The sequence below is a fragment of the Rhinolophus hipposideros genome, assembly GCF_964194185.1.
Source record: "Rhinolophus hipposideros genome assembly, chromosome: 2".
Taxonomy (NCBI): domain Eukaryota; kingdom Metazoa; phylum Chordata; class Mammalia; order Chiroptera; family Rhinolophidae; genus Rhinolophus; species Rhinolophus hipposideros.
In genome coordinates, this window is record NC_138048.1 from 96,864,946 (window position 1) to 96,937,034 (window position 72,089).

The following is a 72,089-nucleotide window of genomic DNA, read 5'->3' on the forward strand; positions in this document are numbered from 1 at the left end:
AGATAAACACATATAGTTCCCAAAGGAGGCAATAAATCATCCCACATACAATAATGAAATGTTGTGTTAGAAGCCTGTTAAATTTGAAAATTTGCTTAAAAATACACTAAAGGATATATATGAGATGGGCTACAGAACATTATCTGTATACTGATTTCTTTCTCCTTTTGCCGTAAAAGTTTAAGCACTCTGAAAATTAAAAGCACAGCAGTCAAATAAAATAATTCTGGGCAATTCAGGTTTCTGTGGGGTCTTTCCCTAAGCCAAAAAACTTTCATCAAGCAGTGGTCTGAGTAGGAACATGTTTTGCTTAATACCTTTGTGGTTAATACTATGCCTTAATAAAATTCTCTAAAATTATTTCTCCAGAATTAAGTAATCTACAAAAAAAAAAAAAAAAAGAGGCAAAAGCTGGGTGGCGAGTTGACCATTACATCACTCATTTCTCTATTGTTAAATATTTCATGACCTCATTTATAGAATGATAGAATGTACAAATAATAGGGTGATACAAATGTACAAATTTACTAGAATGCACAAATAAATTTTTGCCAGACATCAGTTGCACGTCATTGATGTATTAAACACAGTAAATATTCATATTTGAGTGTATGTACACAAAATGTGAGAAGGCTGGATAATTTTCTAAATTTGAGAAAAAATAGAAAAGCCAATATTAAAAGTAAAATATTTATCTGAATTATTATGAATGGGTTAAAATTATATTATAGATGGTACATATTCTATTTCAATTTTCCTGTGTTAAAAAAAAGAAAAAAATTCCAAAAGTGACTCAACTTTTCAAATCAAGGTCATCAAAATGGCGGCATGAGGTGAGCCTCTGTAAAGCTCCCCTGGAATTTACAACTAATCGAACAACAATAACTCCACAAAGGAATCTCTGCACAGCAGACAGGCAAGACGAAGAGGCCCCCTCCTGAATTCACCTAAAGGTGGGCGAATCGCGCGAGTGGGAGAGGAAGGAAGGGAGAAGTGCGGAGACGAAGCCGCGCGGGCGCAGGACGCAGAACTAGCTCAGTGCTCCGAGCTCGTTGCATCCCGGAACTACCGCAGCTGCGGGAGAAAGAACTTGGACTGCTAGGGCTCCGCTTATGGCCCACAGGGCTGAGGGGGCAGCATAAAACACGGCTGAACCCAACACTCACAGCAGAGACCTCCTCGGAGAAAAGACTGAGGGAAGAAGGCTGAAAATGGTGGTTTATGCCCTCACTGCCGAGCAGAGAATGGAAGCCTTAGGCACTGAGACTAGCCGCCCCCTCTCTACTCTCCCAGAGCTCGCCCCGCCCCCACTTACCCAGTGCTAGAAGTGGAACAGTAGCAGTGTCAGATCAAAAGAACAGAATACTTTTTGTTCAGACAACCGTGGACCGCAGACACAGACTCGCAGCCCAACTAGTTCTGATAAGGGGAGGGAGCAGTAGAAGCAGGACCAGTTGTGGTGGTGGTCGCCGCCATTGCTCTGGGGCACCTCTAACAACTCACCCTGCCCCTGCCTCCACCTATCTGGGTGGATCCCTGCAGGAGTAAACAGAACTGCTGAAACATACGGGCTCTGAATCTGGTGCAGGAAGAGCTCTGGAACTTCAAAAGCTCTCCACATGCCCACAGAGACACTGTGCCCTGTGATCCAGAAGAACTATTAACAGAGGAGAAACACATCTCTCAGGGAATGCTCCTACTCTGTGAGAAGCTGGAATAGTGCAGACAAAACATAGCACTACCGTGTGAGAGAGAAAAAAAAAAGGCTGCAGTCGGAGAGAAAATGAAACACTCTACCAACAAGTACTGGAAAACAAAAGAAAGACCTCTTCCTATCAACCTGTTGCAGAAGCCACTCCTGTAGATGTCTAGGAATAGAAATAATAAATCAGTAATTGCCATGAATAGCCAAGGCAACAAGACAGCTCAGAAAGAAAGTGAAAAGTCTCCAAAAAAGGAACTTAAACATATGGAAATATGTGACTTAAATGACAGAGAATTCAAGATTGCAGTTCTGAAAAAACTCAACAAGATGCAAGAAAACACAAAAAGGCAGTTTAATGAACTCAGACACACAATCAAAGAACAACATGACCATTTTACAAAACAGATTGAAATTTTAAAAAAGAACCAAATAGAATTTCTGGAGATTAAGAACTCAACAGGAGAAATTAAGAATGAAATAACCAGCTTAGGTAGTAGAGTTGACCAGATGGAGGAAAGAATCAGTGACATCGAAGATAGAAACCTGGAAACTACAAAGATGGAAAAAGAAAGAGACTTGAGACTTAAAAGAAATGAAAGAACTCTACAAGAACTTTCTGAGTCCATCAGAAAGAGCAATATAAGAATAATGGGCATACCAGAAAAAGAAGAAAGAGAGAAGGGAACAAAGAATATATTCAAACAAATTGTCGATGAGAACTTCCCAAACTTGTGGACAGAACTGGATCCTCAAATCCAAGAAGCAAATAGAACGCCTCAGTACCTCAATCGCAACAGATCTTCTCCAAGGCACATTGTATTGAAGCTATCTAAAATCAACGACAAAGAAAGAATCCTCAAGGCAGCCAGGGAAAAGAAGAAGGTAACCTACAAAAAAAACCCCTTTAGATTATCATCAGATTTTTCAACAGAAACTCTACAAACCAGGAGGGAATGGAACCAAATATTCAAACTATTGAAAGAGAGAAATTATGAGCCAAGAATAATATATCCAGCAAAGATATCCTTTAGCCATGAGGAATAAAGACCTTTCCAGACATCCAGAAGCTGAGGGAATTTTCTAATACACGACCTGCACTACAAGAAATACTAAAGGAGGCTATTCGACCACCATCAACAGGGACAATTTGTGGCAACCAAAACATAAAAAGGGGGAGAATAAAGGCCTGAACCGGAATATGGAAATGGAGAAAGTAAGTGTGCTGAAAAAATGGAATACTCTAAATATCAAACTTTCTTTTACATAAACTTAAGGCTAACCACTCAAAAAAAATTCAGAAGTGAAACATATACTGTAATAAAAGAAGTAACAGAGGGAAACATCATAGAATACCACCACACAGAAATAATAGACAGTAACAAAAAGCCAAAGAAACAATGGAGACACAGCCTTACCAGAAAACTAAAGTTAGAATGACAGGAAATCCTCACATATCAATAATCACCCTAAATGTAAATGGACTGAACTCACCAATAAAAAGTCACAGAATAGCAGATTGGATCAAAAAACTAAACCCAACCATATGCTGTCTCCAAGAGACACATCTCAGCTACAAGGACTAGCATAGACTCAAAGTCAAAGAGTGGAAATTGACACTACAAGCAAATGGTACCCAGAGAAAATCAGGTGTAGCCATAATGATATCAAATGAAACAGACTTCAGGGTGAAAAAGATAACAAGAGACAAAGATGGACATTTCATAATGGTAAAGACGACTATACAACAAGAAGACATAACAGTCATCAATATTTATGCCCCCAATCAGGGAGCACCGAAATATACCAAGCAACTACGAACAGAACTAAAGGGAGAAATTGACCAAAACACAATTATACTAGGGGATTAAATACATCATTGACAGCTATGGATAGATCATCCAAACAGAAAACAAATAACGAAATAGCAGCCCTAACTGACACATTAGATGAAATGGACATAATTGACATATATAAAGCACTTCATCCTAAAACATCAGACTATACATTCTTTTCGAGTGTACATGGAACATTCTCAAGGATAGACATATATTGGGACATAAAATCAGCCTCAGCAAATCTAAGAAGATTGAAATCATACCAAGCATATTCTCTGATCACAAGGCTTTGAAATTGGATATCAACTGCAAAAAGAAAGCAGGAAAAAACAGAAATACATGGAGGTTAAACAACATACTTTTAAAGAACGACTGGGTCAAAGAAGAAATTAGAGGAGAGATCAAAAGATACATAGAAACAAATGACAATGAAAATACATCCTACCAAAATTTTTGGGATGCAGCCAAAGCAGTTTTAAGAGGGAAATTTATATCATTACAGGCCTATCTCAAGAAACAGGAGAAATCCCAAATAAACAACCTCATGTTATACCTTAAAGAACTAGAAAAAGAAGCACAAGTGAAACCCAAGGTCAGCAGAAGAAAGTTAATGACAAAATCAGATCAGAACTAAAGGAAATAGAGAACAAAAAGACAATAGAAAAAATTAATGTGACAAAGACCTGGTTCTTTGAAAAGATTAACAAAATTGGCAAACCCTTGGCTAGACTCACTAAGATAAAAAGAGAGAAGACACTAATTAACAAAATGAGAAATGCAAAAGGGGAAGTTATCATGGACCACAGAAAAACAAAGGGTAATCCAAGAATACTATGAAGGACTATATGCCACCAAATTCAATGACCTAGAAAAAATGCACAAGTTCTTAGAAACGTATAGCCTTCTAAGGCTGAACCATGAAGAACTGGAAAATCTAAACAGACCGATCACCAGTGATGAAATTGAATTAGTCATCCAAAACCTTCCCAAAAGCAAAAGTCCGGGACCAGATGGCTTCACTAGTGAATTCTACCAAACCTTCAAAGAGGATCTAATACCAATCCTGCTCAAACTCTTCCAAAAAATTGAAGAAGAGTGAGTACTCCCTAACTCATTTTATGAGGCCAACATTACCCTGATACCAAAACCTGGTAAGGATAACACAAAAAAAGAAACTACAGACCAATTCTCTGATGAATACAGATGCAAAAATCCTAAACAAAATTCTAGCAAATCAAATACAACAATGCATTAAAAAGGTTATTCATCACGACCAAGTGGGTTTCATCCCCAGGGCACAAGGATGGTTCAATATCTGCAAATCCATCAATGTGATACATCACATAAACAAAATAAAGGACAGAAATCATATGATTATATCAATTGATATAGAAAAAGCATTTGACAAGATACAACATCGATTTATGATTAAAATACTTAATAAAATAGGTATAGAAGGAAAATACCTTAACATAATAAAGGCCATATATGACAAGCCTACAGCTAATCTCATAATTAATTGTGAAAAAATGAAGCCCTTTGCTCTACGTTCAGGAACAAGACAGGGCTGTCCCCTATCACCTCTGCTTTTCAACATAGTGTTGGAAGTCCTTGCCAGAGCCATCAGGCAAGAGAAAGAAATAAAAGGCATCCAAATTGGGAATTTAGAAGTTAAATTATCACTCTTTGTAGATGACATATTGCTATATATAGAAAACCCTAAAGATGCCACCAAAAAGCTATTAGAAACAATCAACGAATACAGTAAAGTTGCTGGCTACAAAATCAACGTACAAAAGTCCATTGCATTCCTATATACTAACAATGAAATCTCAGAAAAAGAAATACAAAAACAATTCCTTTTGCACTTGCCGCAAAAAGAATAAAATACCTAGGAATAAACTTAACCAAGGATGTGAAGGATTTATATGCTGAAAACTATAAGACATTTTTGAAAGAAATTGAAGAAGACACAAAGAAATGGAAAGACATTCCGTGCTCATGGATTGGAAGAATCAACATAGTTAAAATGGCCATATTACGCAAAGTAATATACAGATTCAATGCAATCCCCATCAAAATCCCAATGGCATTTTTTAAAGGAATAGAACAAAAAAATCTTTAAATTTGTTTGGAACCACAAAGGATCCCAAATAGCCAAAGCAATCTTAAGAAAAAAGAACAATACTGAGGATATCACATTCCCTTACTTTAGCTTGTACTACAGGGCTACAATAATAAAACCGCATGGTATTGGCAGAAAAACAGACACATAGACCAATGGAATAGAATTGAGAACCCAGAAATAAAAACACATAAATATGGACAGATAATTTTTGACAAAGAAGCTAAACACATACAATGGAGGAAAGACAGCCTCTTCAATAAATGGTGTTGGGAGAATTGGATAGCCATGTGCAAAAGAATGAAACTGGACTGCTATCTGTCACCATGTACCAAAATTAATTCAAAATGGATCAAAGACTTAAACATAAGATCTGAAACAATAAGCCGCATAGAAGAAAACGTAGGTACTAAACTTATGGACCTTGGGTTCAAACAGCATTTTATAAATTTGACTCCAAAGGCAATGGAAGTAAAAGCTAAAATAAACGAATGGGACTATATGAAACTTAAAATCTTCTGCACAGCAAAAGAAACCATCGACAAAATAAAGAGGCAACCAACTGAATGGGAGAAGGTTGTTACAAACAGTGCCTCTGATAATGAGCTAATATTCAAAATATATAAGGAACTCATGAAACTCAACAACAAAAAAACAAACAACCCTATTGAAAAATGGGCAGAGGTCCTGAACAGACCTTTCCCCAAGGAGGACATACAAATGACAAATAGACATATGAAAAAATGCTCAACATCACTAATCATCAGAAAAATGCAAATAAAAACCACAATGAGATATCACCTCACCCCAATCAGAATGGTTATCATCAACAGGACAAATAGTAACAAGTGTTGGAGAGGCTTGGAGAAAAAGGAACGGTCATACACTATTGGTGGGAATGCAGACTGGTGCAGCCACTATGGAAGGCAGTGTGGAGGTTCCTCAAAAAATTATGAATAGAATTACCATATGACCCAGCAATACCTCTCCTGGGTATCTACCCAAAATATCTGAAAACATTTATCCATAAAGACACACGTGCTCCAATGTTCATTGCACCTTTGTTTACGGTGGCCAAGACATGGAAACAACCAAAATGTCCTTCGATAGATGAATGGATGAAGAAGTTGTGGTATATATACACAAAGGAATACTATTTGGTGGTAAGAAAAGATGACATTGGAACATTTGTGACAACATGGATGGATCTTGAGAGTATGATGCTAAGTGAAATAAGTCAGACAGGAAAAGCAGAGAACCCTATGATTTCACTGATATGTGGTATATAAACCAAAAACAACAAAAGAACAAGACAAACTAATGAGAAACAAAATCTCATAGACACAGACAATAGTTTAGTGGTTACCAGAGGGTAAGGGGGGTGGGGGTGGGAGATAAGGGTAAGGGGGATCAAATATATGGTGATGGAAGGAGAACTGACTCTAGATGGTGAACACACAATGGGATTTATAGATGATGTAATACAGAATTGTACACCTGAAATCTATGTAATTTTACTAACAATTGTCACCCCAATAAATTTAAAAACAAAAATTTCAAATCAAGAAACTATTTGGAATTTCCTAGGGAACAGTATACTTTCTAAATGCTTAAATAGTTCTTGTTTGTGTAATCAAGTGATTTAAAAAAATTTAAACCATCTCCATTCATATTTAAGATTAAAAGTCTAATTGTATCGCTGTTTGGATAGTGTGATAGGTAGATCATAGATGGTAAATCGATAAATGGATTATAGATTAGATAGATGATAGATAGATAGATAGATAAGTAGATAGATAAGTAGATAGAGGATATATATATATATATATATATATATGTAAAGAGAGAGAGAGGATAGATAGATTGATCGATCTAATAGATCATATTAAAGTAAACTTTGGTAAATACCACAAACTCAGTATCTGCAGATTAGTAAATTATATAACATATGCTTCCAAAATAGAACTGGGGATGATTTGACCCACTATGAGCATTTAGAATACTCAATTTAATGGCTCAATCTCAATGCTTCTTGTCTTCTTGTAGCTGCTGAACCAAAGCGTGAGTTTACTTCTGTTGTTTAATTGAGTATAATTAATCCGAGGCCTTGAGCTCTTCCCCCTCAGCCCTCTAAATACAAATGTAGCACATACAATGGTCATAAATAATGAGCAAACCAAGGGACCCTTCTTTTTTCTCTGTTAGCATCAAGGGGCAAGAAAATCCCCACTCACATTAAGACTTCGCTGGTTATTCCCATGGGCAGAGCAACTGTGAGTCAGATTAGTAAAGCCAGAATAATCACTGGGTCCTATTTCACTGGGAGAGAAGAGGTGCAGGCTGGAGGGTTGTTGTGTCTTAAAGGGAAGAGACCCAAAGTCTTGACTTTCTGCCCCTTGAGTCTCTAAGAGGACCAGCAAATTTACCCAGAGTCTCAGTGGGAGGAGCCCCAAACATTCGCCTGCAGCTCCTTATACCATATCTCTCTTCCATATGGCGTAGAAAATAGTCCTTGCATTTTGGGGCAGGCTGAGACATTCATCCTTGGCTCCTAACTATCCATGCAGTAAGGAACACTGGCAATATCGAACACACAGTTTATAATATCATCCACAAAGGCCAGCATGTTATTCTTCCATAAATTTTCACAAATGTTAAATGATATTTTTATTTTTAGTTGATTTAACTATTTCACCTGTATTACACTAATATTTTGGAGCTTTCAAATTATATTAATTACTTTCATCTGTATATCTTGGAATAGCTGTTGGGATCATGAAGTAAAGTTTGGTGCTCCGTCTCTAAAACTCACCCATCTTCCTACAGGTTCTCAATCAAAGACTGGAATTTGTACCAGAAGACCCTAAGTTAGGTTTCCCTTCGACCTGTTTCTCAAGAATAGCCCACCTGCAGAGCAGTCCAACCCTGACATACCCATAGCTCATGAAAAAAAGATAATAGTACACAGAGATCAAGCAAGGTGAACAAATTAGCCCAAATTGGCCCGTGTTTTTCCTACATGAAAATGGCAACTACAGTTTGATAAATTAATATTCAAAAATAATGACTATAAACTCTAAATTGTTTATCGTAATATAAATGGTGAGCTTGCTATTGAGATTATTTTATCACATCACAGGTAGTTAAAAATCAAAATATAATTCTCATTGTTCAACAAGCCCTCCGTTCTCAGAGTATCAAATGTGTACAGAAGCATGATTTGCATAGTAGAGAATATCATACGTAATTCAACTTTGTGAAGTCAAATGCCGACTCCTTTTCAATATCAGCAACTGTTTTTACCGATTAGAACCTCTCTAAACAAATTATAACAATCAAGCTCATTTTTCAGAGACAAACACTTTTTCTGCAGTAACTATGTGGGAAGATCAGAGTGCATCTCTTAGAAGTTTAAATTTCAATGGAAAATTAAAATTCTTATTTAAGAAATATCCTTGTAGCAGACCATGTTTGCATATAACTTACATAACATCATTGCTCAGGCTCTCTACATAAATAGCACATAGCAAAAGGATGATGTTAGGGTACAGAAATATACAGAAAAGCACAGGCCAGAGGGAAGGTGGGAACAGGCATTGAGGGCCTCGAGACTATGTTTTCAGAACACAAAAATTTTGGACAGAAAATAAATACTGTTTTTCTTTCTTAAATATCAGGAGAAAGGGGGTATCTATTTCACGTTATTTTCTTTCAAAATGCATTTCATACTTTCTATAATATGTCTGGTAAGAGAGTCAACTTTACACAAATTAAAATAAGTTTAAATTAAATGTTTCAAAAAACAGGAAAGGAGAGGGAAAAAAGGGACAATCATTTCCTTAACTACATTTTGGTTTACATTGTAGTTATTATCTGTCCGGGAAAATTATTAACTAAATGCTCAATTCAGAAAATAATGATAAGCAAATGAGATCACCAAATCGAGTAGGCATTCAGATTCCACTGTGTACTAATCATTATGTGAGTGTGGTGGGCTAGAGAGATGAAAGTACAGATTATAGCAAATAATTGCCCACAAGTAACTTACAGTTTTCTTCAGAGGAAAAGAAATAAGTATGAGAAAAGTGATGCAGTGTTCAAGGTGAAGGGGTTGAGAAATCTAAGGATGCCACCAAAGAAAGACTTGGGTTTCTTCATTTTTCAACATTTTTCATTCTAGGTTGTCTAATTGGAATGGTTGTTTTAGCTTGCCATTACTGCTATAACAGATCACCACAAACTTAATGGCTTGTTACAACACAAATTTATTAATTTGTGGTTCTGGAGGCCCAAAATGGGTTTCACTGGAATTAAATCAAGATGCCGGTAGGACTGATTCCTTCTGAAGACTCTAAGGGAGAATCTGCGCGCGCTCTCTCTCTCTCTTTCTCCTGGCTTCTGGATGTTACCTGAATCCTTGGATCTTGGTAACTTCCTCCATTTTCAAAGCCAACAGCATAATATCTTCCAATCTCTCTCTGACTCTGACCCTTTTTCCTCCCTCTTATCAGGACCCTCACAATTACATTTGGACCACCTGAATAATCCAAAATAATCTCAGGATTCTTAAAATTACATCTGCTAAATTCCTTTTGATATTCAAGATAACATTCATATGTGTTTTTGATTAGGATGTGGACATCTTTGGGGGTAGGGATATTATTCTTCTAACACAATTGTGGAATAGCTTTTTGATTTTGTGAAAGAAATTGAGGACTTTATTCTATATTATACACACTTGTGTCTACACACATATGTAGGCATAAGTATGCACACACATATATACCCAAACCTAGCCCCCATGTGTATACAAACACATAAAATATTCTGATTTATTTTACCAGCACCAGTCTAGGATTTGACCTAATAGCAAGAAGAAATTTTGCTTTTCCTGGAAGCCTGGCTTAGGGATGTGGTTCTAAAATTATGATCAAACACCACAGGTGGCAATGCCAGTTAGACCAACTGTGTCTGATAGCTGGCAATTATCAAAGTTAGGGTCCTCTCCTCCCCCAGAGACTGATAGACGAGGCCCTCTTGTCCTGCTGATGCATTTTAAATGAAGGGCTTTCAAATCCTTGAGAAAGATACTCCTGAGTTGTGGGAGATTCATGTACATCTCAAAGGGACAGGAAAGCTTCACAATTATAAGCCTTTTGTAGTAAATGTTCTAAGAAAGTGTAGTCAGGGACCTATATCACGTGTTGACTAGAACTAACAGTAAATGATTTTGGCAGCCTTGAATTTTCTCAGCAGGCATGTTAAGGGGGGCTCGGTTCCTCCTAGGGATGTGGCCTTGAGCCATTAGAAACTATGTTAGTGTTTGTTTAAGTCTCTCAATGTGGGGGGATGGGTGGACAAAATCATTTGTGTTCAGAGTCTGTAGTTTTTATAAACCAAGTTTGAGGCCTGGTCAAGAAGAGGGCTCAGAGGAGATTGGCTAGAGTTTGTGAAAGGAAAGAATCTTTGTCATGTTCATATCACAAGATTTTTAAGCCCATTCCTTCGTTATAGAAATGCAATTACTAAGCTCGTTAATGTACAAGTCTAAAGGTACCTGAATCAGTACTATTGAAAACAGAATGTCCTTTTATGTCACTCAGTTCTCCTCTGGTGACTGGAATCCCTTAGCTAATTTATTACTTTCTTCCTCACTCCTGGATTTGCTGATCATGGGCCTCTCTGATTCCTAGTCCCCCAAACGTAGGATCAGTTTATCTGCCAACTTGGACACATGGCAGGAGCCAGCTGGCTATACTCACTGTTCTCTGCACCAGGGAGAACCCAGAGTATGCCCCTCCAAAGCCAGCTAGCCAGGGCCCAGCAAACCAGCCAGAAATCTCTGAAAATTTCTAGAGCTGGCCAGCTGTGCTCAACATCTGTGTTCCAGAGCCAGGGACCTTCAAGCCACATTCCAAACCCACAGGGCCAACTGTTGCTATAAGATGGAGCTCCCATCTTCTATTCTCAGTCATCTTCGGACATGTTTGCAAGCTCAGGGCTGGCCAGTTGAAATAGAAAAAAACAGATTTTGTTATGTTCAACCTTTTCTAGCATACACGTACATAATTCAGTGCATTTTCCAAACCAGAAGATTCTTATTAAAAACAGGCCAGCAAGATTCTGGATTTTCCAGCACTCAGTTCCATACAACTGAATAAGAACACATGTGGGAAAACATTGATTTATAAAATAGCTGAAGAACTACATGATAGAATTAAATGTAGTGGCATCATTATTAGCATTTCTATTATTTTTGGTGTTGATATTTTTAATATTTTGTATGACCTGTTATCTCACAAATAGTTGAGTCTGTTTTTTTATGTGTTTTTTCTTCTTTTTTAGCTCTTTGTGCTTACAGGAAATAGTCTTTTAGGAAAAATCAAGTTTTTAGTTATTCCTTATATAAAGTTTGGAACAAAAAGATTAATGCAATATATCAATGATGTCACCGCTGAGACGATATGTCTTGAAGATCACCTGATACCTGTTTCCAAATATCTCTGAGTTTCAATTCACACATCTATGAACTCCTACTAATATTACCCTTCTCTCAGTATTATTGTGAGAAGGAAATGAAATAACATACATAAAATCTCCTAGCATGTCTGTTATATCACAAGTAGAAAATTAATATTTGTGTCCCTCATTGGAAACGCTATTTTTTTTTTTTAGTTCTAGATGTTTCTTTAGAATAGAGGGGAATAGAGGGGAGATTTTTAGGTCTTTGCATGCCTTAATCTTCCAACTATCCTCCCCAAACAACTTTGTAACTCACAATGTGAACTTAGTCTCTTTGGGTAGGTTGGGGGAGGAGGAGCTAGTTGTTTCTCTTTGTTTCTGTGTTCGGTGGATGATTTGACCTAAATTACAGTTTTTAGTTATGTGTCTTCCACAGAAACGAGCAAGAAAAAAAATCATTTATGCCTTCAACATGATGAGATTTGAAGTCTCCTTTGTAAGAAATCTTAAATTTCTTACAAGATTTCTTAAGATTTAAGAAATCTTAAATCTACTCGTTCCAAGATGACATTATTCCTTTTTATTCTTTCTCTTGGAACTGACTTATATTCATAGAATCTCCAAATACAATGCAGCCAAGAGGAAACTTTTCAATCAGCTAAATATGTTGGACACTTACTACATGCACAACATGGTCTTTAACTGAATAAGTAATATACTTTGGATAAAAAGAGAGGAAAGGCAAAAATAATTTAGGGAGCTGAGTAGCAGTGCAAAAGAGGAAATACTAAATACACATTCAGAGACTGAGATTAGGCCATTTGGGCTAAAACACATGGTTTATGTATAAGAAAAAATGACAACATGCTTCCTCATCTAGCTATCAATTCTGTTCTCCGTTTGGCCATTCATTGCTAGCCAAGAGCTCTGCCAGATTTTTCAAATCAATTTTCTACGCCCATTACATCTATTTCCTCTCCACCTACTTCCTCCTTCACCCCCTATAGTTTGCTTTCTATTTCCAACAATGCACCAAGATTGTGCTTATAAAGGTCACCAACAACTTTATTATTATCCTATCAGGTGACCTCTCAATTTTCATTCTACAGGACTCCTTCTGCGTATTTAACACTTTCTCTTAACAGTCTTTGCCTTCACTTCTATGACACAGTCTTAAGAGTGTCCCATCTTGTCTTCTTTCTGACCATCCCTAGTTATTTTTCCTGGTTTTCTGCCCCAATAATGTCTGTGCATGACTTAACTTTAAGGTCTGGTCCCTCAGCTCTTTTCTCCATATATTTTGTGCCACACAATGCACCTATACGCTACGCTTTAACTATACCTTATCAAATACTGCTGCTATGCTGCCTGATCCTAAAATATTTTCGTGGCTCATTCCCACACTAACATGTGTTGTCCTCACTTTAGCCCTTCGTGCACTAGCTCCACTATCTCTTCCATTGTCATATCTGATAGTACTCTCACACTTGCCTGCTGCTCTCAACCCTCTGGGCTACATGCAGTTCTTAGAATAAATATAAATGTGTCGGATGATTCATCTTCTCTTGTGTTGCATATTATTTTTTTGGCATATACTCCTCTCTACCTCGAATGGACTTCCCTATTCTGTACCGCTCTTTAATATCTGCTAGTCCTTAAAGACTCAGCTCAAGTTTCTTAATATGGATTCCCATTTCCCCATTTGGAGGCAAACGCTCCTCTTCCTTCTATGGTAAGAGTTGATTTTGGAGGCCTAGTCTCCTCTTTTTTGTATTTTGTGGATACTTTAAAAAGACAACCATTGTTTTTTGTCCAGTTCCTCTGCCTCTGATGTATGGCATAATGTCTGACCCATCATACACAATCAAAACCTCTCTGTTCAATGAAAAAACGAATAAAGCAAGCAAGTCAGTAAGTAGCCCAGACTATCTCTATTATGAGATTTCTAATCTTGTTTGTGGGACTACTTCCTTGGCATGTCCATTTCTACCAATCTCAAATCCAATGCTTTCAATACTTGAAACAGTACCTCAGCTCACAATGGGCACCTCCCACCCGAAAGTTCATTCTCTGAGAATTTCCCATGAAGGCAAGGATTTTTTGCTCCAATAGGCTGCAAACTTCTTGAATGTGGGGCTCGTTTACACCAGCACTCAATAATAATTAATCCACACAGCCACACAGTTAATTAACTATCTAACTAAATGACTTGTTAATAGTAAACACCAAAACTGAAAGCAATACTTGGAGCCAATTGGTAGAGAACTAAAATCAAATGTTTGCTCTGCCTAGAAGGCCTTCTGCTTGGTTTCTGTCAAAATTCTTCTAGTGTCAAATTCCTTCACTAAACACCTTAGGTTCCACTTAGCAGATGATATTTAGTCGATGGAGATCTATCATTAGAGTTATTTTGAATGTGCTTTTCCCACCCCATACTCCCTTAACAGTAAGCTAGCTAAGATCACAGTCACATCTTCTCATTGCTTTTAGAACACCTTGCCCAGAGTAGGTATTTATGGCTGTTTGGTTGAATTAAAATACCAAGCGCCAGGGCCCACAGAGCTCATCGGAGATGCCAGGTTCAAGAGAAGTGATTGGATACACAGAGAAGCCCAAAGAACTGACAGTGTATCCCACAAGACTTGTTTTTTCAGAGAAGAGGAAATAGCTTCTGGGATCTTCTCAATGTCCATTTCTCTCTACAGAACCTGCTCCATCACCTGCTCCAAAAGGGAAGAACCAGATGAAAAGCTGGCTTCTGCCAAGCAACCTCAAATCCAGTAATATAACTAGACTGTTGAACAGACATCCAAATGTAAAGGCCCAGGGTAACTTGCCCAAGCATTTCCTATGAGAACACATCTGCTTAATAACAATGTAACAAATGTGATAAGAGCTCCAATCACAGAGAAAGCTGGATCAGCCCATGTTAAAGGTCGACGATAAGTACCAGACTAAACAAATCATTGGAAATATGTCCCCAATTCCAATGTGGACTTTAAAATACTTAAGAGTAACTTGGAGACTGAGCTTCACTTTAAAATTACCAGAATAACTGTACCAAATGGTTTAGCTACAACTGTCCTTTGAAAACATTTTCGATTTTTTTTTTTTTTTTTTGGTTCGTCAGAGCAGATAAAATTTGAGAAGAATATAGACTGAATTCCTCCTGAAGTGTCTCTTATTTATTTGGAGGAGGTAAATGAGATAAATTATATGTATCAATATACAGTAGACACTCTTAGTCTGGAAATATGTGGACACAATTCAGCCATCACATACAATAAATGAGTGTAAATGTTTTAAAGTACTATTTCATTTTAGAAGCAAAAGAAAACACATATTTACTGGAAAGATTGGGAAAAAAACTGATCTATTCCTCTTTTTTAAATTTCAATATCTAAAGAATGCATTCATAAAATAGGAAACAAATTTCCTAGTTTTAGTAGCAGTAATTTACATTTTAGTCTATCCAGCAATAAAATCTGTATTCCTAACTTTTCTAAAAGGTGATGAGGAGTAAAATTAAATATAAAAGTTTTCCAAAATTGAGTGGTATGTTTATCATCAAAGAGATATAACTATTTTTTTCATGAAGAATATTTCACTTTGAGACTTCCAGTTTTGTCCTCTCTATAACCTGTACAATGTGTTTTTCCTAATGTCATTTTTCCTGGCTGAGAAATACATTAACAAGAATAGAGTTTGAAAAAAAAAGTGGAGGTGGGGAAAGCATGAGAGTTATGTCACAAGTGACTTCAAATGGAAGAAAAATACCAATTTCACATTTCATCCTGAAGAGAGAATGGAAATTTAAAGATCATGTTCACTAACTTTCCTTTTGTGCCCACAGTCAACAAGGATTTCTGTGTTTGATTAACCTAGCATTCATCCAACTAAGAAATTGTTCCTTCATAGAAAATAATGACTATTCCAACACAAAGTAAAGCAGTGTGAATGTTTTCTCTTTTGCATGCTGGAGCACATGAAAACTTGCAATGCTTAGGAATTGTACTGCTAGTTTTTTCTCCTAACGATCATTGGGGTATTTGAATAAAGTAACTCTCCTTCATGTTGGCTAACGTGCATAGAGTTTTTTTTTCAATTTTGCAGTTTGTTTGTTTGTTTATTTATTTATTTCCCAGATTTACCGAGCTATGATTGACAAAGAAAAATTCTGTGTAGTTAAGGTGCACAATGTGATGTTTTTATATACATTATACATTGAGAAATGATCCACAATCAAGCTAATTAACATAGCTATCACCTTACATAGTTTCCATTTTTGTGTGTGGTGAGAACACAAGATCTACTCTCTTAGCAAATTTCCAGTATACAATATAGTTTATTAACTATGGTCCCTATGCTATAGATTAGATCTCCAGAACTTATTCATCTTATATTTCCAATTCTAGTCTAATAAGAATTTTGTGTGTGTACTGTCAATCAATATCAATACATTATTAGTGTCAGAATTAATAATCATGTATGAAATACTCTTATCAACTGGGAGAAGGAAATTACACAAGATTTTACCAGTTTCTGGTGGCATTATTGCTTCTGTTGCAGTAGCTGTAGGCCTTGATTTCAGTAAATCTCTTCATGGGCTTCAAATACTTTTGTTCTAATGATAATCTAATTCCATGACTAGTGTTACAGCATCACCCACAGTAGCAGAAGCACAATAAATGATCCAGAAAACATTTTCCCCTTACCAAATCACTTGTAACTTCTAGCAACATTGGCCAAGGAATAAACTCCCCCATCTCATATGCCCAGGGGCGGAAAGAATTCAGAGTGGGCCTGATGGAAATTAGGTCCCAAACCTACAAGAAATTTAATACTCTGGACCTCTTCAGGTTCCTTTTGCTTTGGTTTACATGGGAACCTGTGTTTGTAATGGAGTTTTGTGTTAATCAGCTCCAGATAGAGTCCTCGCCTATGCTTTCCCAAATCCACTTAACTCTTTTTTTCCTAACACTTATCCAAGGAATGTTTTATGCCTTAATATAATTTTTTTTTAATTATTGATTTCAGTCTTCCCCCTCTAGATTTCAAGTACCATGAAGGTAGAGGCAATGTTTGTTTGTTGTTGTTACTGAGTTTTTTTGTTTTTGTTTTTGTTTTTTTTTGGGGGGGGTTGATTGGTTGGTTTTGGTATTATTTGCTTGTCATGTTTGAGTACATTATAATTCTCACTATATCTAACAATGCCCTAGAATATGTAGGTGTTTAAAAATATCTGTTTAATTAATTTATATATTAATTAATTAAGCTTTCATGTTCTCTTAGGGTTCCAGAAACAATACTCTATCACAACATTCATTTGACCTCCTCCTTTTCTTTCTCTGACACCTATGCCTTAGAGAAGAAATGATTTTGCTGGGTTTCACATTTTTTTACAAACTGGATTTATCAACACATCCCCACCACAAAACCACCTTCAGCACTATAACCATCACAGTCCTTGTCTTTTTGATGAAGAAACCCCATCTCTTCTATCTTTTCTCCTGAACATGGTTTGAATTTCTCTTATGTGCTATGGAAGAAATGATATGGGAGAAATTACTCTTTGACATCTACATAATTAAATTTTTAGGGTTGTTTACTCTTTGGTGAAAAAGAAAGTTTATACCATCTCTAAAATATTACAAATGACTCTGTCAGTCTTCCTCTTGCCTGGCTATGTTTTGGGCCAAAGCTGAGGAAACACTGATGAAGACTCATGGACCTTCAAGTAACTTAAAGTAGAGTGGAGAGCATACATGTTAGCAAAACTTACCATGTGATGAGACACTTACTATTATGTATGTATGAAGTAGTGTGAGTGGCTTGGAGGAGACACACCCAGATCTGCCATAAGACCTCAGGGGAAAGGACACAAGGAAAATAAATAAAATAAAATATATATATATTTATATTTATATATATATATATAATTATATATATATATAAATATATATAAATATATATATTTATATATATATATATATACACACACACACATATATATAATATGTATATGTAATTTGAAAAGATATATCCATCTTTATATTCATTGCAGCATTATTTACAATAGCCAAGATATGGAAGCAACCTGAGTGTACATCAATACATGACTGGGTAAAGAAACAGTGGTACATATATACAATTGAATATTACTCGGCTATAACAAAGAATGAAAAGAAATCTTACTATTTGAGACAACATGGATGGACATAGAGGATGTGATGCTAAGTGAAATAAGTCAGACATGGAGAAAGACAAATACCATATGATTTTACTTATTTGTGAGATCTAAAAATCAAAATAAATGAAAAATCAAAACAGAAACAGACTCAGATACAGAGAACAAACTGATGGTCGTCAGATGGGAGGGTGGCTAAGGGGCAAAGTGGAAAAGACGAAGGGATTAAGAAGTACAAATTGGCAATTACAAAGTAGTCATGGGGGTGTAAAGCATAGGGAATATAGTTAATAATATTATAATAACTATGTGTGGCACCAGGTGGGTACTAGAGTTATGGGGGATCACTTCATAAGTTACATAAATGTCTAACCACTATGCTATACACCTGAAACTAATATAATATCAAATGGCAACTGTAATTTAAAAAATAATTTAAAAAATAAAAAAAGATATAAAATTAAAATAAGATACAAAAAAAGAATATGGTGACTTGAGTGATAAGTGTGGATTTGCTGGGCAGGAGAGAAAGGATGCCCTGAGCAGTGAAAGCAGTGCATAAGCAATAGAGAGGAGCATTTTCTCAGCTAATACGAGTAATTCAGCAGTGTGTGTATGCACACACACCTGAAGGTATTAGGGGATTCAGTAGTGAAAGATGAGTATACATCAGTTAGCAAAGTTCAGCTAAATAAGTTTTATTGTATCCTATGGGTGATCAAAGGCCATTTTATATTTAGTAGTAAGAAAGATTTCTGACCTAAAGTGACCTAAAGTACTGATTAATGAGAAATGAGACTAAAAGCAGAGAGGATGATGCATCAGTTGAGGCAAAAGGTGAGTTGATGAGTTGTTAGGACAACAGAGTCAGCGGAGAAGAAGGTTTTTAGGAGGAATGTTACATAGGACTTGATGATGGAGTGAGTGGATGCTGGGTGTAAAGTAGAGGGGGGCAGTAGTATCTAGGATCACGGAGAATGCTAGAAGAGTAATTTGGAGATGAGAGGATGAGTTTAGTAATGGTGCAGATATCCAGGTAGAAACAGAATGTTTTCCTTAGGAGCTCAACTGAGAAAACTACCTGAAGAAACAAATTTGAAACTCATCAGTAACTGAGTGCAGATGACGATATATATGGAGAAAAGGATAAAATTACCTTTGCAGAGTGACAAGAAAAGAGAACTAAGAATGAAATGCTGATGAATCCCAACACTTAAGCTATGGACAGAAGAAGAAGCACTACAAAGAACACAGAGTGGCCAGAGAAATGGAAAAGAATTCATGTAAAAACAAAAGTTAGAGGAGAAAGTGGCAAACAATAATAAGGTCACAAAGCGGGGCACATAAGAAGAGAAACAAAAATTTCCTATCGGCTATAATACCGTGGAGGGCATCAGTGAGGGTTGCTAGACATTTTCAACAGAGTGGTGAGGTGACAGACCAAAGTAATGGTTAATAATGTTGATAGAAGAGAAGGAAGTAGCTACATGATGAAACTGAGTCCAGGGAGAGTTTCATCTTAAAGTTGAAAAAAGAAAATTTCATCAAGACTGAAGATAACTCAATGGAAAACAAGAAGTAGAAAATACTGAAAAGAGGGGATAATTTTTGGATCAAGTTCCCCAAGGGGGAGGGAGTTGCAGAAAAATATGAGGGAGAAGACAGAAGGGTGGTATTGTCTGGGATTGTGATCTTTGCTAAAATAGAGTGAACAAAGGGGCAAGTGCCGATGAGTGTCAAGAAGAGGAGCCAGAAAGATAAAACCATTCCCTTCCAACAGCTTTCATTTTCTGGTGAAAACAGAAATAAAGATAGAGGAGATCTGGATTGGTGGAGGCTTGGAATCGCTGAATAATTGTTGGGGGTAGGGGGTCAGGGGTGGCAGGGACAACCAGTAGAAGAGGACTGCTTTGAGTCTACAACTCCTGACACCAGAGGACCCTGAAGCAGTGTCGTGACTGTGTCCTTAGGAGGTGTGAACTACAGCTGGGTGAGGCCAGAGAGGGACATGGGATGGCTCCATCTGTAAAGGAAAAGCAGGCAGGAAAGTTTTCCCAGAGGTTCACCTGAGAAGGTAAGGTGTGGGCGGCACTAGGGGCAGAAGAATGAGCACAGGAATAAGAGATTCTAAGGCATTTCATAAAGTGCCCTATTTCTAAAATCTTTGCTTTTGCCACAGCGATGGGATGTTCCTTATCGAGGCTTAGCTTTTTATTGATGTCATGCTAGAGAGCAAGCCATGTAGTGCTTGCTTCCAGGAAATATTTCTTCTGGGAAAATATGAAAGGCATCTGTGTGCTCGCTGAGTTGCCCTGGCCCGACCACAAGCTGGCTCTGTCCAATTCAAGAGGATTTTCAGATGTCTGTCTGAAGCAGGGAGATATATAAGGTGAATCGCTAAGGTTTTACTTATCTAATAAGATACTCACACATACTGCTAGTAATATGTGCCCCCACCTTTCAGGGTCTTTGTAAATATTAACTTAGAGTACTTTTTAAATATTAATTATATCCTCAGAACAACACTCTGAGGTGAATACTGTCATTATCCTTACATCGGATTTTGGGGATGCTAAATCCTAAAGTGGTGAGGTCTGTTTATAGACCCACAGCCAGGAAGAAGCAGAAGGGAGACTTGAATCTGAGAAGTTCATCTCTAAAGTCTGGGTTCTTACCCACTATGGCAAGGTAACTTACAATGAGAGAGTCTTTCAGAAATCATGCTGTTCTGGGGGGGAATTTTCTAGATACTCCAATTTCTTTTTAGCATATTATAATAAACATTTTAGTAGGGTTGGCAACTAACAATTTCAAGTTTGTTGTCTTCCTTAAGGACATGTACAAAACAAAAAACGGACAATTAAGTTCACAAACTTTGCACCTTCGTACACTGAGATGTTGCACAGCATAAAGGTGGCTATTTTTTTATGTCATAAAATGTTGTCTTAGTCCTTGAAATATCATCCACGTCTTTGATTTCACAGTCATAGTATACTCATGGGTTGCCTGGCTGTCAGCTCTATTTCAACCCCTTCTGTTTCCAAAGCAGCTATCTATATAGTTGGTCATAGTGACAACATCTGTTTGCTTTGGGAAAGTTTTTGAGATATATCCAAGTAAGTTTGATATGAGTGGAATACTGGCTAATAGTAAACTATCTTTTATATATATATATATATATATATATATATATATATATATATATATATATATATATATTTGTTTTTCCATTATCATATTTGTGCCTAGAAATGATTCTCCTGTTTAAAATTCAAACGTATTGTTTCTTTAGCTAATAATATCTCTGTCTTCAAAAGAGATGTTTGTTTTTTTAAAGAAATGTTGTGGGATTTTGGAAGATTTATATTTTAATCAGTGAGCCAAACTTGGACCACATGTTTCAAATGGAAACCCTTTTGATCAAAAAATAAATTATCATATTAACCTGTAGCCTTTGGATTTGAAGTCTAAACAGAAGGATGATGTGTGAATTTGCTTATTATTTCCTGCTTCTGAGCTACCTATTTTTTGCCATTACTTATAAAGAGACATAATTCACAACATGTTGTCTCCTAGTAACCAACAAAAAATAAATAATGGGTTTTTAACACACAACAAATTTCAGAAAGGTGTCAAAAAAAGATTGAAGATGGCAGTTTGATAACAGAACAATTAAAGTTTCATTAAGAAGAAGATATTTTGACTTGGCATTTAATTGAAATATCTTCTACTGTGGTATTAGAAAAATATAAAGGGGTAATTTTACATTTTTTAATGAAATCTGAAAAGTGAAAAATAAAATCTCAGCCACAAAAACGTTTAGTCTCTTCATTGCAGTAGAAAAGGCAGCTTGCTTAAAGTATAATATACAATTCTTAAGTAGGTCTGAGTCCTAGCTTTCATACCAGATCTGTTGTTGATATTCTTGATAGCAATTTTTAGGTAAGATCCATGACCTAGAATATTAGGTGAGAACCTCATTAGTAATGAATAATGGCTTATATGCATGCAGAAATTTATTTTTGGCAAAATCATTCATTTGTTCAATTAAAAATAATTTGTTGAACATCTTCTATGTACCTGGCACTGAGTTAAGTAATAGAGTAACATGGTCTTTACTCCCACGGAGTTTCCAATGTACCAAGAGAGATAGTAATGACATATAATTTCAAATATTATATATATATTATATATATGTATATATATACACATATATATAAATACAGGCTCCAAGTAGTTTTCTGTGGAGAACTTATGTGTATAGAACTGTCTGCTCACCCACACTTCATAAAGCCTTTGTCTATCCAGACAGGAAAACACACACACACACACACACACACACAAAAAAAAAAAAATTGCAGTATTATAATTACTAAATTATAATTATAAAAAGCTAAGCAATCTGTACTGTAAAAAGCTAAGTACAGATTGTCACGGCAGCCAACACTAAGAGAGACTTCATCTTAGGACACGTAATAGATTCTGCTTTTAAAGATGATTTCGGAGGTGGAGGGGAAAGTTAGTGTGCTAAAAAGCTCTACACAAGCCTAATTTTACCCATAAATTTCAGAATTCACTATATCTTATGTGCATGTCTGTTTATTCTATTAAACATAGTTCTTGAATCTGATTACATATTAGAAACATTTATAGAACTTTAAAAGCACACTAGAGCTTAGGTACGAGCCCATATATATTCTGATTTAAGTGGTCTGCAGGGCCATCCAGGCAGGAATGTCTTTTTAAAAGCTTTCCAAGCGGTTTTACCACACAGACACATCTAGAACCACCACTCTTGGCCTTGAAGATGGAGACACCAGAGGTCCTATGTTTATGCCCCATGTCAGGCACTGTAAGGAAACTGCACAGATTCAGTGTACAACAAATATTTATAAATTGGACTGAGTTAATTTGATACGCCCTAGAAATGCATTACCAACTAATTCTTAAAGAAAATCTTGCCATTCTATGTCCTTCCTTCACTTCTCTGACAGCAATGTAAACATGATGAAGGCATCCATACCAATCTGGTGACTCATTTTCCTTCTCTCTCTGTGTGTGGAGGGGGGCAAAAAAGATTATGAACTTATCACTCAGTAACTACAAGGAGTTTGGATTAAGAAATATTCAAATGCACCCATGGTCCATTTAGTTCACTCAATTCTCATTGCTCATTTCATCTTTCCCCATCAACCACACGAGTCAAATTTGTTCAACATTGGCCTGCAGAAAGCTCACTGACTCTGAGACTTGACCATGCTTTTCACCAGCGAATTCTATCAGCATATGACACCAGCCATGAAGATAGATCGTCCAGTCAGCTGAATTCTGTGAGGAGCTGAACTGATTGAACTGTCCAGATATATTGGCTCGGAAGAGACAATCTCAGGCTTCCCCCATCAAAACAAATTCCCATTGAAACCAAACCAGGAGACAAGATATATTCACTTAATTTTAGGTCCTGTGAAACTCCCGACACCTTCCCTAAATTAGTCTGGTTTCTTGATGTCTAAGACAGTGTATTTCTTCATGGCTGGCTATCACTTTGAGCTAGTATTTTAACCAAGCTCAGACAGCACTTGCCTTGAACAGGCTCCAAGTAGTTTTCTGTGGAGAACTTATGTGTATAGAACTGTCTGCTCACCCACACTTCATAAAGCCTTTGTCTATGCAGACAGGAAAACACACACACAAACACACACAAAATGCAGTGTTATAATTACTAAATTCACTGAGTATTACTCTATTCTTTTTTTTAAGTACAGCTGCATTCTTCACTAACTACAATATACCTGAACCTTGAAATCAGATATGTGATTTTGATGACAATTTTTAAGAACACCAATGATTTATATCTTAGTCAAATATAAATCAATCTTTGTTTTTCTTAATTGTTCAGAGAGTTTCAACATAAAGAAAATACTTTTTCCTGTGAAAATTTACTCTCGAGCTCACCTGTTTATAAACTGGGATTTGGGCACATCAGGTCTTTCATTATTTAATGAAGTGAAAGTGAAGGTATAACTTCAAAGAAATAATATTGACCACAATCAAAATTGAAATACAACTTTGTATTCTATTAATAAACAGTCACATCTTGATCTGCTTGCCTACTGTATTAGGAGGAATTCAGTGGAGGACAAAGTAACTGCTCTAAGTGTTTAAGCAGGGACGATCTTAAAATAGGGAATTTGGTACTTACAAAATAATTGAAAAGGCGGAAGAAGTGGCTTCTAGGCTTGACCTCCTGGAATGACTTTAAAAATAATCGAAACTCACCCAAGAAGGCTGCTACTGGAGCTGTGCTGGAAGGAAGAAACCCAAATGACTTGATCCAGTGGCCTCTCCACATCCAAGAAGCTGGAGAATGGATGCTAGCAGCTGTGATTTCCAAGTTGGAAGTCCAGATCGAGAAACCACCACTTTGGTCTCTGCTTCTTGACATCCTGGGAGCTGGAAAATAGACAGTGAAAGACTGGATTAAGAAGACATTCTATTTCTGTGACCTTGCTGGCCAGCTTCAACAGCTGAAAGCTACAGGAGAACTGCTTCTCCCTTCCATCCAAATTCCAAATTTCATGGCATTCAGGCAGGTTGGCAGATCCTATATTGTTTCTAAACTGCAAAGAGGTCTGAGAAACATAGTTAATAGCTTTCCAACCTCTTCTACCAAAAGAAAGGTGGAAGTCGTGAGTATGTAGAAGACGGGTATAAATGACATAGGATAGGCACTACCCATTACATTGTTTACACTTTGAAATTGGATATAGGTAGAAGATGACAAACTCTGATGAACCAGAGTCCCCCTGCTTCCTCACTTTTAGAGGAAAATTGAGGGTACATACTATACTACTTCAATCCTAGATACTATGCTTTCAGACAGTGGTTTTAAGTTCAAATTTTAGCTAAAGTTTCAATTCACATGTCTTCAAGGAGACAACCAAAGATCACCTTTGACTAGTATGCCTAGGTCTCCAACCACTTGATTTTTCTACTTTTCAGCTTGACTTAGATGTTTAATTTTTGCCATTAAGGTGTTTAATTTTTGCCATTGCAGAAGCTCTGTCTCTAGAAGTTCATTGTTCTGTAGAATGAACATAAATTCACACTCAAGTTAAGGAACACAAGATGAAGTTGCCTTCTAACATGCCCATTCTTCTGAATGTATTTCACTCATAAAAATAATAACTGATATCTCAAAGCAAATAAAGTATTTTATGATGAGGCTTAGTGGTTTATTTATGCCTTTTCAGGAAGTCAAAAGACCACAACCTAAGTCTGAAAAAAGAATTAGACTCTGTTTTTGATTAAACATGTATTGCTTCAAGCGACAGCAAGTAAAAAATAGTTTACTGTTAATTTGTATAAGCAGTATTTTTTTCTGGGCATTTAAATAATGAAAGCTATGGGGGTAGTGGCAAAGGATAAAAGTGATTAAACACAAATGCTTCATTTTGAAATGCAGTCTGCAACTCTTTTCATTCGTATTCCTTTGGTTTTTCTTCTATAATTTGTCCACCCAGGAAATAAATTGTATCTAGAAAGATCAATTCATAAAAGTTTATTACAGAGATGGCTAAAACACATTTAAACTAAAACATTGATCCTAGAATTATTTATTTAATAGAAATTGAATAGGGCAAGTCTTATTAACAAAACGCGTGGTTACATGTTAGTGTTTCATCTTTAAAATTGCTTTTTTAATTTAAAAAGTATTTCTCACATGCTGCAAATTAATTCAATGATAAATCTTTGGTCTTTATAAACTATTCACTTCTAAAGTTCCATCTTCAAATATTGTGGCTACTACATCTACAGAGAACACATAGATAAAAGGAGCCATAGAGGTTTTACATATAGTGAAATTCCTTATACATTTAGTTAATAAAAATCTAACAGTGTCTCATAAACAAAACTAATTTAATAAATCTTGATAAAACTCAGACAGAATATTGGTGAGGATGAATATTTGAATTGTCAAAATAATTATTCTTTTTAGGCATATAAATAATCATGTTTTCATGACATGCACTCAGACAAAAACTGAAAAGAAAAAGGCAAATATTTAAGTCACAAAATACCAAGTACATGCATATATAAAAATATCTTTATATTTATGCTTTTAGTTTCCATCTGGAAGTTTTCTGTAAAAACGTAATTTTAGTTTCCTTAAATATGTGTTCAGAGTAACGGATAATAATTTTGATAATGACACTCTCCCCTTCGGGCAGAATTTTTAGGGTAGGTACTTGGGGAAATGTTGTCTAGTGTGTTGGGGTTGAGTACTTTGCAAAACAAGAATTGAGAAATGTTTCAAAATTCATCAGTTCTTCATTGCAATCAGAACACAGAGTAATTCAACATGGCCAAAAACAAAGTATTAAAACAACTAATTTTATTTTGTCTTCTCAATTGGTTCAGGACTTAAGCAGGTTAAAAGAATCCTATTTATAGAGCTTCTTTAAGCCAACTTTTAGATGCTTTTAGTTTAGTTTTAGATTTAATTTTAAATTGTCTAGAAAAGAGTCTGAGGTTTTCAAGCAGCCTTAAGTTCATTAAAACATTTATGATCTTCCAAATCTATATGTTCATTAGCCAAAAACCTCTTTCTATATAAAAGTCTTTCTACAATAAAAGTTTCTACATGGTCTTTTTTTTTCTTATAAAGAAATCCAGGTGGGAAATAGCAATCTATATTTTTCCTTTTATGATGCATCATGGAAATATGTGCCTTTTTATTCAATACTGCTATTATCAAGATCAGAATATATAGGTCACATATTTAATATAGTCCTGTGTTGCTATCTAATAAAAAGTGGATGGGGGATTGATTAATAAGATTTCTTAATTTCAGAATGGTTGTTTACTGCTATTGTGTGAATGTTTCCTCAGATTCATATGTTGAAATCCTAAACCGAAAGGTGATGGTATTAATAAGTAGGGCATTGGGAAGGTTGGTAGGTCACCAGGGTAGAGCTCTCATGCATGGGATTAGTGCCCTTATGAAAGAGACCTCAGAGAGCTCTCTGCACCCTTCCTGCCATATGAAGATAACTAGAAGTCTGCCACCCAGAAAAGGGCTCTAATCCAACCATGCTGGCACTCTGATCTTGGACTTCCAGCTTCCACAACTTTGAGAAATAAATTTCTGTTATTTATAAGCCACCCACTCAATAATGTTTTGTTATAGCAGCCTGAATGGACTAAGACACTTAACTCTGTCAAAATTTCATAAATGCTTGATGAGGATCTATTTTGTTAATTATGTGAAGCTTTCTTTTAATGAATTATGCTTTCAATCGCCACTTTATGTAACACAAATTGAAATACAGATTTCGAAATTTTCCAGTTAACTTAATTAACTGGAGTTTAGCAATTTAGGTTAAAGAAATAGATGCTGGTTGCCTGCATTGATCAAATGAGTAGCTGGTCAATGAATTCTCAGTGTCTTTTGTACTGTGGAGATGGAGACTAACAATTTATACTGACTTTCACTCCTCTTCTTGTTCATGAAATATATAGGCAAGTTTGTCTACCTACTTCCAAAAACAAGATGAAAAGCTGCTTAAATTAGTAACAGATGCTTATATTTCTCAAGATTAATGCACGGTGGATACAAATGTATCAACCCACAGCTAGCAACCACATCAACTGAGGTTCATATGGCATACACCTGCACAATTTGGGACAATCTATGTGCTTTCCATTCCATATCATCTTTAAGGTCAAAGGAACTCTCCATATAAATAGTTGATATCTTTTGCAAAATGCAAATTTTTAAAAATGCATGTTGCTCCATCTGCACAATTAAAAATAAAGTAATGTGCATTTGGATAAACAAATAAAAATATAAGAAATCTGAACATTTGAATGACTGTTTGCTCTTGGGAATGCAATTCTGTTTCACTGTATCTTCTTGGAGTGTCTGGACGACATTATCATTTTTTTTTACCTGAATAATAGAAGTAGAAGGGAGTATCCATAACACCTTGAACCACTGAGCTGCAATTTCAGTAGTCACTCTCTGCATGCTTTATTTATCTATTCATTCACTCACACATTCAAGAAAAGGCACTATTCCTGAAGCTAGGAACACAGTGATAAACAACACAAAATTCCTAACCATAAGTTTTATTCTCCTTGGAGGAAGCAGAACAGCAAAACAACAGGTCTCAGTAAGTATGAAAAGTGACACAAAGAAACATATGTATAGGGGACTACAGAAGCATAGCAAAAGGTACCTAATCCATTTAGTGGTAGGGGCTGGAGGAGGGGAGGTAACACCTGACTTTGATTTTGAAGGACACTTAGAATAAATAAGAGTGAGTTAGGCATGTGAGAGACAGAATAGTCATTATGTGCAGTGACAGCAGCATGAACAAAAGCACAGAGGAATAAGAAGTGTATTTGAGAAGCTGCAAACAGTCAATATAGTTGGGGAGAGTGGCAAGAAGAGTTGATCTTGGAGAAGTAGGCAGGGAGCTACACTTCACATGCCTAGAAGACTGGACTTTATTCTGAAGGTAATTTGAAGCCAGTAAGAATTGGAAAAATTGACAGCTTTTGACAATGGACTGGAAGTGTAAGCTGAAATAGGGCATGGGGTCTAGGACGATTGACAGCCTCATCTATGGCAACCTGGGCAAATGGTGGTTCCTTTAACTGAGATGGGATACTGAATGAGAAAGAGGCTCTGTAGGCACATTTCAGAGGGGAAAAGCTGACAAAGCAAGTTAGTACACATAGCAAGAAATTTAAATATTATGAAACGGGAAGAGGGGAAGGCTCTCCTGGAAGAGACGTTTAAGAAGAAAACTAAGTATAAGAATGGAATAGGGATCTCAACAAAGTGAGAAAAGACCTCAAGCATATAAACAGGACATTGCAAGGACCCTGAGCTGGTGGTCACGAGGCATCCCCCACCTAGACTAAATACTTACAACTTTATTCCCTGACATAATGCCGTGCATTGAAACAAAAAAATATGCCATTTGTAGAAATCATTGACAACAGCCAAACTGTTTAGGGAAGAAAATTCTCTTTTTCCTCCAGCAGTTGCCTATGTTATTTTAAACGCTGAAAAGAATCCTATCAAGATTGGAGAAATGGTTTGGAGTCTCATTCGTTGAATACCAAAATGTTATCAGAGTTACACCTGGCACTTTTCTATTGAGCCCAGCATTCTTAGAAGGAAACATTTTCTTCTAAGTCAGGTATATTTCCAAAGAGTTTACCACTTAAAGTTTCCCCACAGTTACCAAACCTATGACTAAAGAAGCAAGCTCTTTTTTGTTTTCTTATTTTAATTCTGTAACACTCTTCAGAGTATTTCAACTTCTTTATTCAATCTAAATACCATTTATTATGTAAGTATACAAGCTTGTGCACAGTAGAGTATATGTGGTAGGCAGAACCCTAACGTGGCCCCCTTAAGGTCCAGGACCCTGGTGTAGACACATAATCTCCCAGTTATTCAATCTAACTTAATCTAAGTGTTGCTGTGACTGAATTTTACAGATGCAATGAAGGACACAGATCATTGGACCTTAAAGTAGAGGATAATCCAAATGGCCAGACTTAATCACGTAATCCCTTGAAAAGCAGAGAGTTTTTTCCACCTGATTATAGAAGGGAAAGTCAGAGATTTGAAGCACGGGAAAGATTTGATGCACTTTAAATGGAGGAGTCATCTGTCAGGGAACTTCAAACAGCCCTGAGGCCCGGAGAGTAGTTTCTGACCAACATCTAGAAGGAAAATAGGGAACTCAGTACGACCACCACAAGAAAATTAATTCTGTCAACAAACAGTGATCTAAGTGAAGATCCCAACCCCAGCCAATAGTTTGATTGCAGCCCTGAGCGAAAAATCCATCCATGCTGGGCCCAGGTTTCTGACCTACAGAAACAGTGAGATGATAAGTTTGTGGTGTTCTAAACCACTAAATTTGTGATAACTTGTTATGCAGCAGTAGAAAACAAATACAGTACAGGGTAATAACAATAAAAGTGAGGCGAGTCCTATCTTCTTCTAACCAACAAGTTTTGTCTATAGTTTGTGAGTAGTGTTATGTGTGACACAATGTAGATCATTTATAGTTAACACTTTTCTAGGATTAATCTATTTGGACAATGGTCTCCTCTTCAGAATGGAGTAAGTGACAGTAACATATGCCAGAAACCAATTTGCTGAGGAAAAAAAAATGCAAACGTAGCAAGAATGTTCCAGAGAACAATACCAGTACAAGCCAGTTCTAATACTAGTACCAGATGTAGGGTGAATAAAAAGAGACTAATTGGAGTTCATGAAGTCAGGGAAAGCTAACTGCCTTGGGGATGAATATTTTCCTATTACCAATAAAAGACACCATTGTGGGAAATCATGACAGTCAACAGAGAAGCATGTTAAAATAGATTCTTTGTTGTCCTTAAAAATCCTTCCCATGATGCAAATTGCACTTTTTTGTCCTCTCAATGAAATCACAGTAGGATGAAACCATATCATCATTCTTAATGCCAAGAAATTGAGGACAAACCATCAACAAGCTATTCTTTTAAAACAGCTGCTATTTTCAGTCTTTATAATTTATTTAAATTCCTGGAAAGAATAACGTATACAAGTCCACATCCTCTAAACCCCATCAATTTTATTTTTCATTTTTTTAATGTTTAAATAAATATGAGAGTAGTTTAACATGCCAAACTCACCTTATTTTATCCACAATGTTTATGAGTACTTCAATATCACTATTTTACCTAAGGAGTGGCACTGGAGAAAGAAAATTATATGTCACAATATTTTCACATTTCAATGATAATATTTTTTACATGGTGATATCATAATTTGACATGCTAGATTATGTTATTTTAACTCTAGCCCTTCTTAAAACACAGATTAGCTAATGCATATATTCATGGGCACTTACAGGTGCCATTCCATCTGACCTGTTAACCACCATGGCCATTGTATGGGTGAGAGAACAGAAGTCCAAGAATCTTCAACAACTCTCCTATGATACCATGATTTTAATGGCTCATGAGGGAAATACTGTTAGGTGAAAATTTTGTTTGAAAGAACAGAACAAAATTTATCATCTGTATTTTATCTACTCACTAAACAGAACCTTTACCTGTTCCCAACCTCTCAGCTCAGAGTAGGAAAATATGGAAGACAGTAAGTTCACTCTTAAGTAGAAGAGAGTCAAGATGACAAGATTCCGGTTCAACTTGATACCTGCTCAGAATCTGAGCAAGGTAGGCAAACATTTTCTTTAAAGGGCCAGACAGTAAATATTTTCTGTCCTCAATGGCCAACAAATTTATACAACAGAGAAAATTTTTCACAATATTTTTATTGATGAAATTCAAAATATAATAATAATAGAGTACATTTTTTGGTAATATTGATCTACTAATGAAAAAAATTGATTTTTTTTTTGGGGGGGAGGATAACATTTCACTTAATAAAGTTCAAAGGTAAAAACCATTACTAGCTTTGGACCATACAGTCAGTGAGTTGGATTTGACCCCCAAGCCATAGCATATCCACCCCAACTTTTGAGTATTGTACTGTATAGTACTATCCAAATGCCCTGCCGTCTAGCCACAGGAAAGTCTATGCCAGGTTTCTTAAAAGAGGCGGTGTAAGATGTAATATTCCTTTGGGAGATAAGCCCTCATTAATTTAAGGCCTACAGCAAAACTAGCAATTGTAATACCACTGAAAGAAGCCCAGTCTATCAAATTGAAAATGGCACAGATGGGAACAGCAGGAAGATCTTGATTCATGACAAGAGCATGTGTATGATGGATGAGTCATGGAGAATGAGGTCTTGGCACAGCCTTCTTTCGTGTAGAAATTCATAAGGTGAAGACCTCTAAAATTGCTCTCAGGCTATGGAATATTGTCCTTTAATTAGCTTCCTCCAAGAAGCATGCCCTGGAGGAGGAAGGTCACATATTCACATTTTCATAACCGTTATATCAGTTCTCCAACTTTGACACTCAGATGCTAAGATTCTCTTACCTGTTCTAAGGCTTGGTCTTTCTGTTTTAATTCTTTAGAGGTGATTGGTTTTCTAAGAAAGCAAGAGTGGGACACAAGACCAGGAATTCTTTAGGAGGTTGCTGGAGACGAAGCTGGGAGGACAGTGTGGAATTTGGGAGAGAAAGGAACACAGACATAGAAGGTCCACTTACGATATACACATTTGTTGAATGGATGTCTTAGAACTCATGGGTCATGCCAATAATGGACGTGTTACATTAACAGGGTGCAATAAATCCCTGGAACTCCACAAAGAGCTAAGATGATATGCCCTAGAAGTTGCTAAATAAGAATGCAGAAAGATTCTAGAGATAAATTTTGCTTCTAGCAGGAATTGTTTCCATGTCTGGAGCTGGTCAACACGATGCATTCGCCACCGTCCTCATCAACAATATTATGTTTGAGGACACTTTTGTTGTCGCTAAGTGATTTCACAACATTGTCTTCACTCAAGACTGTTGTTGCTGGATTTATAGTGAATAGAGTCCATGACTGACTGTGCGTCACTTTCTCTAGTCTAATAGGCCCTTATACCATGTGAGACTGGAAAAGCCTCATCAAGAATGTGATTCTACCCCACTTGCAAGCTAACCAGTCCGCCTGATGCAGTTTCATGGAGTTGGACAAAAGACACCATACTCCTAAATCAAAGAGAAAAAAAAAAAAACCTTTATTACTCAAGACACAGAAAGCAACATGAGAGTCATGCTTTCCCATGTGGCCGCTGCACACACAGTAGATATACAGAATAGATGAGGAACCCCTCGTTTAAGTAACCCCATTTTTTTATCATGAGTTGTAGGCAAACTGCTCAACCTTTGCCCCAGAGGGAAACATTATCTTTACGAGACTGGAGAGTAAGTACACCTGACTTCTGCTCCAAAGAGAGAAACTATCTTTATTCTTAAGACTGTATGTTCTACAGACATCTTTGAAAAGATCTGCTGAGGTGGTAGCTGTCAGTGTCTCTCTTTGCAAGACACGCAGAAATGTGAGAAACCCATGGAGAATTGTCTCTCAACAGGCCCAGACTTGCTTAAATTCATCAATCTTCTATTTATGTCCTTGGGCTTCTAGATAATAAATAATTGTACTTAATTCTTCTCTCTCCCCTATTTCCCATCACACCACTAATTTATCAGTCAGAGAGTAAACAACCATTTATTGAACATCATTATAAGACATATAAGAGGTATCATTACTCCTATGCAGCTCAAAATCTTTGGGAAAAATGTTGAGTGAGTCATGACTTCTCACCATTCTAAATAGGGATACCTGAGCCAAGCCACTCTGATTTCTTGCATTCAATTTTTGCTTACATCTCATTGATCAGAACTTAGTGATATAATCTCACATAACAGGGAAGGCTGAGTACATTGCTGGGAATAATATCAGGGGTTTGCTACTAAGGAAGAGGAGAATATGAATATTGGGCACATGTATGTATCATCTTGACACAAAAAGAAAACTGGTAAAAGCTGTCAGAGATGATATATTTTTGGTATATTATTCTACTGATGCAAAACTAGTTTTCTCCCAAATATGAATTGGGTATCCCTGTTAAGTGTTAGGTAATTATGAAACTGAACCACAAGAACTAAGGAAATTAGGTTATCCACTTGTACTTATTCCATTAAATAGAAAAATAAATTGAATCTCAGTTTAGTATTTTCATGTGTCAGTATGTGGTAACTATCATGTAGTAGTAATCTGAGAGCATAAAAGATTGATTTAAAATTAAAGCAAGATCACCAAATTTTCAAATGCTAGGGTGGTACCACAAAATTATATACCACAGACTCAGTGGTATTAAAGGTTGTTTCAGGAAACTCTTTGAGAACTAAGAACTCAGAGGTAAAGGACAAGGAGATGGAAATAATGAATGAAAAGAGAAGTAATCTAGAAAATAGCAGAACTCTCAGAATTATACATTAGAAATTTCAAAAGGAGATATGATGGACAAAGGAGAAACAATAGACAAAGAAATAATAGTTGTGAATTCCCTGGAGTTGAAGAAAAATTAAACGTGAAAAATATTTAAAGACAGTAGGAATATAATAGAAGTAGAAAAGGTTTTTCTCCAAAGTAAAGGGAAGACACTAGGAAAGAGAAAAATAGGCTAACATATTTCTTTTCTTCAAATAACAAACTTTAGGGGATACTTGAGCAAAATTTCTACAGAGTTCAGAGAAGAAGCATTTATGCTCTAATAATTCCATTGTCAACCAAACTAGGATTTAACTGCAAAGGAAACTAAATGGCATTCTCATAAATGAAAATATAATTCTACCCATGAGTCTTCCCCACTCTCCCCCCAAAAAAAGAACAACTGAAAAAATACTTCATCAGTTGGAAAAATGAAGAAAAATAAGATGCCAATGACATAACTGATAAGAGGAAATAGAAAACGCAAGCTCAAAACATGTTTTATAATATGAATTCATTTTCTTTTAAAAATTTTATATATCTACATACAAAACCCATACAAAAAAAAATAACCAACACATTAATAGTTAATAGTGGGTTTCTTTATTTTATTCTTTTTAACTGATGGGAGAAATAACTTTCAATAGTCATAGTCTGTACCTGTATTGTCCAACATGGTAGTCAGTAGCCATATATGCCTAATAGTTCCTAAAATATGGCTAGTCATAGTGAGATGAGAGATATGCTACAGTGCACACCAGATTTCAAAGATTTATTATGAAAAAGAATATAAACTCTCATTGATAATTTTTATATTGATTTACACACTGAAATACTATGTATTGATGTATTGGACTAAATAAAATATATTACAAAACTTAATTTCACAAGTTTCTTTTTAGTCATAAATGTTTCTATTAGAAAATTTAAAATTACACGAGATTTTCATTTTGTGGTTCATATTTATATTTTTGGACAGTGATGATCTATCCTTTCTGCTTTTTCTGTTTTTTTTTAAAGTACATGTCCATTAATTTTATATTTAAAAATAAATGTCTTTTTGAAAAGATTTTTGGTTAAAGCTTGGATAAAAGCAGTTAAGTCTATATAGAAGCAATAGAGATAAATAAAAATGTATGCGAAGAGCAGGGTGTCTGCTTGGCCATTCTCCAGTAGTAAAAACAGAAACACATGCAATAATGTTAGACAGAAAAATTTGTGCAGGAAAGTTAATCTTATAACAAAAATCAATGTGTTCAATCAGCTACCAAATGATTGATCCATAGTATTTTACCTAAGGTCTAAGAAGTTTGCAAAGGGTTTACCTGTTTAAAACACTTTTACATGTGATTCATGCTATCCTTTCACCATTGAACTCAATAAGGTAAGATACAACCCACTGTCATCATCAGTGTATCATTCAGATGAGAAGCCAGAATGGAGACTTACAGAAGACAGTCAACTTCTGAAGTTTGAAGTAGTTTCAGGACCTAACCTGGGCCATTGGCTCCATGTTTGTTCATTCCTTTCCATTACTCTGCCACTTGGTAGCATTGAATCCTGTCCTCTAGCCTCTGAACAAAAATCTAAAATTCTTGTCCCCGTCTGATGAAAAGAGAACTTCCTCGTAGAACTGTGTCTTGATTGACTTGGAAATCGCATATTGCTTTGTAAGTGACCTAAAAATAGAAACTAACTTGGTCTTTGGGAGTTCAAAGACTGGGGATATCACTAGGACCTTCCTGACTGAAATGACCACTATCAGAGCTAATCTACTTTCAATTTAAATAATTACTGGGGTGGTAGACAATCCAATAAAAAGCTGAATTTTTCCCTTTTTTATGGCAGAGGAGGTAAAGAATTGTGCCTTGATTGCTGATGTTAGAGAACCCAGTGAAGAAACTGGTTACTGATGGGCTGGATAGTTCGAGACCACAAGGAAATAAGAGAAAGTGAAGATTGATTAACCTAAAAAAAGAACTTCACAAAGAAATGAAAGAAAATCATGGGGGATAAATTCAAGTATCTGTTATGTGGAATAAAATGATGGTATTTGAGGGAAAAATCATCAAAGTTATAATGTTTGGCTTTAACAAAAAAAATGGCCAAAGGACTAACAATGTAAATTTTATTCTTGACCATTGCCAATTGGACTAAAGTCTTTCAATAAAATAGAGGAGTGGAAAAATAATATTTTTAAATCAAATTTAGAATTGAGACTGACAAATGTGATTTTGTGGGCATTTAGATATTCAGGCATGCAAGTAAAATAATTTTGGGTCAAGGTTGACTCAAATTTTTAGAAATGAAGAAAAATATAGTGTTACATTTACAGAAGAAATGAATGCTTATAAGGTCTGTGGATATGGAGAATTCAATGTGGGTCAGTTACATTTCTTCTAATGTAATGTAATGAGTACAGGGAGAAAATGAATTTAAGGCTCTAGTAATCAATTATAAGACATAATAAATGGAACACTTAGATTATGTTGGATGTGCATATTCAGAAACTTAAATGTATATATCTCTTAAGATTTTCATAGACATGTTGTTGTACTGAATCACATCTTCTGTCAGATACATTGGACAGAAGCACAAAAATCCCCTGAATTTTCTTGAACTTATGGAAGCACTTACAGCTAAAAACAAGACAGTATAGGATAGTGGATACATCCCTAGACTAAAATCCTAAAGACTTGGCTTTGAATTCAGGCTCTTCTGTCTTTTACGTAGGTACCTTTACACAAGTTAATAAAGTTCTCTGAGTTCTAGTTCATTTATCCAAACAGCATGTGTTGCTAAAGGATACTGAAGTAAAGATTAAATAAAATCATTTTCCTAAGCAAAAAGTATTGGAAGTTACTAGGTTCTGCATCAGTCAGAGTTCCAGCAGGAAGTAGATGGTACTCTCCACTGAGAAAAGTTTAATAAAGGGGCTATTTACAAACAGTGGGCAGGGTTAAGAGAAATCAAAAAAAGAACAGTAAAACACCCTAAGCAAGAAAAAGGAAGAGCTAGAACTGAAGTGGGAAGTCAGGGTTCAGTTTCCAGAAAGTTGTGACTGTAGCAGTAGGTGTACAAGAGGTTGCTTGCCTTGAGACTGGAGGGCTCCAGTAAGTGTGAGAAAACAGTCTTATTCTGAAGCTCAGCAGGGAGAGAGATGGGGAAATCATTACCCCATCCTCTCTCTTCTCCTACTTTCAGATCTCCCAGTGGAGAATCCCATTGACTGTGCTCAACCAGAAGACAGAGAACAAGGGAGCTCAATGCATACCCATTCATAGATGTCATGGGAGAAGGAGAAAGAGAAGTAAATTTTCAGTTGGCCGAATTCTCAAGAAATTCTGTTGCTCCCTCCACCCACCCACCTCCAGCTCACAGATACTATCAGGAACGGAGTCTTTCACTATATGAAGGAAATCAGATAAACTATAACAATATGGCAGTCATTGTGTCCCCAACACAGCTAGCCACCTTGCTTCACCACACACACATTTCAAAAATCTGGAGTTTGGAGACAAAGCTATCTGCAAATTGAGAGAAGGAGAGGAGGAGAAGAAGTGTATAGTAGAGCCCATTCTTCCTTGGAAGCGATCCTACATTTTAACGGGCAAGACAATTTAAATTTTGATGATTGATAAGCAACTTGTCAATGGAGTAAGTTCCATGACTTTTGCTCTGTTGTTTGTGTTTCATTGTAGGTTTGTTTTTTCCAATTATAGCTTACATTTATTGAGTACTTACAATGGGCCAAACAATAATGATCTATATATTTTCCCCTTAATCCTCATAAGGACCATATTAGGTAAAATCAAAACTCAATTGCAAAATAAAAATCACTTGACTTCCACTAAAGCCATACTCTTCCCTTCAAGGTTGTTGAATTGAGTAAAGTCAAATATATATTGTGTGCCTGCCACACATACACCCAACAAAGGATTGGTTTCTGAATTTCAATAGTAGAGACAGTGAACTCCATTGCAAAATGTACCTCAAATCTGCTCTTTCCACAAAGCTAATGTCATCAAACTAGACTGTACTTGCAGGGATATATTTTCATTCCTCAATTTACTTTTTATTTTATTTTATTTTTTGTGGGTTTTTTGTTTTGTTTTGTTTTTGTTTTGTTTTTATTTTCAGATGTATAAAACAATGTAATAGTTAGACATTTATACCCCTCACAAAGTGATAACTGCCCTCCCCCACTCTACTACCCCTCTGACATCATATACAGCTGTTACAATTCCATTGACTCTATTCCCTATGCTGTTCTCCACATCTTGTGACTATATATATATATATATATATATATATATATATATATATATATATATATATATATATATATAAAATTATAGTTTATTTTACACATTGAGCATTAACTGAGCATTTACCCGGGGGCATTAAGAGAAATAGATCTCAAATCCTGTTTACAGAGGGGCTCAGCGCTGGATGGACGCATATGACCAAACATGTCTCTAAATCTGTATTGGGATATCCTCTGAGGTATTCCCTACATCCCCTCCCCTCACTCCCAAACACAAATGTGGTGAGGTAAACTGAGCTCAACATTTTCTTAAATTCATTGTCACACATTATATTAAATTTTTTGTCACACATTATATCAGGACTCTTTTTGTTGCAAGTAATAGAATTTCTATTTAAATTATCGCAAGTATAAAAAAGAAATTCGTACATCGTGCAACTGAGAATTCCACCGATATAACTCAAAAAATGGAAGAACTACAGGCACCCAAATCCCTTTCGCCACCCATCTCCCAGCTCTTGGCTTCGTTCTGCTGGCAGCTTCTCCCCATCTAGCAGAAAACATGTTTGTCAGCAACCCAGTTTCACAGTCTCCCAAATGAAAGAATTTTTCTCCCCACATGTTGATATATTAACTGAAAAAAATTACTCTAGTTGGCCCTACTTGGGACATATGGCAACCCCTGCACTATTATTTTTTCTGGTAAGATCTGTGTGATATGTGGATAGAAGACCAACAGGAGGTTGAGAGGCAGGATAGAGTGGGCTTATCAGGTTACATGACCAGAAGGAAGAAGGAGGTGTTTTGAGAACACAGCCCACTAGAATCACTCAAGCCTGAAAACCATTATGCTATATAAATGTTTTGTGAAATGAAATGTTATTCATTAGTCCATTATAACTCACATTTTGTGTACTATACAAAAGTCTGGAAAATGGTAGAAAATAAAAAGATTAGAAATCTATTTCAGGGATAGAATGTGCTAAGTAGGATTGCATGATCTGTTTCCATTTTATTAAAATCACTTCTATGAGAAGAATTATATACGTTGTTTGCTCTTGTCTGTTCCCACTACAGTCTGGCATGTAAACTATGCCTGCCTCTTATATTTTGTGAAGCAGAAACGCTGCTCTCTTTTTATTGTCTTAGACTTTGACAGATCAACAATTACAAATGCTTTTGAAGGGATTTTCCCCCTTTTGGAAAGCTCTGTATGCAATACCGAGGGAACACAATTTGGAGTACATCCTTGCAGGCCAGTTTCTTTCCTGCTAGAGGAACAGAAGGAAGAAGTAGGGTGAAGGGTGATCAATTGAAAGGATTGGTGGTGACACAGTTTAGTGCAATCACAACTTTTCTCTTCCCTTAGTGTTCTGCTTTCCTTCCCCAGTTAGACCCACCTCCTCTACTACTTAGATTGGGAAAATACAAATATGCTCATGATTGTTTTGGATAGTGTTTATATAAATTAGCTCATTAATAAATAACATGTCCTAGCTTTCTCTCTCCATCACTACATAATATATGTAGCACATGAAGCAAAATAGAAACATTCCTGGAGACGTTACTTGATCAGTTCTACTTTATCTCACACCTCAGTGTATTTATCCCACTGTTGCTCATTAAAAATGTATAATATTGATAGTAAAGAGAAACAAGAAAAGAAAGAATTAGAAGGAGGAGAGGCATGTCCTTCCTCATTTGCACTTCTGAACCTGTTGTCTTTCTTGTCATTACCAAGCCTTGTCTTACCATTTGGTAATGCCAACATTTTCTACTCCATAATGACAAATATTCACTTATCCTCTGATCTCTTGTAATCTGCCTTCTTGGGACCAGGCCCACCTAGACCAGAGACTACAAACAACCTGTGATGTAATTTAACAAAGAACCTGAGAACACCTTGGAGGAGACCAGTATTCACTGAAACTAACAGTGTTTGTACAGATCTGGATTCTATTTCAGTATAATCCATACTCTTCAGAATCTCTTCAACCTAGACTAATGTTTTGCACTATAAAGGCCTTGGTCACTAGTGCAAGCACTATTTGACAAATAGCAAGTAAGTAAGAAGTACAAGGCATATGTATACTGATAACTCAGATAACTGTGGTGACAGCACAAATGAGATCATCGTGGTACCAGAGCCATAAGAGTCAGAGCATTCGGGGCACCGGTGACCAGCCCTTGATCAGCCATTTCCAGTTAGCATCATGGCCATGGGCAGAAGACACAACATGAAAGACACATCAGAAATAAATCAGAAGCAGAAAAATAAAATTTTTTTTTTTAGAAAACAATAACTTGACTTTGAAGCCAGAGACCAGGAACACAGGTCACAGCTGGGAGAAATGAAGTTAAAGGTGGAGAAAGCATGGAGGAGCTGAGTCACAAGCCAAGGAACAGAAAGGGCACAAAGTATGGAACATAGTGAGTCAGCCATCCTCCAGATAACGAGCAAGGACAGCCTTTCCATGAAAGAGCGACTTGTGGGAGGTGCTGACTGCTGTGCCTCTGAGTCTTAACTTATCAGTGACCTGGGCCTGCTTTGGGGCCTGTCACCTGACACTTGAGGGACCGGTGGACACAAGGACCCCAGTGGAAGTAGCTTTAAAAGAAGTCAGATCCCACCAAACAGGAAGGAAGGATATTATTCCAAAATGTGATCATGTAATAAAGAAACTAGTTGTTCTGAGAGCAGACACTGTATAATTTCTATTCTATGAAATTTAAGGTATGTCTTAAGGCCCAGAAGTGATGTGTACTGGTAAATGTTTCATGTGAGTTTGAGAAAATGTGTATTCTGCTGTTTCTGGATGAAGTTGTCTACAGATGTCCATTATACGCAGTTGAGTTCAATTATGTTAAAAATAAATAAAGGGGGGAGAGAGAGAGAGAGAGAGAGAGAGAGAGAGAGAGAGAGAGAGAGAAGAGGGAAAAAGTCCAGGAAGGAAGAAGGAAGGAAGGAAGGAAGGGAGGAAGAAAGGAAGGAAGGAAGGAAGGAAGGAAGGAAGGAAGGAAGGAAGGAAGGAAGGAAGGAAGGAAGGAAGAAAAGTTGAGAATGCAGCAGATGGGTCCAGATGACAGAAGACTGGACTTCCTGATTGAGTTTTTAACTCAGGGAATTCAGACCTAAAGGTTCTTAGGGGGAGTTGAATATAATATAAGCAGAACTATGTGTATAATAAAAAAGGATTTTCTCTTGTATTTTGAACCCCTGTTTTGTTTATATTTTAAATAATTCTGATTTGTTGCATGGTAATATTTTAAAATCACATAGCACAGTAGAATTCATAAATCTTGTAAAATTCTATGATGATGCAAAGTTAAAACAATCAGCAAGAAAATGGACAAATTAATAACTCAGTTCCTCAAGTTATTAAGGTGTATTAATATATAATTAATAACTAATATACATTCTTATATATACATATGTACCTATAGTTATGTGTGCATGTATTTCAACAAGTTTGAGAAACACTAGGAAAACATTTAACAAGATTTTTTACTTCAGAACTAATGTCATTGAAACCTATAGGAATGGGATCTATGTGTCCCTTTTTCCCAAATTGATTGACACTGCACAATTTGTTTTGAAGCACCTTACTGACACTTTCCTGGAATTCCTTGTATGAACACTTTCCTAGTATTCATTGTAATATCAGTTTGGGAAACTCTGTTTTAGTTTACTGGTTTGTTCCTAAGAAACTAAGCAGTTTGACTGATGCCATTCACTGAATGAGATGTTTTTCAATGAAGTAACTCTTCAGGGGCAGAATCCACCATCTGGAAATGGCCAAATCCTTGGTATTGTTTCTATGAAAACATTTCATGCATAGTATACAAAATGTCTTGTGGAGACAATGATATCCTGCTTTCAGGATTCTGAAGGCATGTCAGGATCTTTCATTGCCTTGTGGTAATTCCTTTCAAATTCCATTTTGGTGGTAAGAGAGAGAAGCCCAAATTTTAAAAACTACTTAACAGGTGGTCACACAACTAAAGTTTATGTATCTTATGCAATGAGTATATTTTCAGACACTAAAAAAATGGACTGTGGTATTAGCCTTGGAATGTGTCTGGGTTTTCTTTTCACCTTGGTCGTGAACTTATTCTTCCCCTAAAGTCAGTCGAGGAGGTGAAAGTATAAGTATTTTGTAAACTGTTTAGCTCTATGCAAAAGCAAGTGGTATTAATCAGTCACTTTTGTTATAAACAGTACATTTACCATGTACTGTTTAACTGAGTGACAATCATGGCAATACTTTATTCATCTAAAATCACATCTTCTTTAGGTATAGATTTACATTAAAACCAAGATCACAGGACTAAGAATGATGTAAGTCAAAGTTGCCATAGCTTATTATTGAATCTATAGTCACATTGTGTAGATCTGCCTAGATATCAAGTTAGGACAAGTAGTTAATTCACCTTTAATCTCAAAAAATATATATATTTTTTAATTTTCCTCATTAGGGTTGTGTTATTCACTGCATCTCATAAATGTTTTATGTAACTGATTCACTCAGGCTGTTAGCTCTAATTTTTTGTCTACCACATCCCTCTATAAAACAGTGACGGGGAAATCAAGGGAAAAGATTGGATACAATGTCTGTGACACACAATATAGGCTCATAAGTGACCTAAGCACAGATTCTGAGTATTTTCACGTTACTCTGCAAATCAAAAACAAACTGTTGACGCACACAGTCAATAAATCAAACATGGCCTCTTGGATTCCTTCCCCAGTTGTTCACTTTACCAGGGTTTCTAATAGGAATTCCCGTATTTCAAATTCAGCTCATTGAAACCTCAAATCTGAACACAGTTTAATCGACGAACTCTCGCTGTTGTTAAAAATGTCACTGCTGAATGTTAAAAACAGGTGCTAGAAAGAAACCCTGTTCACCAGTGACTTTTATCTGATTTCTAAGAATGCAGTTGATAGTGTTATGTTCTGTTTCATTTCACCTTTTCATAAGACTCTTATAAAAGAAATACTGTCAACATTTACAGCAGAAACAAAAACAAACTGAGCCATACACCAAAATGTGGAACCTACTAACTGGCTGAAAAAGTAACCAATCCACCCCCACCTCCCCCACAAAAATAAATAAATAAATAAAAAATGAGTAACTAGAAAATAAGCTTCAACCAGAGCTTAATCTTACATTTTCTAAAGCTGGGAAAATAAAGCAAAACCAGAATATCCAAATATTTTGCAAACACAACCTAGACGTTCCATCTGGTTCAAGTCCCTGATTTATAGACATTATAAACAATTAGGCAAAGCAATAGGCTGCTGGAGCTTCTTCAAAAGAATGATGCAAAGAGCAGGAAGAAAATTAATGGGCAACAGATGCCTGCATGAACATTCTGTGTAACTAGCTGTGCGCACAGCCTGTGCTGCTTTGTTTGTACATGTGTTTCCTCAGCACATGCAATATTTGTATCTTTACGTAGACCAAAAATCACCATCACAAGAATCTTGGATCTCATCAACAACAACAATTGTAACAGAAGTAAGAAAGGCAAGTGCCCATGGTGAGAAAATATACCTTTATGTTTAGCAAAAACCCCTTTTCCTTCAAAAACAAACAAATTATGGGGAAGAAAAGGCAAGTCAGTGGTTTGCCAAAGAATCAAGTGATGCTTGTTGGTTGTGAGGCAGTTTTTAAAAGTTCCACCCATGCATTCACCTTGGTTTCAAACCATTTGTTTTTGATGTGTTGAGGGAAATTTTCCAAACAAAAGTCTTCTGATTGACTCTGAATAGGTTGTACTTCCACTGTCTGTCCGTACTTTCATCTTTTTCATGTCCAGTTCCTTAACAAAATGATATCGAACTAAGAGAGATTCAGCTTGGGTTGAAAATAATAAGCAGATTGAATGTGCTTGCTTTCAATTTAAAAAAAAAAAAAAGCTGGGTTGAAGATTGAGTTATTTCCGTCCTACACTGTTGTGTTTTTGTTCTTTATTCATAAATTCTAAAGTATGCAGTAAGTGCCTACTAGGCACCATGTATCTTGAGCAAAAGGCATAGGGATGAGACAGAGAGACAGTTTCTATTTTCACAGAATTTGCAATCTAATTAATAAAACCTAAAGATAAAAATATATTCAATAGGGGTACAAATTTAAAAATTTAACTTCTATAAATATACAAATTTATTAATGCATTATTACTGTGTGAATTCAGTAAATTAGTTTTGACATTCATCTAGTGAATTGTCTTACTAATTCAGTTAGTGTAATGATTCAAATATTCACACATTTATTCAACAAGCGTTTGTTCTTACTCTATGCCAGATGCCAGCATCTTAAGTCCTGGGAGGTTGATATAAAGAGGCAAAAATATTGTTTTGGAAAAGTTCAAAGTCAACTAAGTAAGATAGATAAGGAAATGTGTATTAATACAATGTGGTAAGTGCCATGCCCATAGTAGGTATTAAAAAGAAAACATGTTCTTATTGTAACTTAAGAGGCAAAAGGGCTATGTGCCACAGAGGAGTTGATTAATTCAGCATGAAGCAGCAGAAAAAGTTTCCTAGAGGAAGTGGCATCTGACTTGGGTTTCAAGGGGTGAACACCCATTTCTCAGATGGTGGAGAGTAAAAAGTCTGTTCTGGGAAGTGGCAAGATCATGAGCAAAGGCAAGGAGATCTTACAAAAAATGTGAGAATAATCACGCATGCCCAAGTTCTGCTTGTGTGAAATTCTAGGACAGATGGATTTACTCTGTGCACTATGTCCTTAGGGGAATTTGGGTTTCCATGCACAAGAATTTAAGGTTCTTCGTACTGCCGATAATTAGAGACATAGGAAACTAGAGCTGGAAAGAGGAAGCAGCAATAAATCATAAGGTAGAGAGAAAAGAGAGGCAATGCAATAAAACTGTAGGAGAGAGAAAGGGAGCTGAGGGAGTGCTCTCTTAAACCTTGCAACTAAACTTTTTGGTTTATGAGTGGAAACATCCCTGAGGTTATGGGTGGATATGAGCTTTGTTATGCAGTTTTTATGTTCAGAATTAGCACCACTTGGGATTGCACTGGGAAATGGAGGTTGATGAATACACTACCCCAAGCTTGTTTTCCAAGTCAGGCAAGCACATGAATGTCTAAGGAAATACCATGAAACCAAAATGATGAAAGGGAATTTCAAGTCATAAAATCAGAAAGCCCCTGAACATGTAATTGGGAGACAGACCCAGAAAAACTTATATACAGTTGGTATCTCTGATGGTTCCAGGACCCCCATGAATATCAAAATTCACATATGCTCAGGTCCCTTACATAAAATGTTATAGTATTTGCATATGTCCTGGCACATTCTCCCATATATGTTAAATATTTCTAGATTACTTATAATACCTAAGACCATGTGAATGCTATTTAAAAGTTGTTAAACTGTATTGTTTAGGGGATGATGACAAGGAAAAAAGTCTGTACATGTCCAATACAGATGCGACCGACCATCGTAGACCTAACTACATAGTCCAATCAGCAACAACGTAACATTTTTTTTGAACTTTTTTTATCTTGTTTGGTTGAATCTGCAAATGTAAAACCCACAGATACAGAGGGCTGACTATACAATGTTTTAATATCATCAAACTAAACAAATGTTTAAGAAATATATTTAGAATATAGAGAAAGGAGATACTGAAAAGTTATTGGTGATCAAAGAATGATGCATGAATGTGTATCCATTCTACGCTATTAATTGCCAAATGAAGGTACATGTAATGGCACGTTACTTTATGGGCTGTTTTTATGGTTCTACTTTGAGCTTATACTCAGAATTTTGGTAGTTTTACTCATGATCTCATTTCTTCAATTCAATTTTTTCTCATTTGATTGAAAGTTTCTCACAGAAGGTTTACAGAAATATAACCACAGGCATTGAGAAGAGACTACTGTATTATATTCAACTAAATTCACCAAGTCCCATTTGGCAGTATAAGAAGACCTTAGGGAATAGCAAGAGGCAAAATTGGTAAAGTAAAACCCAGGAATTTTAAATTCATCCATTAGTCAGTAAAATAATCAAGGAATGATTTTGGTTAACTCTGTCTTGAAAATAATTGTTTATTATGGCCTACTTTCACCATTGAAGGTTTTTAAAAACTGTCAGCTTTAAAATACGTTGCCTTCCTCAAAATGCAATCAAAATTTTATCCTTCATCAAGAACACATGCATTAATGGAATACTATTCTGCCATAAGAAAAGATGATATAGTACCATTTGCAACAACATGGATGGATCTTGAGATTGTTATGCTAAGAGAAATAAGCCATACAGAAAAAGTCAAGAACCATATGATTTCACTCATATGTGGTATATAAAACTGAAAACAACAAAGGATTAAGACAAACAAATGAAGAAACAAAAACTCAGACACATACAATAGTTTAGTGGTTACCAGAGGGTGCGGGGAGGAAGGTGGTAGAAAGGGGTAAAAGGGGTCAAATATATGGTGATGGAAGGTGAACTGACTCTGGGTGGTGAGCACACAATGTGATATATAGACGAATTATTACAGAATTGTATACCTGAAATCTATGTAACTTTACTAACAATTGTCACCCGGATAAACTTTAACAAAAAAATATGCATTAAAGAAAAGTGATATTGCATGTGTAAGAATACTATGTAAACAATGATATAAGTATAAGAGTGTAAATTCTTCAGTCCCAATCTAATTTTAGGCTCTATGGTTGAAAAAGAAAAAGAAAAGAAAAGCTTTTTTTAACTACATGTATTCTTGGACAAATAGAAATGAAGCAATCCTATTTGCTAACGATTCAAGATCTCATTCCTAAATCACAATGCCATGTGCACTAAAGAGAAAGAAGGAAGCTGCATTCTGGTATTACATGCCAATCACATTAAACCATATACAGCAGTGATCTCCTTAGCAACAGAAAAGGTCAAAGCCACATGAAATCAATCAATGCTATGGTGACATTGTCCTCTCAAAACTCCCATTTATTCTATAGCCATCAGATACTGTGATATTTAAAGTAGTTTCCCCATTTGTGTTGCTAACTGAATGAGGTTCTGTACTAAAGTAACTTATTTTAGAGGTGTGTGAATGTCAGACAGACAATATGTTCCCAAGGTTAAGAGACGTAGCTCAATCTATAGTGAGAGCTCCGAAGTCTGACAATTAAGTTCGCGAACTTGTTGCACCAATGTTGCTAATCTTTTTTGGTATCAGAGGCATTATTCATTATGAATTTGTACCAACTGGGAAAACAGAACCAATTTTACTATTTGGAAGTGCTGAAATGGCTGCGTGAAAAAGGTAGCTGAAAATGACCTGAACTTTTCACCAACAATTCATGGCTCCTGCATCACGACAATGCACCAGCTCACACCGCACTGTCTGTGAGGGAGACTTTAGCCAGTAAACAAATAACTGTATTGGAACACGCTCCCTACTCACCTAATCTGGCCCCCCATGACTTCTTTCTTTATCCAAAGATAAAGGAAACATTGAAAGGAAGACATTTTTGATGACTTTCAGGACATCAAGGGAAGTATGACGATAGCTCTGATAGCCTCAGAAAAAGAGTCCCAAAACTGCTTTGAAGAGTGGACTAGGCCTGGGCATCAGCGCATAGCTTCCCAAGGGGAGTACTTTGAAGGTGACTGTAGTGATATTCAGCAGTGAGGTATGTAGCACTTCTAGGATGAGTTCGCAAACTTAATTATCAGACCTTGTATGTAGCACTAGCTATAATAGGAAATGAGGATGGTCATCATTACAGGCACATAAAAGGACAAGGTAATGAGCATAGCATGAATATTGTAAAAAGGTAGATTTTCTAAAATAAGAGCAAAGTCCCCCCCCCCATTTTGGAATTTTTCTTGTCAATTCTCCCTTGGCAGCTGGGGTACAAGGAAACAGATTCTGATGGCATAGGCTCCACTGAGAAACCTGTGTGTTTCTATTAGGTGAGTGGAATTGGTTTTACTGATCAAACTCTGTCAGAGTTTCCTCTTAACCAAGAGGATGAAGGACACATTGTCGTGCCTTTAACACAAATGGAAAAGCTGCACCAAATTCACCACAAGGAAAATTGTGACTCAGCATAAAGTTTCACAATAATGTCACTCAATCTAAAATGCATCCTCTACGCAACACAAAACATGGAATTCCATGAATTTCCAAAACACTAAATTGCCTCCAATTTCCTCTCTTTTTCTTCCCATGATGCACACAAACATAGTAACACTTAAACTAGTTGCCCATCGATCATAACTATATACTAAGACTAGAAAGGAAGTTGGGTGTGTGTTTCAATATTCTTTTTTGTATTTATATGTACATAAGCATCTGTGAGGGTAAATCTCAGCTTTCGTGGTTTCCTAGGTAATAGGATCTCTTGGCTGATCGAATGCTCCTAATATTGACATAGGAAAAGGAGCCACAAAGAAGATGTGGGCTTATTTACTTGGGAAAGCCAAGTAATAAGAATGAATGATGAAAGAAAAAATGGGGGCTTCTCAGCAACTTGTAATTAAAAGTGAAGAGCTTCCAAGAGAAGCAGATCTGTAAAAGAATGGGGGTATTTGTGAAACCTTTCTTTTACCTTTTTACAACTAATACATATTGCTTTCAAGCTAATAAAAATCAATAAATATTTGAAGAAAAAATTGGTGAAAAGGAGCTCTTTTGAAGGATTACTCACTGAATCCATTTTTTTCTTGTTGTGTTTTGTTTTATTTTATTTCTCTTTCCTCTCACTTAGGTGTTTCTAAGTAGTCACTGAAGACATAAACTCAAATGATGGTCATGCTTCAACCACCTAGAAATCATCTAGCAGTCCATTGGTTAAAAAAATATTTTCTCCAAAGAATACTTTGTTCAAAATCAACAAAAATCCAACACAAAATATGGCTTTGTCCTGGTTGAAGTTCATTTGGGTTCCTTCTTTCTCCCAGTCTCCATCTGTAATGGTTCCTGAAGGAATTCTGGGAAACAACCCCCACCCCCAAGAGCACTGGCCCTAGAACAGTTCCTCCCATGTCAGAAATGGGAAAAAAATATGAGGCACAGGAAGATAAAAAGATCCAACATCACAAAAGTGGTACACAGTAGATAAACGTTTCTTCTTCACTTTTTCATCTCTTAGGTTTGTCTTCTCATCCTTAACTCATTTTGTAGGTATGTGGGACTTCCCAGGGGAGGAAAACTATCCCAAATAGCGGAAAACTAATTTACTTTCTTTTATTTCACTTCAAGAAATCCAAACACCTGGTTGTGCAATACAATCCTTTTGAAATTGACATAGAATCACAGAATATTTCATTATGGCCCACTTACTGATAGTATCAGGTTTATGTGAACCGTTACGTGGCAATTAAATTTCTCAGATTACCATTTTTTTAACTGTTCTCCCGTGTGCGTCAATGGCAAGGGGTTCGTTTTCCAAACCTGTCTTATTTCCTTAGTGAGTCAGTCTCTCAAAGCTTATATTGCAGTCATTGTTTGCACTATAAAAGTAATTAATCCCTAACGTAAGAAGCACAACTACATATAGTCTCTATGAAATTCCTAGCCTAAAAAGTCATTTCAAATGGCTTGCTTTCCTAAGGATTGCTTAATATTACCTAACTATGACTAGCACTGTACAAAAATATGGAATACACGGAAGAAGGCTATGGCAACCATGGAGCTTGGGAAAATATGTGTATTGGGAGGAAAAAAACATAATGCTGATGATGGTCAATGAAGAGAACAATCTTGGAAAATAAAAAGGAGCATACAAGAGTTTGGTGTATTGTGCTTTTCCAAACGTATGGCTTTATTTAGCAAATTTGGGACGGTCTTGATTTTTTCTATTATTATTACTTGTGTGTCAGCAGACATAGCTTGGCACTCTCCCTCATGGGCCTGACGCTGAGTCAATGCTTAGCATCCAAACCACACATAAACTATTTTTTCCTTAGAAAGTGCTCATCTGGTGACTTAATAAAAGTGCTTTGATGGTTGGAAAGAAAAAAAGAAGTGTTTGCCTTATTCTTTTAAATTTAAAGCTGCTTAAGATTTCTAGAAAATCCTTATGTCAGCAACATTCCAAACAGAGAGAGTCTGGGGATGAAACCTACCTTTCTCTATGTTATTTCTACCATTACCATACCCGGAAGCCAGAGTGACATACACTTGGCATTGACCAAAATATCCTGAGGTCGGGCCAGTTGACCACTGACTCTAGTCAACTCAGACAATTTCAGTAAAAGCACAGCAAGGAAGAGTAAGAGACCATAGCTTTGAAATCATGAGTAACAATGATGCCACCACCAGTAAGAATAATAGCAAATGTGTTTTGAGCATTTACTGTATTCCAGACACTAAGCTAAGCACTGCATACGTTGTTCCCCTTATTCTCACAACAACTCTTTTATTTCTGTTTTGCAGATGTGGAAAATGAAGCTTAGGAAAGTTAAGTAATGCATCCAAGTTCACAGAGCTAGTAAATCATGGAGCCAATATTAAGAGTCTGTTTTTCCCCTCACCCCCTAACTCCAACACTCTGTTCATAATCAGTCCACAGACACTTCTATCTCTGAAGAGAGGAAGTTGGACCGGAGGATCTGTAAATTGTAGGTGAGCTCTTTTGAGCTTTTGATTTCATACCAAAAACTGTCTCCCACACCTTTATTAGCTAGAAAATAGTACATCCTCTCCCATAACAAATGAGAACACAGTCATCAATTGCGACTTTGCCAACCTCATTTCTCAGAGCAACCTGTTCCTACAGCGAGCTGAGTCTCATGCTCCAAGTGAATGATTCCTGAGGCCTTTTCACCATCCGGACTTTGTATCCTCTGCCCCTTTTTGCTGGTCTCACTGTTGTCTCCCTTCTCGCATCCATACCTATCAAAATTCAAACTCGATTATCATTTCCAGACTGAATGCCACTTTTCCCACAAAGCTTTCTTATCAGATGACACCTGCTGTCTGTACTGTTTCCAGTTACTAGCCACGTAGGTCCTGTGAGACGTTTCGGCCGTGTTCGTTTCAATAGGCCTCATGGGAGGAGCCACACGGTGAAAAGGAACAACATTGTCTAATACATTTGTTTACCTACTGTGAAGGTAGCTTATTCTCCTCTCACCACTCACCCCTACTTACTTGCATATTAATTTGAGTCACATATAGCCAATGAGATCATAATAACTGCTCGTTTAAAATATTTTCTAGAGGACCAAAAAAAAATTATAATACCTCATTGTGGACACTATGTAACAGTGAATCCTTATACACATAAAAACCAAACAATTTCAGAAAAAAATTTTGCTAGAAAATAATTCTGTCCCAAACTTCTGAAACAACAAGACAACCAACGATATGTGTGTGACCATTTTGGTGGAATGCAACAGCCATACTTCCAGTCCTTGCGGTACTTTGTACTTTTCAAAATTGCATTTTAATAACATAATAACATTTTCTTCAGAATTTTACAACCAGTAGTCAAAACTAATCTCAGCACCCTTGATTTAGGTTCAAAAAAATGTAATAATAACAATAATGACAATGAAGGAAAGAGATTTTGTATTATGTAAACTTTAATCAAATAATAGATCAAGTCATATGTTATAAAACATAAAAAATGCATCTGGAAACTTCAGATAGAGGGTACAAGAATTGCATAAAGGTTAAGGAGATAAGGGGAGCCCATGACAGATGTACAAGCAGAGAAGGAAGAAAGCTATGGAGAAGGATCAGTGAGTCAAGGTACAATGGTGAGAAAGCACAGATTCCAAGTCTTAGAATCTGAGAGAGACTGAGAGCAGCCTCCTCTGTTCTCAGCATTCTTGACAGCTGGGCCTCCCGCCAGGCTGGAAGACATCAAAAATATCACCTAGATTTTCCCTTCCTTTAGAAAAGAACCACATTGTCTGCATTTTCTTTACAGTGAGGCCAATGTGAAGAGCTTGCCCTCTTAAGTTTTGTGAAGCGTTACGTTTTATTATTTTTTAATCTGGATATATTTATACAATATTTTTATTTGAATGGGATCTTCCAATAGAGATATCTTAGAGTTATCTAAACTATAAAAATGCAACCTCTGGCCCTTATTATACAGACCATAAATTTGTGGGAGTGTCAGCATGGCTGGAGGGAGGAGCTGTAATCTGATCTCAGTTGCAGCTCTTTATCTGCCCTGCTGTCTGAGTGTCATCATAAGGCATCTCGTGTTATAGGAAAGGTCTGAAAAGAAGCCTTGAGTTCGTGGCACAACTCTTCTACATTTTTGCAAAATCTCAAAAATCTGAAGGTAAAATAAGGACAATGAATCCGATGTGAATATAAATAGGATAATGCATGCAAAGGACTTTTTGATTCAAATTCATTGTCTACTTGTAAGTTTTCATACTGAAGAACTACAAGTATATCATTTTTATTATAAAAGGAAACATTAACATTTCCATTTTTAATACATGCATGGGTTTGACTTGCCTTATTTCATTTTATTACACAACTTAGTAATACCTTAAATTCTTAGTATTTGATAGACACATTTGGTTTAGGTTTTTTCTTTTAAAAATGGACACATTAAGTTAACTTTCTTTCAAAAATGAGTGTGCGGCACACTGTTTTGAGGCATAATTTTACCCTCTGTTAAATTTCAGTTTTATGCAGTTTGTTTTTAAAATCTCAGTGTCAGATGTATGTCTCCCTTAACATGCAAAACTAGGAAGTGTAAAACATAAAGAATTTGATGTCTAAGTCCAAGGACAATCAGATTCCTTCATCCTACAGACCACACTGAAGATGAATAAGACTCATAGGTGATATCACACATCCCTGGTAGAACTAAGACATAGGTAAGGACAAAGGGAAGATGATGCAGAAAGAGAAGAAAAGAGAAAGGGTGACAATAGAGACTTAGAAAATAAGGAAAACCATGTGCTAAGAATGACGGTAAGAAGTCACGTGAAGAAAAGCTACTTCAGGGGACAAGTAGATTCCACGTACAATAAGACATAGTCATGGGACCCATTCCTCACAGAAGAAAATATTGGCATTGGATCTGCCCTTTAAAATGGAAATCATCACAGTATGGTATTCAAACACTAACATAGAGAGGAAACACAGACAAAGTCATTCCAATATAAGAAATACATTTTTCAAATGAAAGCAATAAGCTGAAGAGTTGCCTCTGAACTAAGGGTTACATGGCCTAGAGCCAGGGTTAATTAGCGCATGGCCTTGGTCAATGATATGTGGTTTTTCAGTTGCCTCAAAAATTCTCCATCGATGAGCCAGGCCACTGGTAACTGATTCCAAAGATACGGTAGAGTAAATTGAAAATATTTCACTGCTAACCTTTGGTTTTCTTACTAATGATTAATTTTATGATCTTAAATTATAAACCCTACTTAGTAGAGCTGGCTTAATAAGAAACATCTTGCCTCATTATGGAAAAGAATACAGAAGTTTCTCTGTGTCACTCAAATTATGGCATATTTAAATCTTTGTGACTTTCATGTAAAAGCTCCATGAAAAAGTCCGAAACAAATAGACTTGCTCAGATACAAAAGATGAAACATGTATTAGGGACTTGGTTAGGGGTTCCCAACATTTGTAACAATTTAGAGTCACCCAGGGAGCATGAATAAGAACTCATTTCTGGGCTTCCACTCTCATACAAATTATATCATACATTTTGGGGGTTGGACTAGGACATGAGTGCTCTTTAAGAGCTTCTCAAATTATTGTAATATGCAACTGAATAGAGAATCACTAGCCTCTCTATTTACCTATGAGAAGGCAGTAGGTTGGTCATAGGGAATTTTTCTGTATGTGGGAATTCAACCTCAAATTTATACAAGGTGTCACTTGTGTGGTTTGGGGCAAGTGAATCAGCCTCTGCATACTTCATTTTCCTTATCCTTTAAATGAAGGATTGATATCTTCCTTCTGAGTTCTCTTGGGGTTTTTTGAGGGTCAAAAATCATAGAGCAGTTGGTATATGGTGATGAATAAGCTGGGGCTCCCTCCCACTCTCAGACACTTTCTTTCTCATTCTGCTAGTGATAAGCCTTCACTAAATAAATTATTTCCTCCCCCCATTCTACCAAATATTCCTCTCTTACAAAAAGGAAATGGTGGTTATCAATTTCTAGGGATACTCTAATATAAGTATTTGCAAATTTCTTTATTCCACAATCAAGATTGAATAATTTAGTAGCAATACACTTAATGCATTTATTAGCAATAACCTAAAAAATATGTCTTGATTACCTAATATATATGAGTGAAACAATTACTCTTAAAGTAGCAATCCTCACATGAAACTAGACTTCTCATAACCAAGTTTGTTCCTTCATACAAGGACTGTCTTAAAAATCAGAAAGCAACAAAGGAACAAGACAAACAAGGAAACAAAAACTGATAGACACAGGCAACATTTTAGTGGTTACCAGAGGGTAAGGGGGGAGGAGGGTGGTAGATGAGGGTAAGGGGGGATCAAGTCTATGGTGATGGAAGGAGAACTGACTCTGGGTGGTGAACACACAATGTGATATACAGATGATGTATTACAGAATTGTACACCTGAAACCTATGTAAATTTACTAACCATTGTCACCCCAATAAACTTCAATTTTTAAAAAAAATCAGAAAACTGTAATTCCTAATCTCATAGATGCTTTTTATTCTTATCTTCATTCATGTCGATTTGACAAAGGATCAACTAGAATGTCAAATATTTTTTAAAATATTTAAAACTTCCAGAAGGACAGCATAATAAAGAAAACTATACAAACTAGTTAAGAGTGAGCAATGTGGACATGTGGGCACCAGCTATGACTTTGCTGGGCATCAATAATTGATGGCTCTCTCTAAGAATAATCACACCAAGTCACTATGTCTCTTGCATACTTCTTCCTGTAACTCTGCCATTGCCACACCCACCATTTTGCATTAGTTCTCTCATTCAGGGTTTGTTTCAGGAAATGCTCTTTAAGCAACCAGACCATTTAGTGGCACACATGTGCCACGTGGACCATAATTTCACTACCAGTTCTCATTATTGAAAACAGATGCTACATACCCACGGAACCATCTCCAGTGACACTTTTTAACCATTGAGTAAAAGTATCCAGTAGCATACTTCATTCTTTTGACATAGGCCAGAAAAGTATTTTCCAGGTTGTGACATCCTCTATTTGTTGGAGAGGAGCGGCGGGTGGAAAAGGGGTGGCTGCTGACTGCTAACATTTTGTCATGGTAGCTCCCTCCCTTCCTTCATAAAATATATGGATTTTAAGAGTTTTACCAGTGTCTGTAGCCCTGAAGATATCAGGTATGATCCTTACCCGACTCAACTACCAAATTAATGTTATACTAACCAGCACGAGCAAAACTGATTGAGAAATTTAGAGGATTTTAAAAATCAAATGTCTGCTATGCATTCATTTAGGCTCTTCATGCATTGACTTACATGTTAGAGAAGCAATTATTATGTGTCTATTATGTACTAGACAATGTGTGAGGTAGCAAAAATGAAGAGATAAATAAGACATAATTCCTGCCTCCAAGAGTTTACCGTCTAGAGAAAGGTTTCTCAGCCTGAGCAGTATTGACATTAGGGGCCTCTCACTCTCTATTGTGGGGGACTGTCCTGCACAGTGGAGGACGTTTAACATCAACGCTGGCCTCCACCTAGCAGATGGTGGTAGCAACACATCCCACCCCCATCCAGGGTTGTGACAATGGAAAACGTCTCTAGACTTCACCAGATGTCCTCTGGAGGCAAAATTCACCTCCAGCTGAGGACTACTGGTTTACAAGGAGGAGACAGAAATTTGAAAGTGCAACAAAGGACATAGATACAATGATAGAAAAATATGTAAATGCAAATGGAAGGAAAGAGAACAGGAAAAATCAGAAAATGCTTTGAGCACAAAAAACAATCAGGAGTTCGATCATGGGTCATCTTTCGAACTACACATGCTTGCTCTTTCTATTGCAAAGTGATCCCAGCCTGGGGTGAGAGGCGTCATGTGAGCCGATCTCTTCTTAGAACCCCAAATGAGACCTTTTCCTATCCTTCCCACCTTCCCCCGGATTGAAATAGATAGTTTTCAAATATCTCTTTCAATTTGTTTTCCTCCTGGATGAAAGTACTCTAATGCCACCCCCTGTCCTTCCCTAGAGTCCAGTGAGCTTATTGGTTCTTGCCTGGGAAGGAGTTTTCTTGCCTGTGTCATCTGATTACCAATGTGATTAAGGAGAAGTAAGGTCTGAGGTCGCACTCTAAGGCCTCCATCTGCTTCTGCATGGCACCAGCATGGCTCAGAAGTCCTAGTGTGCCATGTCGAGGTTTCCAGGCATGAAAAGTAAGATCTGGTGAGACTGCAGTGGGGGCTTCAGCATGTGGCCGAAGCTCAGAGGAGACTGTAGAGCCCCCATGAGCCAGGTGATGTCAAGTCGGCAAGAAAGGCCCATCGTGGGGACCTTAGCAAGGACGGACAGGGAGCAGTCTTTCAGAAATCTGAAAGACTGGACATAAACTTAAAAGAAATCACATAACATCTAAAGAATTATAGAACAAAAGAAAACTGAAATAACATTGAAGCATTTAGAATTCCTCACCGGAGTAGGAATCCCTGAGGAGGAACATGCTATCACTTACAGAACATGAATAAATTCCATATTGTTTGCCAATCTGCACATTGGTGTGAAAATTTTCTATTTCACTACACAATAACTTCAATACTGGAAACACAGAGCAAGCACAGCTAAGTGCTTTAAACAACTCTGCATACTCAGGGAAGACCCGGATGGAAAACTAATTTGGAACAGAGAATGGATAATGAATAGGAAGTCTCCTGTGAAAGAAAGAGGGGACAAAGGAGAGAGGAGGAATGTCTTGGGAACAGATGTGAGAAACCACAGATGTGGGGGAGAAGCAAGTGAGTTTGAGAACTGGATTATACTTGTATAGTGTTTCTAAGGTGAAGAGACACATAATAGTCAATATTTATTCAGGATGTATTATATCCCAGGCACTATGCTAAATTAAGTTTTAAATTCAATTATGTTGACATACAATATTATATTAGTTTCAGGTGTACAACACAGTGAATAAACATTCATATACCTTACGAAGTGATCCCCCTGATAAGTCTAGTACCCATGTGACGCCATGCCTGGTGATCACAATGTTATTGCCTATATTCCCTGTGCTGTACTTTACATCCTCATAATTCCTTTAATAACTGGAAATTCGACCTTCTTAACCCCTTTCACCTTTTTCGTCCATCCCCCCTACACCCCTTCCATCTGGCAACTACCAATGAATATAGAAGAGGTGGGACATCTATACAATGGGATATAAAGAAGAATGAAACCTTACCTTTTGCAACAAGATGGGTGGACCTGGAGGGTATTACGCTGAGTGAAATAAATCAGAAAAAGAAAGGCAAATACCATGATTTCACTTGTATGTGGAAGCTAAATTCTCTACAGACATTATCTGGATAAATTTGAATAACAAATCAATGAGTTTATAGTCCCCCCCTCATTTAGCCATTGCTATCTTCATCATCATAATCATCATCATCACTATCATCACTATCACATCATCAGATTTGTGTTTTAGAAAATGTACAGATACAAGGAATGAGTGGATGGATTAAAAAGAACCAATTAAGAAGTTCACTGCTAGTGCACCCTAGGAGCTAGTCAAGCTCCAGACTAAGTCATTAGTGCTTAGAATTGAAGGGAAAGGATGATTCACAGATAATATCTACGGTAGAACTGAAAAAGACTGATTAAACCAACTGATTTTCAAAGTTCGAAAGAGAAAGGGATTGAATATGAGGCCAAAGCTTTGACCGTGGAGAACAAGTAGGACACCACTGTCACCAAGAGATGGATCAGCAGGAGGCAGAAAACGGTGCTGGGAATGCAAGGAGGGAAGGGTAAGCAGTGCAATTGGGAGCTGAGGTTTGCACTGTGAAGTTTGAGGTACCAGGAGATAGCTTGAAATGGGGAATTGAGCTTTGTTGTGAAAGATGTCCAGAGACTTAAACTTAGATGACTTGCATAAATTTCAGATGACTAGGTGAAAGTTGAAGTCCTAAGAGGGAATAAACTAGTAAAGAGAGAAGGGAGCAAATTAAAATGCATACCAACAGTCGTGACAAATTTAAAAAAAAAAAAAAGAGCCATAGCGTACATCCATAAGTCAACTCTATTTTGCTTTCTGCTCAAACAGTAACAATACCAAGAAGTGAAATCAATATTGTTTTAGCTAATTTTTGTTCCTAAATGACCAGGAAAGCGGCCATGGTTTGAGAACTCTTCTTTTCTATGTTCTTCCCTGATACAACCATTTCTAAACTTTATTTCTCTCTCCTGCTCCTCTGAGATCTTTATACTCATTTTATCCTATGGTCATGCCTGTGGATCTGAGTCTTACCTATTTCTCAGATATGTGTCAAGTCAGGTGGGGACTTGGGGAAGGAGGCAGGCACCTTACATCTCTGTTAAAGCATTCATTGTGCTATTCCACGTTTTAGTTGTGTGTGTGTTTGTGTGTGTGTGTGTCTGTGAGAGAGACAGAGAGACAGAGACATAGAGAGACTGATTAGAGTTAATGAAACAGACGCATGGTCATGTACACAGTAACAATTAGAAGGCTTCTATGAAAGCACAGGCCCTGAATCCTTCCCCTCAACTCCACCACTTGCTATTGAAAATAACACTTTCAGCAGGAAAAATCCACCACCACCACCCCTGCACACATTTGCAAATAGCAACAGTGCAATTAGCCTTCACTTTTATTTCCTTATTGATGATGCAGTTTTCTCCTTTCCACACAATGCAAGACATTGTCATAAATGGACATTTGTATAATGGATTGGAGGAGCATATACCCTAAACATCTGGATTCTTCCACACATGGCTCATTAGCTATTGCTGCAAAAGCCAATATGAACTCCATGTTGATGCAATTAAATGTGACTAGAAAAATACATGCTTCTCACATTTTTCGTTATACATGTGTATATATTTGGCAGACAATTCAATGTAGTCACAGGAATTTTAGAAAGAAAAGCTTTCTACAGCCATGTCTGTTAACCATCATTGTGCTACTTCCTGGAAGCAAGGGAAAAATGAGTAGTACTGGGCTGCAGGCCATTTTACTCCATTGCCATAGTGAGAGAATATCTACTAATAAATAAATTCAGTCAAGTGTCAGGCTATCCATTCTGCTCTTCAGGATGGTGAAAATATGTTTCAATTTGAAATGGTCCAGAATTGATGAAAAAGAGGGTTTTTATCCAGCATTTCTTGATTTTCACAAACACAAAACAGGTGATTACTACTAACACTCTTCCTCTCATCACTGTCATCCTGAAGTGGCCCGAGAAGTGCGTGGCCCTTTCTGAGTCAGAATGAGAACATAGCTTCCCCGTACCGGGTGAGCCAGCCCGGAATGAAATCCAATAGCAAGGGGATTGAGAGGGAAGCAAACATTCCCTTTTTCACTTTCACTCCTCAGTCCCAATGTTGCCCTATTTATGCTAAAGATGAAGTAGTCCACACCCAACTTAAAATGGCTTTCAAGTTTCTGCATGCGTCAGAGTCTCAGAAAAGAGAGGGCATCCTCCTACATTTCTTCTTTTAGAATTGTTACAAAAGGAGAAGATGCACTTTTCATTCCCTTGTTTGGGTCACCTACCATGGGAAAATATTGAGTTACATAATATCTGTATCCTCTCTCACCTGAAATCTCTCACCCTAATCCTAAACTAAGCAAACGCTAAACCAAAGGTGATATGTCATTAATTTAAATCACCCTAGTTGTCCTGACAAACAGACATGCGGATTGGCTTCCATCAGATTTCCTGGATACAGACACTAAGATTCCCAAATAGGAGGTTTATTGGCATGTCTTCTCAGAAATAACACAGGTAAGGGAGTAATGGAAGCAGGATTTTGCAGAGGGGAGAGTTGAACTGTGGTGCAGTTTCAGCTTTCCCATGGAAAGCGTGGAAGGATCTGAATCTAAGATGGTCCTTCAGAGGTGTCTCAAACTAAGTCATAGGATCATGACTGTGAACCCCAACCAACAAGTTATTGGATGCTGTCTGGGCCCAGCAAGGGAGCACAACCTTAAGTGAAAGAGTGTCCTTTCATCAAGGGCATTCCCATAAAGGGACATAGCTCAGACCCATCAGCAATCAAACATTCAGGGTTGGAGAATAAGTACCTTGGTTCTTCAGAGGGTAATCTGGATGGTACACAATAGTACCCACTACAGTCCACCCTACTTTAAGAACTTGGATCTACTTGCTTCTAGTAATAAGTCCTCCCCACCTAGAAACATCTTCAGAATTTTAATTGGTCTCATTTTCCAAAGGAACTTATAAAAGAAGGTTCAAATAAACTACAGCCCTCTTCATCACACCTAGTCTCGAGGCTATCAGCGATACTCATCAGTGCCCATCTTTGCTACATGTTCTAGATTCTCCACACCCTCAGCTTGCACCTCTGTTGGTCTAGGCTGCTTACCTGTTGTGGTGAACAAAAACCTCATCTCTGACGGGTATGAACCCCTGGTCACCATGTAATCGTTGGGTCATGGCTGCTGCATTTGTCCATTACCACCCATCACAATCGGACACAAGTGGTTCCAAACTACCCCCAGTGTAAAACAGCAAACCATCTTTCCCTTGATAATAAAAGTCAACTGACTCTACTGTAATGAGCTCTATCTGCTGAGAACTTCCCATCTCTGTACTTTAGGGGAAAATCTTATGGAGTTTTGCATCAGGAATGGAGAGTGGAGACTTTTGTGCATCTCTCATTTTCCAATTTTAAGTCTAAAAAGAGAATCAAAATTGTTTTATTCCCATAGGAAAAGCAATGCAACATACCACCATAATTAATTGCCAGATTACTCTGACATTTGGACCAATGTCCGAACTCATTGCTTTGTTCTGTGTTCTTAGCAGTGGTCCTCCAACGCAGAGCAAAGCAGAGTCTGAGGCAAAGGAGTGTGTATGCAGATGTGATCTCACAGAGCAGGAGTGAAGTTCAGGAAGAGTGAATCAGGAAATGATACAACTAATGGGGCTCATACCAACAAGGCTTCTGATGAAGCTTATGAAATGCATCTTAGAACTAGAGAAAACATGGATCTGGCCTCTTGCCCTCATCCCATTGCTTCAAGGTGATGCCATGAGTATTAACTCTCCTCACTTTCCAGTTGCACATGTGTGAGGGCCAAGTGGGCACTCACAGTGACCGAGAATCTCCATGGCAGAAAGCAAGAGGTGTCGATGGAAGCCCAAGGAGAGATGCTCTGAGGTCTGTCTCATCTGCACAAAGCTGGTGAAAACTGAGGGCTCTGAGGTGGTGCCTGAAATAATAGGTGAGCTTGCAAAGACTTAGAGTGGTGTCCAAGAGTTCTCTAACATGTGCATCTTCTGCACACATTTTCTGTTGGCAAAGATGTAGTTTCCCTATTTCTATCATAAACCAGCCACCTTGAACCCTAAGTCATGCTTCTCATCCACTAGAGAAGTGCTATCACTCTGATTTTTCATATGGGTCATTTCTTACATCAGGGAGCCTTTGTAACATAAGGGCAGAGAGGATAGATTCTGGAGTTTGATGTCTCTTGCAGTGAGCAGCTCTGATATAACTTGAGCAAGTGATTTAACCTCCCTATACTTCTATTTTCTAACCTATGATAAGAAAATAATAACGACATCTGTGCTAAGAGTTGTTTATAAGGATTAAATGTATTAATATTTGCAGTGTTCAGAAAAGTTTCCAGCACATGGTCAGAGTCCATGAATGCTATTTATCCCCTATTAAATAAAACTTCATCATTATTGATTTTTTTTTTAGGGTAAGCTTAAGGTTAATTACAGAATTACAATTTCAAAAAAACATATGTTTGATTTGCTTGTATTGTGATCTAAATTATTGGGTGGACTCTATTTAGTTTGGACAATTGGACAATATATGCTCCCAATTTGTCCATAAATTTGTAAAAAAAAAAAAGAACAAGGAGGCATTTCCCAAATATGAACTTATTGAGGGCAGTAGTCTGCCTTATTCATCTGTAAATTCCCTAAATCCAGTGATGTTTCATTTTCTTGCCTCTGCAGTCTCATCCCTTGCTACATATACGCCCAATTTCAAGGTGTTCCACATACATATTTTTTTTTGGTTCTTTGATCACACCATGCCTTCTCCCACTTCATGACTCTTACAAAATTATCCCCTTTGTCTACATCAGTATTAGTTCGAATCTTTGACCAACAATATTCTTCAGGGCTCAGCTTCTCCTGCCACTGCAAAGCCTTCCTGGCTCCCCCTAGTCTGAATAGCTTCTCCTTCTATATACTCTCATAGAACTCCATATTTTCCTGTCATAGCACTTGCCATCAGTGTTGTAATGAATTGTCCTCATCTGTTTCCTTCACTAGACTAAATTCCACAGTTATTGTCTTATTTCCATCACTTCGTTCAGTACCTCGCACACAGGGACCTTTAAGAAATGTTAGTAGAATCAACAAAAGAGAGAATGAATGCACATATAAATAAAATGTAGGTTAAACTTACACATGGCTGGAGCCCTGCTCCTGGAATATAATAGCAAGGTATGTATTTTCAGCCTCTCCTCTGGAATAACACCTGATTATGCCTGTCTCCCACTTGGCTTCTAGTTTTGGCTGAGGCTGAGGACCTGAGTCCAGCTCCATCGTCTTTCCTAAGAAGCAGGATTATATGGCTCACTAGAGGATGGTCCCTTTTTAATTTGACTTCAACTAGTCTTCATACTTACATTCTCCTCCTTCATGTCATGCATTGATAACAGAATATAGAGAGTCTGGTCCAAGGATTCAAGCTTCATTGGTGCAATGAGTGGAACCCCACTTTGGTATCACCCAAGACGAAAGCCACCTACTCCTCATTGACATAAAGTCAATTTCCTTAATGATTTCAGCAGTCGCTTTTCACTAGAACATGATTATAGCCCCAAATGATTCCTCATTATGAATTATGAACAAGTGGTAATATTTTTAAAGTGCACAAAATTTTTTTAGATCTTCAATCTTCTTTCTCAGTAGTCTTCTCCTCAATCCTCATTCTTTCTCTTGAAGGTTTCTGTCTCCAGAGGAATCTTTCTACCAGCTCTTGTGGTTCTGCATCTAGCTCTTAAACCTATGAAAATAAGGGATTAGAAAGCTCAAGCCAGTATTTCCCAAAGTATGATCTTTGGATCACATGGATCACAATCACCAGGGTCTGCATCCGCAACCCAATGCAGGAAACCAGATTATTTGGGGTGGACACCCTGAATGTCATTCTTAACCCACCCCCCATTTGATTACTACGCACTCTCAGTATTGAGACCCACAAACTTAACTATTCCCAATATTCCCAAGTGTTTTTAAAGAAAATAACCTTGAAACTTCAAAGCAATGAATATTTGTATAAAACTACATGTATATACATATATATATATGTATATGTATACTATATGTATATGTATACATATACTATATGTATATACTATATGTATATACCCTATATGTATAAACTGACGATCCCTTGCTTCCCCATAAGATTTAGTCTGGCTCAGATAATCATCTAGGTAGCAGATTTGCACTTTAAGATCAAGTAGGTTAATGGGACCATATGGAATTGACATCACACCAACTTAGAGGTTATTGACTCTGGCATCTGACATCAGTTTAAACCTGAAGCCAGAATTTATGAGCTGCTTAGAGATATGTTTTCAACTTCCAGGAACTGGATGTTCTTGGGGTAGCAAACACAGTTGGATGTCTATAGAACCATAATAGATTTACTGGCCTGTGCAGTAGACACGCATGAGTACCTGAAATACTGGAAAACGTAAGAGAAATAGTAATGGTTCTGAAGAATTCCATCGAACTTGAAGAATCTGGCTATGGGTTGCATTTGGGTAGGATCCAGGGTTAATAATTTGGTGAACAATGGACAGTGATACTCGATAAATATAATAGAAAACAGACAATACTTATTTCATGAGTAAGAAAATTTTGAAGTAACCTCAGAATGTCCCATTTTTCTTCACAAACAAGCCATTACTTTCCTATAAAGACAATTTCTTTACTAGCAAGAAACATATTTATTTCTTGATCTGGGTAATTTTCATACGATGGTGAAATTCCTCTGAATGAACACTGTGTACAATAATTGAGAATACTGCCTTGTTCTGAATAGCGTATTAGTTTTTATTGTAGTGAAATGAGGTGATGATAATCTCCAAATGCAATATTTTCACTAGAGGTTGGTTCTCATTTGGGCGAAACTGTTGAAAATTCTTGTTTCTTGCTGAGAAAAGGCAGTCAGATCCTTTTTTTTTCTATATATGGTTGGGCACAAAGATTCCAGAGGAAAAAAAGTCTCCCACCCAAGGGACACTTGACCTCTACCCATCTCCTGATGTCCCAAAGACTCCATTCAAAGTGAGCTGGTATGACAGTCTGCGAAGGGTGAATCAGTAAATGCATTGTTGCCAACACTTATTTCAGATATGACAAAACCCTCTACAAGAACGAGAGAGTAAGTCAATCATAGACACACTCAGATGGACATTCTTTCAAAAGCATGTGTTATACTAGTTACTAATCAAAATCTGTATATTTCTAGAAATAATACAATATCAAGTATCAGATAGTTCCCATACCCACACATTGATAAAAATACACTTTTGCTCTTCCCAAAAGACATTTAAGTAAACAATAACAAGAATCGCGAAAACCTAAATATAAGTCACATTATGTTGAAAGAAATGTTAGCCTTTGGGATTTTAATTTAGATTCATTCTCTTATAGTCAGTAAAGATTTATTATTTACTCATCCCCAGCACCACAGTAAACATCAGTAATGCAAAGCACAATAAAAAAAAAAGTACTGTCTTTGCCCCCCAATAAATTTAAATTCAACATGGAGAAATAAACACATTAACAAATAATTGTGGCATTGCATGTGTTAGTTGTCGTGATATAAGAATGACATTTTCCATGAAGCCTTGGAGTTTCCAGAAGGATACCACTTAGGCTTAGTATTGAAGAATGAGAAAAGGGGGTGGGGGCAAGGGATGAGCATTCACATCAGGGAAGCTGCACTTGCAAAGTCAGGGTCAAGTGAGCCAACACAGTGTATTCAGCTGCTGAGTGGACGGTCCATAGCTGCCGTATAAAACGGATGAAGGACAGTATTTAAGGGGTCAGGAAAAAGTCACCCGTGACCCTTCAGAAAATAAAGCTATTTTTCAACATACTATTCTCTAAGCCATTACATAAAATTTCTCAATAAAAGCGAGCCATATGAAACTTTCCACCAAATTAGGAAATGTTTGTTGAAAAATAATACATAGCCATGTGAAGCTTAAAATTCCATTTTACAGAATCATAAACATTGCTTTTTGAAGTCACAGGCAGTTCATAATTACAAGGAAACTAAACAGAAAGAAGACAAACTAGGTCAGCAATTTAGGGCACTAATCATCTGATCCTCTTCAGTCTATTTTAGAATTCTGAAGACTAATTCTTCCAATATGTGGAATTAGAGGACTGGCTTTTGTCTAACCTAAGTGCAAAAGTAACATAAAAATAAGTTCAAAGCTTTGGAGCTAAAAATGGTGTGTAATTATTGGGCCACTTCAGCAGGCATGGACATTCTTCTATGCTCTGTCCTTAGTATCACACAGCACTTCAGTCCAGTATTCACAGACATTCTAGGAAACAAGCTAATCTTATAATGAAGCAGATAAACAGGATATTATTCTCCCTCTCCTCTGCCTGTCTTCCATTCACAATCCCAATTGAAAGTACTATTTTAAAGCAAAATAAGATCATATAAAAGCCTCTTCCAGTTGACCAAAGGGCAATATTTGTTTTAGAAAAGGAAACTTGACTGAAGTAAAGAGAAAAGTGAGATTTTTCATCTTCATCTTCCAAATTATGTTCTCATTTTGATCTTTTGTATTTCTGTGACGTTATGTTCCCCGAATGCCTGCCATTTTTAATTATCTTGACTACCAAGGCCATATTGATTGTTAGCGATAGAATGTTCAAACTTTTGGAACATTTTATTCAAATATGAAAAAAAAATCACTACACATAGCATGAAAAATGAAATGAAACTATACGTTCTTGGATAATTGGATAATTTTGGAGGATTTGCATCAACACTGTATATTTGTTCTCCCCTCTAAATGGACAGTCATGAGATACATGTTATATGTTAAATAAAGTTGAGCAAAAATACATATACTATTTTGGTGAGGAAAGAAATTGCAGACACCTTTTAAACATTTTGCTCTAAATTTCCAAAGTAATTATTTTGGCTTTCTGCTTTGCACTCACGTGAAATCTGTATAAATAACCATCCGTGTCTTAATTCATCAAGGACACTGTTATGTTTCTAACCCCATTTTCAGAGTTCATCATGGGTAAATTAGTTAACTATTCCTAAGACTGAAATTATTTTTTCAATAGTATCACTATAATTAAAGTTTTAGTTTATGGTTTAGTATCCTCAAATATCCAGAATTTAACAGAGATATTCTCTGGTTTAATTTACCTCTTGGCAATTTCACTGGCTCATATGATACTAAGCATTCCACTGAAAACAACTATAAAATGTGGATTAAATATTATATTTAATAGATAGATATGCATATATACTGGGGGTGCCAAAAAATGTATGCACATGATGTATTCATCTTTTGTTATCAGTATTCATTGAGTATTACAATTTTAGTACAGTCTTTTCCTTTCTTAAAATGTGTATACATTTTATGGCACCCTCTGTATAATATATGTATATAAATCTATGTAAATATATAAATGAATATTTGAAGAGCTACTGAGACAGACAAACCTTGAGGCATCAGGATGTAAAAAATAGGAAGGACAACAAGTTGAGAGCAACAAGCTGATTGTTCGACCCTCCAATACACATTTGCCAGATCTTAAGTGAAGCCAAAAGACAAAGAGGCCAAACTATTAAAAAAAAAAAAATTCCACTTAAAAGTGAGATCATACAATAATTTTCTTTCTCTATTTGACTTACTTCACTTAGCTTAATGCCCTTGAGGTCCATTCATGACGTCACAACTGGTATGATTTTCTTTTTATGGCTGAATAGTATTCCTTGTATTTATACATATATGCCCTATTATCTTTATTCTTCTGTTGATGGACAGTTAGGTTGTTTTCATGTCTTGGCTATTATGAATAATGCTTCAGTGATATGAAGATAGAGATATCTCTTCAAGATAGTGACTTCGTTTCCTTTGGATATTAATCCAGAAGCAGAATTGTTGAGTCATAGGATAATTCTATTTTTAACTTCTTGAGGAACCTCTACACTGTTTCCGTAGGGGCCACACCAATTTGCAATCCCACCAACAGTGCATGAGGGTTCCCTTTTCTCCACATCCTTGCCAACACGTGTTGTTTGCTGATTTATTGATGATGCCATTCTGAAAAGATTGAGGCGATATCTCATTGTGGTTTGTGATTTGCATTTCACTTATTGATAATATTAAGCGTCTTTTCATGTGTCTATTGGCTATCTGTATGTCTGTCTATTCATGTCCTCTGCCCATTTTTTAATCAGATTGTTTGTTTGTTTGTTGTTGACTTTGTAAAATGAGTTTGGGGGTGTTTCTCCCTCTTTAATTATTTGGAATGTTTCTTTGGAGAAGCATTAACATTAATTCTTTTTTAATGTTTAAGCTGGTAAGGAAAACAAAAGAATAAAGCTCTCCTAGCTTAAAAAAAAAGATCAAAGAACAATCTCTTTGATTTTTATGTTAGAGTCTTTTCTTAATATATGTAAAGAAAACCACTCTCTACCTAACAAACTGTAAGAACCTGAGTGAAGGTAAGAAAACAAGGGAGACTACAAAGGTTTTTCAGAACTTGGAGGAGTTATGTTCAATAAACTTCTATCCATCAAAACTTTAAAGTAAAACTATTATTGCTGCTCTAAGGCCTATGGTTCAAAACCTCCTATATAGCAGTGACCATAAAATTCATGTTTCATTTGAACTACTTACCACTTCATATGATTTCTTTTGTTAAATTGTGTCTGTAATGGTATAAAAAATATTATTTAGTACTTTTTCAATTTGGATACGTAATAATATAGATTCAGCTTTTCAAAATATGTGTACATCATATTACCTCACTTACATGTCAAGATTTAAATATACAGAGGGTGTCAAAAAATGTATTTTACACACATTTACAAACGTATTTTGTACACGTTTTAAGAAAGGAAAAATCTGTATTAAAATTACACTGATTGTAACCACTTTGAGCACCACTTGTAATTGCAGAGATCAAACGTGACTTGTATTCACCTTTTGTTATCAGTATATATTGAGTATTACAATTTTAATACAGATTTTTCCTTTCTTAAAAGGTGTATGCATTTGTTTGGCACCCTCTGTGTATGGCACATCTAAATCTACTGTAGGGTTCCAGTTGCTCAGAGTGATAAGAAAAAAATGATGCTGAGGTTGGAGGAGAAATATTTTTTAAATAGAGGCATGCTAAAGTGATAAAATGAAATGGGAATGAGGAGAGAAGCAGGAAGAGGAATACAAAAGGGAAAAGAACATGTGTTTCTAGAAATTCAGATTGTTTCTGTCAATTGTCATTGGAGCTTAAAGTAGGAGCTGTGGAATATACTACCTCAGAGCACCATGAGCACAGTTAGGAAGCATGATGGATAAAGACAGATGCAGAGTAGGGAGACAGGTGAAGGGTGCATGGTCCGTAGGCCTCTGTTGCTTGGAAGATATCAGAGGAGAGCAGGAGATAAGCTGGAGTGGTAGAAAAAGACCTAACTTTTCCACCCAGAAAGGATGAGAAATAATGAGTTGCCCTCATTTTGCCAAGTTGTCAAGGTTAACTCAGATGTTAATTTCTTACTAGAGTCTTCTTTGATGATCAAATTAAAGACATCTTCGCTCTTCATTCTCTCTCCAGTACTTTGACCTCTGTCCAGCTTTATAAATATAGTAGCTATGAATCTCAGTCCACAGAGCTATTACTTAACTTTAAAATTTTTAATTTTATATCTAGCATTAAAAAACAACAACAACAAAAAAAAAACTTTAGATCTAATTTGTAATCTGTCCCAGAGTTCTTAATCCACAGAGATCATTAAAGAGTCAATGCAAAACATCCATGAAGTCCCTCCCATTTCAGGGTGTAGGAAATATGTTGAAGAAAATTTGTCTTCATTGGTTGATGTGAGCTTTTGTCTATTAGCTTTTATCTGTTCCTATATGTGAGGTGATTTCTGTGCTGCGATCCGGGATTGAGTAAATTCCCCATTTGGTCTCATTCTCCCGAGCAGGGGAGATATGGGATGAGGTTGTTTTTCTGTCCCCCTTTGGTCTCATTCTCCCGAGTAAGAGAGATATGAGATGATGTTTGTTGTTCTGCCTGTCCTGTGAGGTGATGGTTAGTTTAGGATTAAAGAAAGTCTTGATCAGGGATTGAAAGAATTCCCTCTTTGTTCTGTCTGTTTCACTCACATCAGCAAATGAAGTGAAGAAGTAGCTAAGTTATATCAGGACAACGTGAAAGGGACATTGCCAGGTTTTGGAAGACCTCGGGCTGATGGTCCCAAGCAAGAACAGTAGATATTGCTTGTCCAGATGAATTGGCCCTTTGGCTGGATGGGCAACATTCATATAGTAATTGCTGGACCCTCCTGGAACTGGCCATTCCCGGACAGGGAGGCAGGAACATAAAACTTGACTCTGGGGTGCATCTAAAGAGATATATAAGACAGACCTCAGGTGGATTGATTGATTGATTGCTGTTTCAAGATTCAGAAGATTTGCTATTTCAGGACTGCTTTTCAGGATTGGATTGTTTCAGAGCAAGAGATCAGAACTTGTCTTGATGGACAGTAGAGATGTCTTTTGTTGGTGAATTGTCATCATTCTAGCATCTTTGGGACCTTGTATGTAACTTGCAGCTTGCACTATCAGAAGACGTCCTAACTCCCAACAACAACAACAACAACAACGCCAATAGCACCGGCATATTTTGGAACTAGCAAAAATTGGTGTAGGAGACGCCTGAGTTTCTCTCAGCTACAGACCTGGCAAGGTTTTGATTTATGACTTTTCCAGTGTTGTTCCCCATCCCGGTTTGGTGAGCTTGTGGCATCTACTGTAATAGTTATTATCCTATAGAGCTCATTACTGCTTTTGGATACTCCTTACTGATGTTATTTGTATATTTAGCCAAATGATTTTCGATCAATAGTAAACATATGTTGGAATCTCTTAAACTTATATGTATATATACTCCTTTGACATGATATTGTTATCAATACATATAGTTTAATCTTAACCACTTTTACTTTCTGTCATTAGCACATTCTATTAATTGCTTTTGTCTTTTACTATTACATATTACTAAATAAGTTGATTAGATATTACTAAATAAATAAGCAATTAGCCCCATTCTAGCCTGCGTTCCTCCTCCTTCTTTTCCCCACTCGTCATTACACAGGGCAACTCCAGAATCCAGAATGCTAATGGGATTCCTAAAGGGGGAAAGGAGCTCTTACCATCTGTTGGTCATAGACTTGAAAAAGATTTGTGGTTTCTATCCAGGGGTGGCTTGTTGGTTCTCTTTTCCAAGCCCTTGTTGAGATCCAACCTCTAGGATATACTAGCTAAGGGCAAAACCAACTAGAAGAACTTGGATCCATGCTCTTTCTGGGAACCACTACTTACTCCTCCCTTTTTGTAAAAAAAAAAAAAAAAAAAAATCTTCACCATTCTCACTTTTCTCTACCTCAAGTTGATTCTCAAAATTCTCTTCACTTCTCTATCCCTCCTCATCTTCTTCCCTGCAGATACCTATCAGAATCTCTTAGGTAGACTTTGGCTTTTATAAAATATGCATCTCCCCTTGGCACAAAAGACCTGTCTATCTACCTGAAAGAACGAAAAGGAAAAACCACCAATTAGGTAGTTTAGCTTTTTAGTTTGATCAATTCTCTCACTAAACACCTATTTTCATCCCATACAGAAAATTTACTCCCTATCCAGAGCCATCCAGAACAAGATGAAACCGGGTTTCTACCCTGAATTAGGAATAGCAACCCCAGCACTCATCCAAAGTCTGGCTGGGTCTGTTTGTCCTGATTTCTCCAAGCACTAGTAGGTAAGCTTGAGTACTAGGCAAATTTCCTGCCTGCCAACAGGCACTATCTCCCCTAGAGGAATTCTTTCCAATCCACACTAGTTATATTCCAACCAGGGGAGTTATTTAGTTATTAATTCAACAAATATTTATTGTGTACCTACTATGTGCTAGGTACTGTTCTAAGCACTGAGAATAAGGCAGTGATCAAAACAAACAAAATCCCTACCTTCATGGAGTTTACATACTAGTGATGGGATCAGACAACAAGTAAAATATTTTTTTAAATAGTAAGCTGTATAGTATAT